General features: G+C 34.0%; 1 protein-coding gene and 1 pseudogene across 1 annotated transcript; both read left to right on the top strand.

Moving 5' to 3' along the window:
* The first annotated feature begins 35,485 nt into the window (after positions 1–35,485).
* On the top strand, positions 35,486–54,731 carry LOC137394367 (cysteine-rich motor neuron 1 protein-like). Its single transcript, XM_068081078.1, has 11 exons — positions 35,486–35,543; positions 36,211–36,333; positions 40,171–40,320; positions 41,767–41,874; positions 42,867–42,956; positions 44,462–44,542; positions 45,026–45,115; positions 47,194–47,283; positions 48,813–48,938; positions 50,625–50,766; positions 54,719–54,731. The coding sequence occupies exons 1-11, from the start codon at positions 35,486–35,488 to the stop codon at positions 54,729–54,731; spliced, it is 1,071 nt and encodes a 356-aa protein (XP_067937179.1).
* Positions 54,732–55,350: 619 nt separating this feature from the next.
* Positions 55,351–65,190, top strand: LOC137394366 (uncharacterized; annotated as a pseudogene).
* The last annotated feature ends 6,899 nt before the right edge of the window (positions 65,191–72,089 follow it).

Raw genomic sequence — 72,089 nt, 5'->3', positions numbered from 1 at the left:
TTTATTTGTTTTCTCAGTTTGTATTAAATGTATCATTACCGAATCATCTTTTATTGTAATCGCAGCAAAACAGACTTACTTTAGCTATTACTTGCTAATTGTTTCATATTTAAATTTAAACACTTTTATAGCTGTTTTTTTAAATTTATTTGACCTGCACAAGTATTTTTTTTAATGATGTGAAATTTTAAAGTTACGTTTGTTTGACAAATTTTGAAAACTTTATTGTTGTTTCTATTTTTTTCATAATTGATTTCAACTAAACAAAGCACTTTTCTCATGATATGTAGTTTGAAAGTTAAAATGGCAAATTTTGTTATATGGTAAATACAAATCCATTTTTTGCCGAAGACTTTTTATTACTCGGGCAATGCCGGGTAGTACAGCTAGAACTATACATATAAGATATACTCCTATAAGTGCTGCCTTTGCTTAGGAACAATCAGAATCACCTGTTGCCATGACATACTCAGTGCTACATAGACAGACATCTCTTGTAACAATATTAAATAACCAGTTTAAACTAGAGTGCTAGAAAAATAACCAATCAGGTAACTAGAATTAAGTTTACAAAGTCAAACAAAATATGTTTCACTGATCTCTGTTTTTGTAATGGTTGCTTTAATCAGAAATGTTGTCACAAATTGTAAATGCAATGACCATAAATCTGATGATGATATAGAATTGGTTTCTCCTCTCTTAATATTTTTTGTTATTCTTATGTGATGATAGAAACAGCACACAGTGCTAGTCATGTATGAGCTCTGAGCATCTACTGAGATTTGTTAGTTGTTTTCAAGGAACAAAGACTAAAGGCATGATAGTTTTGACTTGCAGATGTCATCGCAGCCTTTGGTCATGTAGCAACAATGTTAGTCTTTTATCTATTGATCAGGTCTGTTTACGCCAGGATCCTAGTGTAGATTTAAAAGTTGATCACTGTCAACTTGTCATAGACATAACATAACGACTTTATAACTTAGCACCTTTTTACCTGTTTCTTATAAAACTGCTCACTTGATTATGTTGCTTCCTGTTTTAATTACAGAATAGTTTTTTAGTGTACAAGTTTTCATTGTCTTTTTTTCTAGTTTTGAATAAAAAAACAGAGATAATGTTTATGTTCTTAGCTAAAAATGTGCATCTTTTGATCAGGTCTGTTTACGCCAGAGTCCCAGTTTAGATTTGAAAGTTGACCATCGTCAACTTGTCATAGACATAACATAACGACTTTACAACGTAGTACTTTTTTGGCCTGTTTCTTGTAATACTGCTCACTTAAATGTAGTTATGCCACTTCCTGTTTTAATTATAAAAAAAGATTCCTAATTTACATATTTTCATTGTTTTTTTTAGTAGGCCTATTGATTAAAAAAACATAGATAATTTTTATTTTCCTTTTCATTTTATTTTCATCACTAGAAATGTGCAGTTTTTCATAATGTACTCTCTGATCTGTTAGTTTTCTGCCCTAAAAAGCTTTCATTGAACAAGTCATATGTGAATTTCTCTAATAGGCCTATACGTTTTTGATGGCGTTATCAATTCTGGTTTCCTTTATAACATTCTAGCCAGACCATGGTCATTTGTTAAACCCTCTATAAAATATGAGCTACAGTATGATACTCGACATAGAAATAAAGGATGATATGTGCTGAATAACCTTAGAACTGTGAATGTATATGCAGATATATCTTTGTTAAAATAAGCACTTGTTGTTCAGCCCTGAATCACCAAACAAGTTTTGGTGAGTTGTAGTCTGCTCAGATGCATAGTAGAATTCTAGTCAAACTTTAGCATGTAGATTAATCCATTTTAATATTTCATTTATATGTCAAAACTATTGCATGTTGAAGCAAATATTTGTTTTTAAATAAATATTTTACTTTTTGTGTAATATGTTCTAGAGCCAAAATGCGAAAACAAACATTTCAAGTAGTTCCATATAGCACTGAACCAAATAAATTATATATAATTATATAAAAGTAGAACAGAGTCATTAAATTGAGATAAATAATAAGTAATATTTAGACTAAGTCGAGAAACCAAGTGCAAGCTTGTGTGCAACAATACGTTCATTAAGTAGCAGAGTAAGTGAGGGAACTTACATGGCAACCTAATCAAGTTTACACTAGATATAGTTCAAATTACTAGGAGATAAATATATATATCAGACACTAGTTAGTTTTGGAATATTTTCTGTAATTGACGTTATATGGTGAAAGCAGACACTGTTTAGTGGCATAAAACACATAAGTTTAGTAACAATTCTTGTCTAAAAGAACTCTAGTGTCTAGTGAATGTGTATGCATGTATGTGTGAGGACGGGAGTTTTCTGTTGACCATAAGTATATGCACTCTTTCATTGGTTTCACAGAGTAGAAATGTATTTGTGCTGTGTCATCTAACTACATAAGACATCATGTTACAGTTCTAGTTAATAATTATGCACATATCAAATCATATAAATGATTTATGTTGCACATAATTCATTTCCTCGGAAACTCACTTGTAGAGGTTACGCCAGATTTGTTCCTGACAAAATTTTAAATGAGTTTTCGTCTAGCGGATAGAACAATGCCATTTTTTTATTTAAACACAAAGATAAAAAATAAAAAGAAAATAAGTGGAAGCCTGCTATTTGCTGCTTGTTTTAAAGAGTTAGATAGTTAACCTTTTCAAAATAAAAGCATATCGAATTACCCATTTTTTGACAGTAACTGTTGAGAAAGTGAGATTTGTTGCCTTTAATTTGTCATAGTAAATCAGTTTATTATTTATCATCTCTTATTGACCATATTGTCACAAGTTGTTGCCATGTGTCATCTAGTGACTCTTGTTCATTAGTATACATTTTGGTGAAAATGTATTTTTGTCTGTATTTTCCATGTGACTCTAAAAACTGTTTTTTCTGATTTGACATATTGAATTTGTTTAAACTTATTAAATCAGTTTAAACTTGACCATCACTATTTGTTGTCTAATATTGACACAAATTTAGCCTCATGTTTGCTAGTACTCTTCATAGTGACTATAAAAAAGTTATTTAAGGTGTTTTGCTCAGCGATTGTTTTTATTTTCTATTAAAAGACTCTATTTATCCATATTATATTACCAATAGCTATACAGTCAGGTTACAATTTTTGCCTTCCCATTACCTTTAATTACTGTTTGAGTTTTGACCACAGTTTTCATCAACTTCTGGTAAAAAGCTTGTTAGTATATATCTCATTCACTTTCTCACAGTTTAACTTTCTTTCTGTAGACATCTGTTCAAGGCGGGACCCAGATACAGAGGTTTGCTCCAAACTATCTGTTAGCTGTAATTTTAAGATTTCGATGCTTCTTTTGTGGCGATGAAAGCAAAGGTCATTGTACTCTAGGTTAACCAGCTAGTTTTGGCCATTCACTGTTATATGTACTGCTCTCAATTTTAAAACCCAATCTTGTTTCTCGAGGCTGATTTATCCTCTCTCTTCTTAAATGTAACAGAGCCATATCCTGGTCTACAGTATTATAAGTGACTCTCTTTTGATTTGGTTTGTTAACTCATGCATTACACTTGTCCAGAAGTCACCAACTGCTAATAAATTGGAATATTCACATAGTACGAAGCAAACAATTTACATGAATTCTTCAAATAATGTGGAAATTATGCTATGGGAGATATACGTTATAAAAGCATGCACTGTATAAGGGAACTGGTTTTTGACTTGTTTGTTAACTTATGCATTACACTCGTCAAGAAATCACCAACTTTTGCTCAATTGTTATTTTAGTTTTATTTCCTGTTAGCTCAACTCAACATAAACAGTAGATTCACACTCTTCCTGGAAGCCAAATTTAAATCACAGTTTTTATTTTCATTGTTTCATTATGGTTTTAATCTTTTTAGTATTTTGTTTTGAGCAAAGTTGAAAAAATCTCATTTGCAATTTCAATCTGAACATCTTAATGACCATTGAGTCATGAAGTTTTATAAATTACAAAGTTCTCATGTATTACTGTGTTAGCAGTATATCCAATTGTTCTCTTTGACATCCATTATATAGTTGTTTCGTGTACAAATTCTATTTTGAAATAATATTCTTGTCGATAAACTAATATTTCCTTCATGTTCTCATTGAGGCTATCTTTTTGTATGCATGGCTCTGAGCTGTCAGCAGTTTGATTTTAGAATGTATTTATTTATCTAGCGTATCTCTTAGCTAAATCTACATATAAATCTCATGGTTTGTCATTAATCTGTTTGTTGGTCATGTCATTCGTGTGTCCAGTTACAGCGATGAAGCTTTTGAAACAAAAATTCGGCTTTGAACTGGATTTAACCAACATCTTTTTGGTCTACAGGCAGACGTTCTATCTACTAGGCTAAGTAGTTACATTACATTAAAATGGAATAATTGTGGTCATATTCATTACATCGGTAAAATTATGCACACTTGAAGTGCTTGGGAAAATATTACTCGCTACTACTAGCGCGCTCAAAGATCATGATTGCGAGAGAGATCATGACCTGTAACGACACATGTAACAATTGCAAGCTTGCTCCATAGTTCTTATTATAGTAAAGATTTACTCCAATTTGCTAATGGTGCTATTGGCTAATTAGTAAACTAGCAAATGGTAACTACATTACCTACCTGTGTTTATAGGCTGTTTTTTTTTATTAATCGTGCAACGCCGGACATTCAGGTAGTAGTTTAGATATCTACAATGCTGAATAGTGCCTAGCTAAGTCATTCTTTGAGGATCCCCTTACATTATGGTTTTAACACATTGTTGACCTTTAACTCTCTTGTTCCTGAAAGGTCCATAGTCTTGTGGGTCTTCATTTTCCTTCAGTTTAAGCTAACAAGTGAAATCCGAGAAATCCCATAAACTTAGAGCTAAGTTTAGTTTTGATTATAAACATGAAATTGCTTACAAGGGAATAAATAAATGATAATATAACAATATTATTATTATATTACTATATATAATATAATAATATTATTACATTATTATATAATAATATAATATTGTAATTTAAATGTTCAGAACCATTTCACAAAGCAGTAAAATGAATGATTGTTTTGCATAAGATTTAACCAAAAGCTGTGCCGTTGTATCTAAATGCTAACATTTCCATTTCTGTTCGAAACCTAATGAAAATCTTTTTTAGAAAACTGTAGATATTCTTTTTAAATTAAAGGGAAATTGAACACAATTTACTGATGAAGGCCAACCTTTACCCTATTTGTTTTGTAAAATTTACTACGTTTAACAAAATATAAATTATTTCTTACAACAGATGAATACTCAGAATAATATTTTAAAAACAAAAAATGCCTGTGCATTCACATATAACTGAGTACGAAGTCTTTTTCAACTGCATATTTTGCAAAAATCGGATAGATAACGCCATTGCGAATATGAGTGTGAAACGGACTCGCCACTGGGAACACTGATTCTTAATCAATCATCCAATCACGCGAAACATAGCGTTAGACTTGATTCGTTATTATCTAATGTGATGGAGACCGCATGTCCCCGCAATTGTGACAACCCAGAAAAAAGCGCACATATAGAACACGTTCTATGGTCATCGTTGCTAAAAAGTATCGCTAAAGATTTCAACTATAATCAGTTTCTATCGTTCTTTTATTATGTTCACAATACGAAGGCTAAAAGACTCACTGCTAAAACAACTACTCTTTGCTTGTCTCAGGGTACCTTGGAAGAAAAAACCGAAGAGTTATCCCTTCATGCTTTGCTTCCTACGTAATGTTGCCTGATCCAAATGGGAGTTATGCAGGCTTCAAAAATGTAGAATCAGAAGATGATGATCAGAATGACGCGGATGAAGTGGAGCTTTTTATTATGGATGAAGGAAATTAATGTAAGTTCAGCTGTGAGTTGAGAAAAATACAGTTTCCAAAAATGTCTTAACTGAATCTGACAGCATCTTTACTTAGCTGATGTTCATGTCTTGTACAGTGAATAAGTGATTTTAACAGAATAATACAATCATAATGTGTGATTTGATGAATAATTATATTTCAATAATTTGACTTGCGCCATGACATAAAAACACCACATTTAACAGCTTACGTTACATAAACCTAAATTATGTTTTACAAAGAACAGCATAATATTTATAATTTGAATAGCTTGTTATATTAATTTTATCAAAACGGTACCTCATATAAAACTAAGGATTGGCTATAGATTTCATGGGAATTTTGACCTGTGCATTTCTATTGCTGTTCTATCATCTGGCTTTGTAAGATGTTTTGAAAGTGGAGCTGCTCTGTCCTGCAATTCATATATTTATGTTTATTCACCATATAATTATTATCTATACATGTAGAGCAATTAAAATTATAACAAACTGGTTGAAATTTTTGTGTGTTGCACTGCACCATCATCATACTAATTTCAAAATGTTGCACAGTACGGTGTTAGGGTAATTTAAGACTGCATGGCGGCTGTATGCTCATGCAATAGTCTGCAGACTGTGTGACAATGACTAATTGAACCAACATCTTGGCGCAGAAATGTGCTTTTAATACATTGCAGTTTATGTATGACTTACTGCAGGAGTGATCAACTTTTAGAGTTGATTCTATAGATTTCTTACAGATAATCTTTAAAAGCCCTCTTTGAAATTCAAACCTCTTTCCAGCATATACATTCCTTGTGCGCAAGCCTTTAGCTTCTTTAGAGTAATAAACTGTCATCTTCAGTTCCCCATCGCTATCTTAAATAAATAATTTTATAATAATTAAAATTTAAAGCCAGTTATCAATTGTGTTATTATAATCTCTGCATAAATTTATCTTTAGTGTTGTACAAGCTGTAAAAGTTGTATCCTTGCTGAAGAGTAGCATAATCCATGTATAATTTTATTGCAGATACAGCTTACCAGTCAGAACTTCTCTTCCCACATTCGCGTTGTGATCTATCACTGCTAGTTTATTTCTTGTAAAATATCCTGGGGATCAAAGTCTATTCGCTTTGGTGCATAACCTAATATAAGGCTGTTGAGGTTTTCTAAAGCACCCGTGTGTTGACCATGGTTCAACATACGCAATGTGTTTAGCAGTCTCGCTCGCCCTAACGCATCACAAAGGACTTTGTGCCCTGCACTTCCTGGAGTTAACCATTTCACCTTTCTTTCCATTTCTTTGCAAACATCAAATTATTCGTTGTTATTTCTCAAGATATTATAAATCTGCAAAGTTTTTGCTTATTCAAATGTCAACTAGCTGCAGAATATTTACCATTTGTACAATTTCTGTTTACTATTATATTATGCAACAAATGACTACATATTCTTATATCACAAACCAAAGGCATTCTAAGTGATATATAAAATATTATATTACACATCTCCATGTGCTTTGATATTTCTGAATATATTATTAGATTCAACATACAGCTTTCATGCCAATGTTGGGTATAAATAATATATTTTTTCATCACTCACGGATCAATTGGTTCATGAGAGCACTGGATGAAATTGTTTTGTCCTGGAAAGCTCCTGTGAATATTAGCGACATGGTTTGTATACTTGCATGGGATGATTGCTAAAATTATAGAGGAAAAAATATATGCCAACACAAACAATAACAAACTGAGGCCTAATTTAAATCTGCAACTTATTATTATGTAATTAGATTGTAAGAATTAGGTTTTTATGATTATTTTAACTACTTTATTATGATTTTAATTAAGGTTCTTTTGATGAAACAATGTTACAAAACAATGCAAATACTACAAATATATTCATGTGGGCTAATCGCTTCAAGTGATCTGTAAAGACTATATTAGTAATGGTAGCATGAGTAGCCTATAACAATAATAATAATGCAATCCAAATTTTATGATAATATTACTCATATATTTTATGAACAATTAGAGCATTTCTGACAATTCAGACCTAACAGAAAATTTAAATTCCCTTACTAACTTTTACTCAGTTAACCAAGTTAATTCACGTGAATCAGGTTAACATCAAACGTAGACTTTGCAATTCAGCCTGAGTCTCGTTGTCACCCGGTTATATCAAATCATTTCTTTGTACTAATGTACAGTACTACATATTTTGACTTATTATATTTATTAATTTATATTATAAAACAACCATATTTGCTATTAATATTTATTTAAAATTCTTCATAAATTACTTATGGTTGAGGTTTTCCTGTTTGACGATGCTCTCTTGCTGTATGGTACAACACCATTAGGGAGTGGAACCTCTCCCTCTTTCACTCTTAATCTTGTAGTTGTCCCAAATTTCTCCGAATAAACCTGGCTCTTATAGAAGTGCTTAAAGATGTGGTTGCGTCAAAAAATTCGATTTAATGAAATTAAGACCCATAAAAGGCTAAAACATCAGCTAGAACTTGATGCCACTTTTGTCTTTGTAGACCAACCCTGTCCAAAGATATATGCGTTTAAATGAGGCCCTCTTTTAAAAAGCTTACGTTCAAGCGGGTGCTTCTTTCGTGACGTCACAAACAATATGCCTATCTGAAAAGAAACCACAAACGATAAATATGAGGTCGCTCTCTTAGCCAATCATAAGCACGAAATTTTTATATAGGCCGTAATAAATGTTATCAATCGTAAAACGTGTTGTCTGTGATCTCAAATTTAGGCACTTTACTCTATTATTAATTCGCATGGACATCTACATTTACTAAATTAATTAAGATTGTTACTGTAATGAATTACTCGATCGACACGTTTTATTGGCGAACAACATACATGTAATTGTAAAATTGCTGTAAAGTTACTGCAAAGGTGAATCCGAGTTTTCTTGGCACCAGGTAGTTAAAGTTCTACGGAGGAAGCTCGGAGAATGGAGGTAAATTTATCTTTTACTTTGAGTCTCTTATAGAGTTTCCTGTTGAGTTTACATTCAGATTATATTTCCCTGTTTGAGGCTGAAATGTAAGTTCCTGCGCGTTCGAGATACGTATGTACAGTAAGTTCTTGACGGCTTCTTTTTAATCTTTAGCATCTAGCTATACAATGACTTATATTGATGAATATACTAAAGGTACTATTTTAGTACTCATTAATACATGTACTAATTAATAAAATTGTAACTTTTTGCTATCACTAATCATCGTTTTATATTTTTTTGTCGGTTCACATAGCTACATTTGCTTCAAATTTTCTGTGGCATCTTAATCGAGGAAATTAGATTTATGATTCGACATTAGATGCTCACTTTTTACTTGTAGAAAGTAAAAAAAATCGGTTGATCAATGCAAATCTTTAATTTCCAGAACCAAAGCTTCGAACCGTTGGCCTGGCGTACTCGTGTCTTTGTTAAACGTTTATTCGTTTTTAAAATTAGACTCGCAATCTATTTAACTCCCAATTTGGAAGCTGTCAATAGATACGCTTTAGAATGACATATCTATGAATGACATATTTATTGCATTTGTTTTACTGATTACAGCATGTTTATGTCATCCCACCAGCCGAAGCAGCTTTGTCAGTGTGGAAACTGCCATAAAGGGGAAAGAGAGACTTGAATGTGTGCTGCATAAACCATGATGTTTTGTTTGAGTTTGTTGCAGTAGATAAATTTGTCTTATTGTATCAGCTAAAACTATGTGAGTGGCCACGACTTGATGAATATTTTTAATAAAAGCTTTATGCCAAGATGAAAATATTTTTGCTTGTAAAAATTATATAATAAAATAATATTGTTGAAGATAATGCAAAACATGATTTGCAGAATATTGTAGTGAATTAGATATGGTATATGGATGTCCGCAGAACTGGAGAATGTGAGTTCAAATCCAGTTTGCAGCAGACTTCTCATCCTTAAAACTCTATCCTTATGTATGTATATTCTTTCCAAAGACGCGGCTTACTTACGTTAGTAAGAAACTAGTACTGTAGTAGGTGTAGGCAATGATATTCAGCCCCACCCCAAGAATAGGCGATGGACATAAGGTGGGCGGGACTTATGGGAGGCTGTATATTGTTAGTATGGGTAGCGGCGGAACTGTGCTGATACAAAGACGTTATTCAACATAGTTAGCTTGACAGAATTATCGTAGACCGGTAGAATTGGTAGTCGGTACCCAAATGTTTACACAACATTTGGAGAAATTGAGTAGAACAAATTTTCTATTTTCGTTATTTGATGCCTTTGAAACATTCATAATAATGCATCTGTAGCTGGATTTAAAATTTTATTTTAGCCAACATGAGCAAATAAAAAATAAGATATATGCCAATAGAGCCGCGTAAGACTAGACTATTATCGCAAATAGCCGATGTGAATACGAGAGATAGAGACAGGTTGCCTAACGCGTGACATCATTTTGTGCAAGTCTGGGCACGTTTTTGTGGCCTGAGCATTTTTACGGCGATCAGATTTTTTCGATTTTAATCTTCAAATATTTTGGCAATGCGATCACGTAACACAACAAACAACATACCAACTGATAGAGAAAAAGAATGCTTTCTTTTAAGATCAACTCAAGTTTGACGCAATCACATCTTTAATGCACACGACCGCCCTAGCAGGAAGTCTGCAAGAAGTTGAGTCGGCACGCTTTGCCTTAGACAGCCATAGTTTTGCTAAATTTGGTGACTGAGAGACAAGTACTGTAAAAATGGTTATGCTATGACTTCTAGTGTCAGATTCACAACTAGCAAAGAGACATCTACCCATCATAATTAACTGACTGTGGTTAAAAAAAAATAAAATGCGTTGAATTACTAATGAACAAGTAAAGAAATCGTTACCGTAAACGGCTGTATTAAGAATCAGTTATGGTCCGACATAAATGCCCAAACATATATTTTCAATTTTGAACTTGCTAAACTAGTAGAAAAACCTGCTAAAAATTTGTTTTCTCATTTAATTAACATAGCATACATTAAATTATGTGTTTACTTTCACTTCAAGGAAAACACTTTGTGATTGTGTATGGAACGAGGAAGCCAGGAGATTGACTCTATGAATGCTGACCAAGACAAGTATGCGCTAAAATCTGTTGCTTGTCTGCTGGGTTACCTGTCGACAGATGTCAAACAGTATGATGATACAGCACCTTTGGTTTCTTCTTATTACAAGCAGTGACTACAGTATGGCACTTCTATGTCAGATATCTACATTTGTTGTCCCACTTCAGAAGCCTGTGAAAACTACAAAATATGCTTGCTTTTTCTTAATCACTGTTTGCATGGTTTAATTTGCATAATTTACTAAAACACCTAAAACAGCTCCTATATACCTCAGCCTTATAAAAAGTGAATATGTCAGTTTATTGCTTTTGGCTTAGCTGATTAACAAAAGTCGTCTAGTTCTTATATTACGACGCCACGTAAAAATGTGCCTCGACAGTCCTGTGCATCGACGGAGACAGTCAGGTGCAGTAATTAGCTGCAAAAACACAAGCGTAGTGGCAGGTGCGGTCTTCTACCAAGCAAGGATTGCGAGTTCAAATCTTGTCTAATGCAATCTGTTTTCCCAACATCTAACCATCGCTTCAGACAAATGAGTATGGCTCTTATTGTAGCAAAGATTATCTCAACACTGACATAATGTGTACTTTGTTAGTTTGCGCCGATGCTTTTAGTACAGGCTCTTTTGTAACCTGGAGTGTAGAGTTATGTTGGTAAAACACCCAGAGTTGCTCAGTCTGATCTTCTCTGCTGTTAAGCATCTTTCTAATAATTACTTAAAGATTAGCAAGAGCTTGTAGGCAACTAGCCTCACTTTCAAAATAAATCAATCATGGGCAACTATGAGGTGTAAAGTGAATATCAATTTATATTTATCAATATTGATCTAACAACTAAGCAGCCAAGTTAATCTGGTTGGCATAGCAACAGCAAATGAGCAAATGTACCAGGGTATAAGACTGCCACACCTAAGTTTGATCAATATATGTACGCAGGAGATGAAGGAGTAAACAATGTGCAATTTAAGATGGCTGCTGTTATTGGCCACAGTTGGTAGCACCTTTGCTACAGGTATGTGATAAATATTATGTAATTAATATCAATATCATTAAATCAGTTATATTCTTGTTCACCTGTTTCATGTTCTAATTGAGTTTATCATTTTGTATGCATGGTTTTGGACTATTGAGAATTCAACTGGTATATGAGTTTGCTGCTCAGATGTTTTTGACTGGTTAATTTCTATGAGCTCCCACCTATTTAATGTCAACAGGATGTGTAAATCTGATTTCAAGAATTCTCTAAAAACCTGCTTTTGATAAATCTCTGCATTCTGTTAAAGTTTACTAAAAAGGTTTGTAGCATTGGACATAGAAAATATTTTTCACTGATAGTTGTGACGCAAGTTTGGTAATGCTGCCATAAATTGACACTTGTTATTATTTTTATATTATGCTTCAGTTTCCTATTTATGACTCTTGTACATACTTTGGTCAACTTGCCTAAGGCCTACCTGGGTGGTTTTGATGTAGAAGACTAAGCAAAATATTTTTACCATCAATTGGTTCTAGCCGGGCAACTCAACTTTAGTGTAAATGTTCCGTTTTCTACTTGTAACATATGATGGGTAAATATAACTGAACAGAGAGAAGTTCTCTTGATAGATATAGTATTATATTACAGTGCGTTAAACTTTTGTGTATATTCTTTATCATAAAACTTTTTTTTGGCATCCAGTGACAGAATTTTAAAAGCTCCTGGATGCTCCGTAGATCCCAGTTCATGCGCTTATGGTCAACTATGTTCTAATGAATGCAAGCGTATTTCAAGATATGTGTATAAAATGCGTGTTCCAGATAATCAGTGATTGGCTGCATGCTTTCTAAGGCATAAGTCCTCAAGTGACAAAATATTTTTTAAAATTCAACATAAATGAAAAACTTATTGTTACATAGGTGAGGAAAAACCAAAAGTGGACTTATATAAGCACTAACATTTCGTCAATTACTGCTATTACATCATATGCTGTTCCTGAAGAGTATTTTCATCATTTATCTAAATATTTTAAAGTCTTAAAGTCAGCTTGTAAACCACCTTCAAGACGAACCTGAAAACAATGAATCAAATTTATGCTTTAGTGACTTTGAGTGTAGTTATGATGAGTAATGTACATGTTATTGTTTCTGTTTATTATTCTGTTGTTATTGTTTATCTAATGTTTATTTTTTGTTTTCGGCTTCTCTAGTTGCCTTTCTTTTTTGTCTATGTATCTATTAAATCAGTTGTACAGGTTGAATACAAGCTTAGTCCATTATCACTATCCTCATGTTGCTATAAAAACTGTGTACAAATGTGGTTTAGTATGTTTCCTTTTTGTTCACAACAGCTGTACAATACGTATACATGTTCCAGATGATCAATGATTGGTTCATTTCTCTCTTACATGATTCGAATGAAGGCACTCATGGCCATTTATGGTCTGATGAGTGCAACCAAAATATAGGATAGACAGGAACTAATTGAACTCACCTTATTTGCGGAGAGCCAATCTATCATATCAAGTTAGATTGCATAGAGCTACTCACTTCAGCTTTCTATTAATTATTATGCTAGTTATTATATACTCAGTTGATTGTCATTATATGCTGTTTTCCAAAGATTTTTATAACTTGTGACTAACATACACAAATATGAAAGCGCTTTCAAAGTGCATTGGTGAGTACTTGGGAGTTACTTTGAATTAGTATCAATGCATAGCTTTAAAATTAGTGAGTTCTGGAGCAACTACTGCATTCCCAAACTTTGAAAAAAATCTATTGTAACGTGAAGATATGGAAACGTAGGACTTTGTTGACCCATATCTAACCGGTGTCCTCACCAATCTACATAAAACTCAATGATGATGATATAAAGTATGAATGCTAGCAAGGCTATGATCCTTACTTTGGATTAAAAAAAACTAGTGTATTTCGCCGGGGTTTACATTGTAGCTCACTTTAATGTCAGGTTGAGTCAACTGATGCTACATTGGCTTAGTTGACAATGTGATAATCTGTCAGAATGTTTATAGGAGCACTATCAAGGTAATTTGATTTATCAGGTTGATTAATGGCCACAGTATGTTGATATGTTTCAGTTATTGTAAGATGTACAGAAACTAATTTTGACATTGGTAGGTACCTAACCTAAATAGGTCACAATAATGCGTGTCTTCTTTTGGCAGGCTGCACTGTACACATGGTTAAACACCTTATCGGCAAATCTCTGTATTACTTGCTCTGGTTTTTACTGAAAACAAGTAGAACATTGCTTCTGTTGACTGCACATTCTTTCCTTATATCTTGAGGAATCCTAATTTATTAACCAAGTAGGCTATAAGAATGCTTGTCATCTTTTGGTAAGCTGCACTGTACACATCCACGCCTGCTGTACAATGTGTATACACGTTTCAGATTAACATTTCTCTGAAATATGGTAATCTTTCAGCAACCTCAGAAACTTCTCTCTCTCTTCTTTCTCTGATTGATTGTATACCTCAAAGTTTCAAAGTGATAAAATACTTTTCAAAATATATTGTAAGTAAAAAAATTATTGTTACATAATGTATTATTGATGATCTTTAATGACCAATTGATGTAACATTATCAACAACTTTCTGTAATATACTTGCTCAAGTTTGTACTGAGAATAGCTAAATTATTGTTTCAGCTGATTGCATATTCATACTTCGTCGTTCTTACAATCACTCTATTCAATTGAAACACAAAGCTGAGGTTTGCCCATCGTTATATTAGTTATTATGCAGTCAGTCTTTTGTTATTGTATCCTGTTTTCCAGAGATTTGTACAACTTGTGATATGAAGACTGAAGTCTGTAAAGATGATGGTGAAAAGTGTGAATGCAAGCAAGGCTATACTGCTTTAGCGAGTAAATGTGTAGGTTAGTGAATCACACTATTAAGTTTTAAGTTTCTTGGCTAACAGACCAAAGTGAATGTCTTTGTTGTAGTTAGTCTATAAAGTGCAGGTTCAAAGCTATTTTTAATTGTTTGATGATATTAATAAGTATCATGTCTATACATCGAATTGTTTCAATTTCTGCTCATCATTTTTTCAGTTACGTACCTAAATTAAAAGCCTTTTTAAACCAAATTTCTATTTGGTTGGCAAAACATATATGATTTAAATTTATTAAATCAGTTTAAACTTGAATCATCACTATTTATTGTCAAATATTAACAACTTTAGCCTCACGTTTGCTAGCACTCTTTATAATAAGCATAAAAAGACTATTTAAATGTGTCTCGGTTAGCCATTTTTTTTATTTTCTCTGTAAAGACTGTTTATCCATATTATACTACTAATAGCTATACAGTCAGTTTACAATTCTTGCCTTCCCTGGTTCCTTTAATTACTGTTTTAACTTTTACCCCAGTTTTTATCAACTTCTTGTAGAAAGCTTGTTAGTATATATCTCATTCACTTTCATTTTTCCAAATTTTATCGTTCTTACTGTAGACATCTGTCAAGGCGTTACCCAAATAAAGAGGCTTGCTCCAAAGTATCTGGTAGCTGTGATTTGAAGTGTGATCTGTGTAAAATGAAACTTCAAAGAGTAAAAAACTCTAATGTATTACTTTGTTAGCAATATATCCAATTGTACTCTTTGACAGCCATTTTATAGTTGATTCGTGTACAAAAGCTACTTTAAAATGATGTTTTTCTCAATAAAGTACTATTTTTTTCATATTCTCGTTCAGACTACCCTTTTTGTATGTATGGCTCTATGCTTATTTTTTTATCACTTGCATTTGCTTTTGATGTTTGAGGTGATCTAATTGTCAAAATGTTTCTATAATAAAATCGGTAAGGCTTGATTGCAATTAAAATCCTCAGAAGAAAATGATGTACAAAAGTTATTATCGGTACAAAAGTTTATATCGGCTGTTGCAGTCAAGTTGCATTACTTTCAAGTAGTGGAAGTTGAAACTTAAATTGTCATTAAAAGTAAAAACTGAAACTAAGATAGAAGTAACAGTTGCACTACTTTTACTACACTGAGTTCCTCTACTCTGTTCCTCTTTGCAATTACAGATGTTATAAAAGCACTTTCAATTGATCTGAGTGGTTTAATTGCGATGGAAGTTTTTCAATTTTAATTTTGAAACATCATGGAAATCAGTTCGAACATAAAAAATAATTGCAAATAATAAAAAAATACTGATTCTTTTTGATAAAATCTACAAAAAATCTCTGTAAGTTTATCCTTACTACTTTTTGTTAGTCCATTCTATTGTGATCAGCTCATATTATGGCTTTCTCGTATAATGTACCTGCACCTCTTTTGTTACTGAAAATGCCAGAAAGTGTTCAGTCTTATGGGTCTCCTGTCATCTATTCAAACAAGCACCAGTGTAGAAAGAGAAATCTCATAAGCTTAAAACTAATATTTGACTAAACGCTTTAACATTTGATTATATAAATAGATTTACTTGCAATTGAATCTGATATAAACGTTCAGAACCATCTCACAAAGCAGTAAAAATGAATGATTTTTTTGCATGAGATTTAACAGAATGCTGTACTGTTACATTCAAATGCTAACTAATTTTTCACTGTGAAAAACTTACTAAAAAAATTTCATTAGGTTTTGCACAGGTTTTTTTTATTAGGTTCTATTTCTTTGATTTAAAATAAAAGATTTTAAAGAACGATGGTATTTTTGCTGTTCTGTAAGGAGGAAAATAGGAGGAAAAGTGGAAAATAAACCTTAGGCATAAAATATTGACAATATTGACAGGAAAGTTTAAACATTGCATGTCAATATAATGTTTTGGTTATACTTCCTCTTTTGAAGCTAAAAGCATTTATTATTTTGCATGATAAAGACCATTAAGAATGCTGTATTTAATGTTCACTTTGTACGTTTTAATTCTTTAATTTCAAAGTAATCGTATTACATGTTTTTCCTTTTCTAGTTGACTGTAAACTGTGTGAATCTGATAAGTATCATAAGTGTAATGTGGATCAAAATACTTGTGACTGTGCTGCTGGATATAAACTGGAAAATGATACATGCATAGGTAAGTATATACTGCAGGGGTGACAGGTCGTATAATTTCTGTTGTGACTCCAATATTTATCTTTCTGAAATGAGTATCATGATATCTGAGTATATAATGATACTTATCCCACGACAGAGATTTATGATAAATACACATGTGCACACAACTCCCGAAAAATTATCCGTTAACGGACGTCACCAAACCCTTGCAACGAAATCCTATTAACAAACTTAATATTTTTCAGAAAAGTCGTTTAAGTGTAATAATGATACAAAACGCATATAAACCTATTTAAATATGTTACCAAGCCTTTGAAAGGTTACCACAAATTCCTAAAACTAACCCATCTGATCGGATTATACATAAATGGACAGATTTATTAGGACGAAAATCGTCACAAAATGCTTGAAAAGCTTGGTTTAATAAAAGTAAGACCGGAAATTGAAACGCCGAGGAACTGAGAATAGAACGATAAAGTCTTGCGCATTTCACGAAAAAAAACGTGCACTTTTCACCAGTGTATAGCATTGTTCCCAAGGTTTCGGCAATTAACATAGGAGTACAGAAATCGTTTCATTCTTGTCAATTTTAATTTTTTCATTTTCAATTTCATTTGCTGACACATTTGAGTACTTTCGTATTCTAACTGTTGTCCAACGAAGTATAAGTAAAGGAAATGACGATGATATTTTTTAACAGTTCTTATGAGATTATTACAATAATTAATTATAAGTTTGGATGACTACAGAACAATGACTACGTAGTACAGATTTTCTAAAAAATCTATATCAGTGCATTTTACTTCTAAAATTGACCGATATTGCATTTCTCTTTTTGCAGGAAGAGAGATATAAACATATAATCTTTTTTTTTCATTATTGCTATTTGTTGTATATAATAACACCCACACCCAGTACATTACAGCTACCATTGCAATTATCCTATTTGACTGCTAATATTGCATTTCTCAACCATCAGTACCCTTTCTTTTTTCCAATATCACTTTGGTCGTGGGCTGTATGACAGTGGAATTTCTAGTATATACATATATTTTTGTTTGTTTATTTATTTCAATAATAATGATAAGTAAGTAATAAACACATAACATGGTTGTCAACATAAGAGTGTATAATTTATTTCTAATAGTTGTTTTATAGTCAAAAGAAAACATAACTGAAGATACAGTTAAGGAAGGTAAGAGTATTGATTCATCTCTACTGCAGAACTCTCTATAGAGGAGATTATACATTTGTACAAATAATGCAGTATGTAGTAGATAAGGGTGCGCTAAAACAAGGTACACCTAGCAAGCAGAGTACTAAAAACGAGGTGGACAAGTGTACTATGATGATACAAAAGGAAATAAATTTTTAAGTATATGTAAATTATAAACAGTATAGTTATGATGATCTGATACATGTTCCTGTTATAATAGATGCTGCACACAAGTCATAAATGTCATATAGTTTATATAAAGTCAACATTCAGCATGCTGAGTTTAGACATTGTAACTACTGTAGGTTAAGTTCTGAACAACAGTTACAATGGAGAGTGTATCAGTAAGCCTTAGAGCCTATCTATATTACCTACAATTAGGATGCGGCTTTCTCTGTTCACAGAAAAGCCTGTGGTCTTTATATTCTGGCTGTATTGCAAACAGTATTCGAGGCAATTATAGTGTATATTATGTTAAAAAGTAGCAAAACAAGCTAGTGGTTCGTGTTTGTATTTTGTAAAAAAAGTGTGATAGCAGCAAAATCTATACACTGACGAGTACAGTAATTTTGTTGAGCAGAGAACTTTCTGTCATCCTGATTATTGTACTCAGTTTTTATCATTGGAGGAAGTAGGTGTTCACTAATAGTGGCTCTATCGGGACATTTAGATGTCTTCATTAAAATTTGTTAGTTATTACTCAACATAGCCCGAAGTAAAAAACATTAAATGTTAAACCTTAACCTAGAAGCAGAGGCTATATTATTAGACTACTTACTAAAGAGCTCACGTGGTTTGTGAGCTCTTTAGTAAGTAGAGTAGTAATATATAAAACAAAGAAGCTTGTTGCTGAACAGATTCTCTCTTACTAGTTAATAAAACTTGATTAAGTAGCAAATATTTACACATTAAATAAAAATATTAAATTGTCCACTTTTAAATATCAAGTCAGCAGATGTTGAGTAGTTTTCGCTATGCAGGTCTGTAAAGGGTATTATGTATACCAAAAATCGATTGTTAGTTAAGGGAGACAAGTCAAAATTTAGGTTCAACTCCTTATTTAGGCTCATAAATACCTTGCAAGTTTTTTTGTGCAAAAGGTTTCAAGCTTACAAAGCAATGTACTAGATAGGGGTGTGCTACGGAAGTGCCACATCTCGCAGAGAGTGTACTAAAAAGGGGATTTGCTAGATAAGGTTGTGCGACAGGAGTGCTACACCTCGCAGAGAGTGTACTACGAAGATGTACTAAATAGAAGTGTGCCACAAAAATGCTACGCCTAGTAGGGAATGTACTAAAGAGACAGTCTAGATAAGGAAGGCTATGCCTACCAAGATGTGCGCTATGAGAGCAGCTGTCAAATTTCGTTTTGTTAATCTCGACAAATTGCTTTATTCTGATACACCTTAGCAATAAAGAATTAATTTTTCAAATATTTTGATGAATTACTAATGTAAAAACTTATAGATACATTTGTGAATGATAAGCTATATTGAGACAGACTTCAATGTCGTTAACTATTCAATACTCTTTTACTCAAGGTGTTAAAAAGAATAGCTGGTATTTTTAATCTGTTATGTCTTGATTGTGTCCCTCTTCACCAAAAGCTCTGTTTGTAGGGAAGCTACCCACGTACCGACACCCTGTTTTCTATACTCTCATCGGTACTGTCTTAGGTGTGATTGGGTGCTTGATTTACAACAGTCGAAAAAAGGTAGGACGATTCCACTGTGATATTGTTTTGTTTTCATTGCCAACTCACACAATCTGACAGATTAAATTTTTGAGTTGAACCAAGTTAAGGTGTATTCTTGTCATAAAACTTTCTGTAAAATCAAAACAAAAGAAAATAATGTTTAATTGGTAATCAGTTTGTTATACCATGACCCTAATAAATAAAAACTAACCACAAGTTGTCTTCTCTTGATGAATTTTTATTGGAATTCCTAACAAGTAATCCTAACTTTTCATCACATGACAGTAGTTAGCATTGTTCAAAGTTGTTAAAAATACAAGGAAGTCATAAAGAATTACTGCCAAGAAAGATATCATATGAACTACGCCAGTGAATCAATTTTTGACGGCTTCATTGACATTCCTGCCACAACAACTCATGATGGGGCTTTCAGAGCTTCCAGTTTAATGCTAGTCTAGCTATCAGCTATACCTAAAACTGACTAAAACACCATGTAATACTTTTGACAAAGACTCATTTATGAGAGATTTTTTGCCAAAAGTTATTTTTTATTTTTAAGTATCATTATCATAAAATAGTACAAACTGTATTCAGGTAGACCACAATATTCATATCTTTCTGGTAACTGTTCAAAAAAGATCTGCTATTTTATCTACATATTAAACGAGTTTTAGTCTCAAAATTAACTCTGTGACTCTTTCCTTTATATTCCCAGCTTTTTAGGTTTATTTTTTTAGTATTTTGATAGTGAGGTAATTCATGTTTAGTGTTACAAAAACAATAGAAGAAAAAGCAAACAATAGAAAGAAATGGAGAAAAAATGAAAAAAAAAAACAGATAGCAATTTGCTGCTCACCTTCAATCTTTTAGACAATTTTTAGGTAAAAACTTGTTTGGTTAATTTGAAAAGAATAGTAAATTAATTCAAGTTGAGTTATAGGTAAGGAAAGAGGAACGAGTAAAGGAAAAAAAAAGAGAGAGAGAGAGAGAATGAGAGCATAGGTGGAGGAAAGAGAGGGAGAGACAGGAGTAAAAAAAATATGGAGAGAAAAAAACCAGATGGTGATTTACTGTTTATATTCAATTTTCTAGACAACTTTTAGGTGAAAAACTTTGTGGCTGTGTATGGAATAAAGAAGGCAAGTGATGAGGAGCTCATTACATTGGACTTTATGAATTCTGCCTAAGATAAGCATGCGTTAAAATATGTTGCTTGTCAATTGGATTACCTGGCGACAGATACCAAACAGTGTGATGATACGGCACCTTTGCTCTCTTATTGCAAGCAGTGACTGCAGGATGGAACTTTTAAATCAGATATATCTATTCTGTATCATTCCTTTTTTTATCAGATATTTATATTGTTCTGTGCAGTTCAAAAGTCTGAAAACTATAAGAAAATGTTTGCTTTTAGTTAATCGTTGTTTGTATAGTTTAATTTACATTGTCATGTTTTGTAATGTCTTTTTTGTAAATGAAGCTGGTGTTTCTATTGGCCTAACTATTTTAAAGTTCGGTATTTTTTAATCAAAACTGATCTTATAAATTTAAACAGCTGTCAAAAAATGCTGTTGTAATGTGCATAAGGTACATCATGGAGTCATGTCATGACATCAAGGTAAGATGGATTTGGTCAGGTGCTTCAATATTACATTTAATCAAGCTTGCTTGGGTGAGTGCTGTACGGATTCAAACAGCACCTGGCCTTTATTATTGACTAACTTTTTACATAAAAATAAATAATGGCGGTGTGTTTCTGAATATAACATTATTGAAACTAGAGAAAACTACATCTCGACTGTGCCTATTTGTGTGGCTCTAAAGGTAGTGAAAGTGATTTATCAGATTGTAAGCGTTTTCTATATACGTATATAAATCTCAAATTTGGTCTGTCTGTGGTTTGTCTGTTGGTTGTCTGTCCAGCTATAACTGCTAAAGTTATAGCAAAAGAAAATCACCTCTGAAAAATCACTTTGACCCGTGATTAGAACTCACGTTGTTCAAATCGCAAGTCTACCAACAAGTGGGCATAACCACACGGCTAAGCCAGTCTTAGCACACTCATCCATTTCACTATATACTGTATATAATTTGTACGATTGCACAACCAAAATATGCATTATTTATTATTAATTAATGCAGTTTACTTTTGGCTCACCGATGCCCCTGTTATGATAATGTTTTTGCTTTTCTATGTGAAACGCAGAAGTTTGGTAAATTCTCACACACATTTGACTTATTTCCATTAGTTAATAGGCAACTATTTACAGAGTTTTCTTCTCATAGAAACTTTTACCTAACAATTGGAGACATTTATTTCGTTGGGAAATTAATTTCATTCTTGTAGACACTCTTGTAGAGTTTCTACAAGAATGAAATTACAAGAGAAGAAAACTCACAATATTTGTGAGTTTTCATCTACTATTTAGCTTTAGAAGCAAATTCAAGGTTTAAACCATTTTTGAACCTGTGTTTAGCTAATGGCTATATTTGCTCTGCTGCATTACAATTGGATTTTGTAGTTAAGTGTTTGCAAAGTTTTTTACAATATAATGTCTTTGGTCAGCGGATATACAAGCTCAGCAGAAATCTAAAAGTGTATCATTTGCTTCCTTCAATAGTTCCGGCCTTTAATAATTTTTGAGAGCTCTAGTACTTTTTCAACTATATTCACAAATTCATTCTTCTTAACTTACTGGCTTTTATTTTTAGTATGGTTGTAGTTTATATGTAATTAGATAATATTGCGCTTTATTATTCAAAAAACTTGTTTGAATTCATTACATACATTTGTTACATGAATTACAGCTGCATAAAACTTCAGGTTAATTTCACATGGCCTTAAGCATAAGATCTCTGTACATGTACTTTATTGACTTCTAATCTTGTTCCATTGGATGTTTTTGCAAGAACTTTACTACATCATCCATCTTTGATATTTTTTAGACCAAATAAAATATAAAAATAAACCATGCAGCCTCCAATGCTTTCTCTAACTCTTCTACACTTTTTCTATATCTCTGAATAATAATGATTTAAATTCTTATTAAAAGCATGTTTTAAAAGTTAATTTGATTGTTTACCAATTTTAGTTCAAAAAGTTGAAAACAAATATTATTAAACCATTGTCAAGTGTCTTAGCAAACTTCTAATCTGAGATTGGTATATTGTTAGGATTCAATCAAATCTTCTGTTTTTAATTTCTCCGTCCAATTGTTCATCATTGAATTTTTTTTACTATGGAGTATTCTTTCATAAGCTTCCCTAACAAACTTTAGTTGCTACTGAAAGATCAGATTCAATTTCAAAAATTGACAAGGTGGTATATCTTTAGAGGATGAAATAGCTAGATGAAAAATTCTGCCAAGCATTTATCGCTCTTCTTTGAAAATAGTTATATTTTTTCAGAAAATATATATTTCATCAAGTTCATATTGAGTATGTTGAGAATACCAAATTTTCTTATCTAAAACTTGATTGTAATTTGTCTCTAATGTCCTTATACTTGTTTTGCATGTATGGCTTGAAAACAATGGAATTATACAAGTTTCAAGTTTGATCAATTGCGGTTATCAATGTGTAAAACTAAGCAGCAATATCAACATTTAATGAATATATTTAAATCTTTTTGGCTTTTGGATTTTTGAAAAAGTCCTTGTCATCACCTCACGTGTTCTTTTTACTTTTGTTTATAATAGTTAACTCATGCTGACACAATCTAAATATGTTGATGACTGGCATTGCTAGCAGTATAAAATGAGATATGGCGACAAAATTAATTCAGTAACGTAATTAAATTTGTGGTTTGTTTATGCCAATCGCTTGGCATGAATGCAAAACATCCTTGCATTTAGCTGTCTTCTCAGTTCTGCAAAGTGGAAGGACTTGAGAGTTGAAAGAAAACTATGTTGAATTTTTTACCTTGATGATAAAAGCATTACTAGTTGGAAAATCAAAAATGTAGATAAGACAACTCCTGTTGTGTACAACTTACAAACAAAACTTGCAAAGATCAGCATTAATCCTGAGAAGCAATTGGTTCTATTGAATTTATATCCAAATATAATGGCCTAATGCCGAGTTATCTTTTGTACATCATACATGTGTAGAATTAATAGTTCCTAAACGTAAATTAGAAAAATCTCATAATATGGATTTTTACTACTCAACAGAGATTTAGTAGACAACTATGGAACTTTTGAATCGAGTTTGAAGTAGAAATGAAGTCATGCAAAACTTTTCCTAGCATAAATATGAAAGTTTGCACATGAGAGTGCACATGAAAATGTCTACTGAGCACATGAAGTTGCCAAAAAACTAAGTATACAGAAAAGCAAAGTGTCTTTACATACTCACCAACAATAAAATGGTTGTTTGGGGTCGACGTAAAAAATCATTAAACACAATGACTTTTTTAATGTTTATTACTACTTGGTTTACGGGAGCGCAATAGAAAATTTTTTTTTTAATTTTCTTGTAATATCCATCATATTTAATTTTAGCTGGGCTTCAGTAGTACCCTAGGACACTTATATTTTGCTAGTATTTAGTTTCGTGAGTAGCACACATAATAAAATTTCGCTGCAACCTAATTTCGCGGTTCTGATGAGTGCGAAAATATAGGGATGTGAAAATAAATGCAGTGGAAAAAAACAGCTTACATTCCTCAGGTCCAGTTTGCTAATAAGAAAAAAATTCAATTTGGGACTAGTTCGTATTTGTAAACCACAGGTTGAAATGTGTGGGTGAGATCGGCAATTCAATTTGATCACTTGCTGCCATTTGTTTTTTAGACTATCAATGACGTCTAGGTTCCTCCCGCTGTGACTTTCACACTCGAATCCCAAGAAAAAGAAAATAGATAGGTAGCAACCAACTTCACAACCAAAACTGTATAACCCTTACGCTGCCATAAACGCATTTATGCGTTTTTTAGGGGCCACTGCCATAAACGCATTTTTGGACTTTCTCAGCAATTGTCTGGTAACCTGATTTTATTATTTGTTGACCACATAACCCAAGGTCTTTAAGTGTTTTATGAAATTGAACGAACAATTAAAACAACGAAGCAATTTTAAACTTTTGTTTGAGAATTGCTAATCTAAAAACGAACATTTTTCTGTGAGTTCATTAACTACCCCGCGCGAGTCATAAAACAGGTAATTAGTTGTTGATGACATAATAGCCAATTTAGATTTTCGTGATTATACAGATAATTAAAGTAGAACTTGAAAAAATACTGTATGCATATCATGAAGCAATATCGGCAATTTCGGTAAAATGGCTGGCACTAGGCCGGTAGCTAATTTGTACATGGTTGGCAGTGGAAGAGATAATGTGGTTAGACCTGATGAGGGTTGATATTGTTTTTTGTTGGTAATAAAATTCATCACTACAATAATTATTCTGCAATTTTATGACTTCACCTACCAGACTTTCATCCTCATCAGTTACAAATTCGGTGACTAAACTGATATAATCTTAATTTGCTTTGCCATGCTGCTCAGTCGGTGTATTAGCTATAATGAGTTTACCAGAAATTTCCCATTGATCCCAACTACAGGCAAAAATTGCGTGCATTTCTAATATGATGATTTTATTGTGGATATCAATGAACAAAGCTATTTAACTTCGCGTTTTCGCTCGTTCGTTATGATAGTTTAGTTTCGCTCATTAAATTGTCGCGAGAGGATGACACCGCGAAAACGCGAAAGTTAGATGCCGCGAATACATAAGTGTCCTAGGGTATATATATTTAAGAGCCTAATGCGCTTCAATGAATGCATGAAACTTTGTTTGCTATACAATACAAAGCCAAATGCGCTTAGCTAAAATGTCAGCAAATAAACAATGCATAATGATAGTCTATATGTATATAAATCTCAGTGTCTTTTTGTCTTCTATTGTATGTCCATTTATTGCGAGTATGCATTGTTTTAGCATAATAATGCATAACTCACATGACTCTCGCATAAGCTTGATTGACATGCTAAGCAAGACTATTGTAATCAGTAGAGAGCTGTAGTAGGACTGAAACAGGCACAATATGAATTTCACAGATATATAAACAGTACACAGAAATAAATGTGGTAGGTACACAGAAAAATAAAACTTCATTTGAATCCTTCATTTTTATTACCCGTGTAAAATCGGGCAATCTGTTAGTTTTATATAAAGCAAGAGAGGCTGCTAACTATTTGTAAAAATTCACAACAATAAAAAATCTAAAGAAGTGAGAAAAATAAAAAATAAAACATTTTTTTATAATTAAATCACAAAATGAAACCAAAACTTCTGTTAATCACGAAAAAATACCGAATAGTAGATCCCTGGTCAAAAATTTGCAAAATCACAGGCAAAACTGCTAGCGATTCCTTGTTAACTGTTTTTTTATTATTCATGACAAGGTTATTATTTGCACTGTTTTAATTAAGAAAGTTTGCAGGCAAATGTTTCTTTTTTTTCTATTTTTAACTTTGTTTAAAAAACTTTGCACGTATTTTGATAGGTTGCATTGTAACAAACTAATTTTAGATATCAATAGCGATAGTGCAATAACTTACTTGATGATATGATGCTTGATGCTAATAATGCTATTGTTATTGTGATTACTAACTGGAACTAAACAGTTTTATGAGAATAATTCTAAAGCTGGCCATGAACTACTTCTGTTGGAAAGCTTGCCTACAGTTTTAATGTTTGGAAAACCCATCTCATTTTGCTTTGTGTTGCTAATAGTTTTTTTTAATAATTATTTTTGAAAAAGTCTCACAGCATTGGTAAGATTCTGGTGCTGTTTGAGATTTGTTTGAGCCGACCTGTTCTCGCTTTACAATCTTTGCCTGTCATACATTGAGCATGTAGTGTCTTGCTTATGATTATGTAATATCAAAGAAGCACAAGTTAAATATAGAGAACAAAGAAACTTATTCAGTGCTGCTGGTCATCTGTAATAACAAGATTATAACATTTGCTGCTTTATACACCAAATCAAAGACAAATAAGATGTTTACTCTCATAAATTTTGCGCTCAGTAGCATATATACAATTTACAAATATTCAATGAATTTATTATTTTCTGTCTACTTCATTCTATAATGTTCCATTTGGCACAAGGCTTTATGGTTAGCTAAAATGCAAGCAGATTCAGTGAGTGAGACATGTTGTTAATAATATGGTAGCTTCTAAATCTCAGACACTGCAAATAATTTGTCAAGAATCTACCCAGGTGTCAGATTTAATCTTTATTTGCATTATCACCCCGTTTGCCTCAAACAGGAAATATTATATTTGTTTTGTATTAATGATACTCATGCTCACGTTCATTTTAAATCACACTGTTTTCACTATGCCAATCTTTTTAAAGAAATGCGTATTTATTTGCTTATCTAAATAGCTTTCACAATGCATCAAATTACTGCATAGCCAGTTGCCAAAGAGGGATGTCATATGTCTTAAATTGGGAAAATAAAGCGAACAACTTGTAATGATCAAGATGGATCATATTTTCAAAATATTTTATATGAATTGACGTTGCACACAAATATTACTGTTATCATAAACTACATGTATACTGGCATAGACCAATATTGGCAAAGATTTCACATGGAAACATTCTATTTAACATTCCCACGTATTTTTTATAGATTGCATTGTAGCAAACTAATTTTAGATCTCAATAGCAATAGTGCAATAATGTATTTATGGTTCTATTGTTATTGTGATTGCTAACTTGAACTAAACAGTTTTATGATAATTACTCTAAAGCTGGCCATTGACTACATCTGTTGGAAAGCTTGCCTACAGTTTTAATGTTTGGAAAACCCATCTCATTTTGCTTTGTGTTGCTAATAGTTTTTTTTAATAATTATTTTTGAAAAAGTTTCACAGCATTGGTAAAATTTTGGTGCTGTTTGAGATTTGTTTGAGCTGACGTGTTCTCGCTTCTCAATCTTTGCCTGTCATACATCCAGCATGTAGTGTCTTGCTTATGATTATGTAATATCGAAGAAGCACAAGTTAAATATAGAGAACAAAGAAACTTATTCAATACTTCTGGTCATCTGCAATAACAAGATTATAACATGTGCTGCTTTATACACCAAATCAAAGACAAATAAGATGTTTACTCTCATAAATTTTGCGCTCAGTAGCATATATACAATTTACAAATATTCAATGAATTCATTATTTTCTGTCCACTCAATTCTATAATATTCTATTTGGCACAAGGCTTTATGGTTGGCTAAAATGCAAGCAGATTCAGCTAGTGAGACATGTTGTACCCTAGGACACTTATATTCACCTCATCTAACTTCGTGTTTTCGCGGAGTCATCCTCTCGTGAAAAGTTCATGTGCAAAACTAAACTATCATAACGAACGAGTGAAAGCGCGAAATTAAATAGCTTTGTTCATTTATAGTCCAAGAAACAAATGGCAGCAAATGATCAAATTGCATTATCGACTGCTCCCACACTATTCTACCTGCGGTTCACCATTACAAACTAGTCACAAATTGAAATTTTTTTCTTATCGGTGAACCAGGCCCGTATTCTTTGGGGCAGCTGGCCGGCTGAGCCGTCCCAACTTTTTAGGAACTTTCAGCAGCTAAAAACAGTCAAACTCGGATAACTCGCCCTCAGATAAAATGTAACATTTCATCTCAAACACAAGGGTAACTTGAAAACGGATTTGTTTGGTCTGTTCCCACGCAATGATAAATTGCTTCAGATAGCTCGGTCTCAACATCATTTATTCAAAAAGCTTTTTGCCCAACGGCTATGGAAAAGTTTTTTATCGCTGTAGAATATCACTTTATTCAAAGCCATAGAGACAAACATCAACTGTTAATAGTTCTTAGGCGTCTTTATTATCATCATCAGTGGCCAAATACTTTTGTTAACGACCTTTATCAAGGTTTGCAAAATATCAAGTTTTACCAAACATCCGCTTGGCCATGTTCCAGCAAAAGCGTGGAAACCTCCGTATGAACTTAAAATAAAATCGGCAAAATTGATCTTTGTTAAAACGCTTAAAAGAAAAAGATGTCTTTTTTCTGAGCGTTTTAACTGCGGTCAAGTTTTGCCTATTTTAATTTAAAAACGTCTCGTCAGTCACATCACCTAAAACAAAACAATCTCAAAAAATAGAAAAATGTTGATACTTTCTAATAAAATTTTTTAAAACTTTACATGAGAGGCCCTGCTGAGGCCCTACATAAGAAAAACCTGTTGGGGGCTTACACTGCCCCTCAACACCCTCAGGTGTTTATAACTAGTCGCCTAACATTAGCCGCCATAACTTGCAACCAGTGAATACAGGCCTACGGCGAGCTGAACTTGAGGAATCTAATTATGTTTGTTCCACTGCATTTATTTTCACATCACTATATTTTTGCACTCATCAGAGCTACGAAATTAAATTGCAGTGAAATTTTACTCTGCATGCTACTCACGAAACTAAATACTAGCGAAATATAAGTGTCTTAGGGTAAAAAATATGGTGACTTCTAAATCTCACAGACACTGCAAGTAATTTGGCAAGAATCTACCCAGGTGCCAAACTTTAAACTATATTTGCAACATCACCTAGTTAGCCTCAAACAGGAAATATTATAGAGCCTGTTATTATCATTGAGCGTGTTTCGCTTATGATTATGTAATATTGAAGAAGCACCAATTAAATTTAGAGAACAAAGAAACTTGTTCAGTATCGCAATCAGTAAAATTCAGTACTGGTCATGTGCAATAACAAGATTATAACATTTTCCGCTTGTACACCAAATCAAAGACAACTAAGATGCTTACTCTTTTAAAATTTGCACTCAATAGCGTATAAAATTTATAAATCTTCAATAAATTTATTATTTTCTCTCCACTCCATTCTATAATATTCTATTCTGCGCAAGGCTTTATAGTCAGCTAATAACCAAGCAGATTCAGCTAGTGAGACATGTTGTTAATAAAGTGGTAGCTTGTAAATCTCATAGACACTGCAAATAGTTTGTCAAGAACCTATCTAGGCACAAGATTTTAAACCTTATTTGCAAAATCACGTGGTTAGCCTCCAACAGCAAAAATTATAATTGTTTTGCTATGTATACTATGCCCATCATTTTAAAAAAATGCGTACATAGTTGCTTATCTAAACAGCTTTCACAATACATCAAATTACTGCACAGTTGCAAAAGAGTTATGCCATGCGTCTTAGATCGACAAAATTGAGTGAACAACAGCTAACGATCAAGATAAACCATCTTTTCAAAATATTTCATATGAATTGATGTTGCTCACAAAGATTACTATTATCGTAAAATATACTGACATAGTAAAATATTCTCGATGATTTCACGTTGAAACATTATATTCAAAATTTAATTACTTGAATATTCACTGCCTATTTCGTTTTATTTTTAAAACCCTCAAGATGAGTTAAAAGCCAAGCCAGCATAGCAAGTGGGATGTATTTGAAATCATAGGTTGTATTCTGTCTCACAGATCCTGCAGATAATCTGGCAAATACCTACTTTCCTGTCTATTAGTTGTACACAGGATATATTATATTAGTATTGGATTAGTGTTGTTGTTATGCGTATGTGTGCCAATTGTAGGCTCAATGATTTCTATCATGCTAATATTTGAAAGGAAATAAATATATCTTAATAAACCTATTAATATACCTACAGTAATTGGTAAAAACTAAAACTAATGGGTTAAATGTTATAAACACCCATAATAATGATTTCGCCACTAAAATGAGGATATACTATCACAATGCTATTTTTATTATTTTATTAAACTAATAATTGCAAAATTAATGGTTGAAATAACAAACACACCTTCGAATTCCCAATGGTCATTGAATGGTCTATAGATAAAAGTACACTTAATTAATTAAATGTTTGATATTCTAAAAGTAATGGTTATAATTTAATGAATGGTTTTGGTAATATTCGCAGTTATTGGACTAGCATTGAGAAAATTTAAGACTGTATGTACAGTTATGATACTTGTTTTGTGCTTGCCAACCAGTGGCCATACAAACAAATACTCATGTACTGATATTTTACCATCAGTTTGGAAACATCTTATTACAAATGCTTTGAGATTGGTGGCGACTAATTGTGCTCTTTTAATAATTGTGTAATATTTGGAACTAGTGGTTTTAATATAATAAGTATTGGTTATGATATTTGTGTTTCCAAGTTAGAGATGTTTTATTCTTTTTCATCAAATGTAATAGCCTAACAAATTGAAAAACTTTTTATAACAGTTTTGACATGAATTAATACTATGTTTACACCAGAAAAATTGGTCAATGATTTCTAACCGATGGTTAAAAGACCATACAAACTCGTGGTTATATTGGAACCATCAAATTAGCAACAATTTATCACAATGGCTGTGAGATGCTTTATGACTCAAATTGCTTTTGTAATAATTGCTCAATGTCCTCATGCTAGTAGTTAAAACATTATACACACTTTGTGGAGGTAATGGAGCGAGTATTGGGGACATTTTATTACAGATACATGTACTTTGAGCTGCTGTATGACTGTGAGCGGATTTGTATCAGTTAGCCAACTTCCTAAAATGGTTACATAATTATAAGCACTCGTGATGGTATTTTGAGCATCTAAGTGGGGGGACATCTTGTCACAATTATAGCTATGCGATGCTTGATCAGTGTGTGTCATTTAGTAATAATTGGTCAATGTTTCAAACTAATGGGGGCAATATCATTCACAGTTGCAACAAAACTTTTTGCCATCAAATTGGTGAAACCTTCTCACACATTTGCTTTAAGAGGGTTAACAAATAGGTGTGCGTTTTACAATAATGTTCAATTTTTTAAGTTTATGGTTCAAATATAACAGAAATTTGCTTTGATATTTGTGCAAGACTGTGTGTGTGTGCCTGTGTGTGTGTTTAGTAAGCTAAATTCACAGAAGTTAAATTCAACATTTATGTTATACATCGGTCTCAAAGGTAAGAACGTAGAACGTACTGCACGCAGTACATCCTGTTAGAAGTTCTTGATATAGTATTCTGGATAAAATGTTAAATTTTTGTGCAGATAATTAAAACTAAATATACTAAAGTTACTGTTAAATTCAACATTTATGTTATATGTCTGTATCGAAAGTGAGTAATGTAACTGTAATGTAATTGTAATGTTACATTTTTCTGCAGATGATAACCAGTCAATACACTAAAGTTACTGTAGGTAACTATAGTTACTAAGGTTGACATACTGTTTTGTTACCAATTTTCACCGTGTACAGTACAAATATAATATTTTGATGTTTTTTGCCAGGAAGTGTTTGCATTAGATAAATACCGTGGGTTTCTTTACCACGCTATATGATATTTTTGCCTTACGATATCAACACTGAAATGAATAAACTATAAAATTTTATATTAAATAATTTTTCGCTTTACCAATAACATTTCCATTTTATTGAGCCATCAATTGCAAACTATTGCACATTTACATTTAAACATCTTTACAGCTGTTTTTTCTCTCAACTTATTCCAACAAAACACTTTTTTCATGACATGAAATGTAATAGTTACAGCTGTTTGAAAAGTTTGAAAATCTTTACAGTTGTTTTATTTTTTTAAACTGCACAAAAAACCTTTCTCATGATAGGAAATTTGAAAGTAAAAATGGTAACTGCTGTTACCTGTAAAATAAAATTAGATTTTTTTTGCAAAGACTATGTATTACTCGAGCAACGCTGGGCATTCATTAGCAAGCATATATAAATGTATGTAAATATATATAAATGTTGATAATTGTATAAAAGTTTTGTAAACAAGTATTGTAAATAAGTGTTGCACATGATTGCATATATTGATATATAGTTGTATATATTATATATATAATTGTGTATATAGTGAACTTATTTGCATATAAATTCTTTGTCATAATTCTACTAGATTACATGACTAACGTCTGCAAAAACTCTTTTATAAATTGTTCTTTAAAAAAATAAAACATTCTACCGATAATACTTTTAATAAAACTACATTTGAATGGTGTGTTCATCTAGATTAAAACCGAAAAAGATAAGCCTCATTCGAAACACTGAAAGATGCAAATATATTTTATTTCTATTCATAAGGCTATTAATAAATATACAGAGAAATTTACCCTTGCAACATTTCAGTTAAATAAACTAAGTCTATAAACGTGTAGAAACCTAGTATAATAGACCAGCATATTTAGATTACTCGAACGCATATATGTAAGACAGCCGTCAGCAATACCAAAAAGATTAATTCTTAAAGGTCGACATGCAACAAAATTTACATTACAGTTATTTGGTATCAAAAGATTCACCATGTCTTACTGTGTTGTGCGGTAGGTGCAAAATATGTGGAAATGTGAGTACAACTCTTAAAAACTAAAAGCGAACAGTTAATCGCAGACGCACAAAACCGTTGTAGTTTGGAGTCTCTTTCCAAAACGGCTCGAATGTGACATAATTGTAGGAGATGGCTTCTGTTTACACTTTCAAGCAACCTCATTTGTCAAAATATTTTCACAAATATACTTCACGCATTCAATAAAAACCATTCTATTGTTCTTACGCATCTATTTCATTGTCATTGTAATGCTGTCACTTTCAGCACTGATATCTTACAACTTACCGTAAAAATTCGTTTAATTTTCTAACCATAGCTCGAAGGAGTACATATCATTGTCTGATAATCATGACGAGCCTGTTGGTTACCTGTGATAATTGAAACTCGCTGCAGAAATTATTCGCAAAGTATAAGTTGGGTCACATGATCAGATTACGACTAGACGATTAGGCCAAGTCAGAACAAAACTGTAAAGTAGCGAGCATCTATATTTGATACGGGGTCTTCGGTAAAACCCCAAGTGTTTGTCATAAACTAGTGCTACGATAGGTTTTATATTGAGCCTTTTATTGGCTTTTCAATTCACGTGAGAACATCACATGACAAAACAATAACCAAATTTAATGACTACGTCAGAGAAATAAACAGATTTCAATCTACGGCGGCTTTTTGTTTTTTAGCTTTTAAGAGCTTGTAATCACATTTCCATATATTTGGCACCTACAACACAACAGAGTAAGACATGGTAAATCTTTTGATACTAAATAACTGTAATGTGAACTTTGCTGCAAGTCAACCTTTAAGTTTGCCGGAAGTTGAAAGCATACTTGATTGGCTATTGCATTGAGTCAGCACTACACTGATTAAAGTTCCCGTTCTCTTTTCTCTTTTTTTCCTTTTATATTTTTTTCCTTTTTCCTTTTTCCCTTTTTTCTAATCCTCTTTTCCTCTCTTCTTTCTCTCCCTTCTATTCTCATTTTTTCCTCCCTCTCTTTCTCTCTCTCTCCCTCTCTCCCTGTCTCTCTCCCTCCCTCTCTCCCTTCCTCTATCCTTCCCCTTTTTGTCCCTCTCTATAATGTTAAATTTACAAACTAATTGGTTAAGAAAAAATTATTTACCCCAGACAAAAACTAATCTTGTGTGCCACTTTCCCATCTAGGATAAGTCTGGCATGCGAACTGGAAGTTAAACAGATTGAAAGATTGTCACTCTGTGTTTATTGACAAATTGCTGTATTTTAATCAACACCAAAATTCATCAGTACATTGCCAGCAGGTCATTAATATCGCCTCCATTACTTTGTGACTGATTGTATTGTATGACAAATATTATCTATTGTGTTTTAATGAATGATGCGGTGTGCAAAAATTATGGCAAACCCGTGTTCGTTTTTTACTGAAATATCTTCTTATCTCATATTTCATCTCAGATTACCTCTAATAATACCTCTAAATGATGCATAATAAATCTTTGCATTCCTTTAAAACATAAATTGTACTAATTAAATTAATTGTTTTTTTCCGCAAAATGTTACAAGCTAAACTGAGCTCTAATTTTAAAACTCAAAGTAAACTTGTGTTCAATTCCTAAACCAATTGACCATTTTCAGGACCACCAACACCTGTATAAAGATTTCAGTTCACATTTTCTACTTATTTCAGCAGGAGCCAGTTGGCAACTACCCTTAGCAAGTTTCCTATATTTATTCTTTGCCCACAAACTATAGACATGTGTCAGGTTTTTCTGGAATATTAACAATAGAGTTAACACATACAAAGTTTCGATTGGATATTTGAACTGCTCACAAATTCTGGATAAAAATGAGGCACAAACCTGCTTAGCTCAGGTGATTTTCATCACAGCAACCTTCAATGAAACATAACATATGTAGAATTGTTTGGGGGCCACCAAAACTTTGCACACAACTTTAGGATATCAGTAAACTGCCAGCATGTCATTACAATTACTACTACGTCTTTGTGATAGATTGCAAAATAATATGTTGAAATATCTTATTTGGTGCTGAGCAATCAGTGACACAAAGGCACACTTGTCAACCTCTTCAAGCTAAATAGGACATGCAACGGTGCATATATGAGGATGTTAGCCACTAGTCACATTATTGTTATTGTCGCCATAGCAACAGTTGCCGAGTGCAAAGCGTATAAAAGGAGAATACTCATAATATTAGGTTTCATTGTAAGAACAAAGGCAACATGAGAGGTCCCGCACTACTTCTGTCACTCGCTGTTGTTATCAGTTGCACTGCTGCAAGTAAGTGTAGATATATTTTACAAATTGTTTCCTTAAAAATTTGTCACGAATTTACAGTTATAGTAAAATTAATATTTACAAACCGTTATTTTATATATACGCTAGTTTTTATGATGTCTACTGAGGGAGGTTCATAAAAGCCATTCAGGGATCAGTTGCAGTCTGTATTAACATTGTTAGAGCAGCAGCCACTTAAACTAAAAAATTACAATATTATATTTAAAATTTTAAACTTGTTAAACAATAAGTAAACTTGAAATACTTACAATATAATGCTATATATATAAATATAATATTATTCCATTATATAATTATAATGCATTTACAAGCTGATAAAGTTTAATTTTCTTACCAATTTAAAAATAGAAGCAATATAATCTTCAATTGTCTTAGATTATAAAAAAATGGTTGTTGTTACAACCAATAAAAAAGTGTTTGATATTTAAATTAGAAGGTTTCTAATTTTCAGAGTTCAAAAATAATGTTACATTTATCTTATATTTTTCTACTGAACCCTTTCTGTAAAATTAGATATTAGCTGATGTTGTACTTATCGTGTTTTTCTATTATGTTTCTTTCAGAAGTACTTGCAACATTTTCATACTTACACCTGTGTGTTCAGCATACACTTTAGGGTAGCTACACAAGTAGTATGTACTTTTTTTAGCTACTACTCCAGTTACCTGTGAGTTCGAGGCTGACTGCTCTGCCAAGATTTGCGTTCCACTGGGACCTCAGACTGACAGTAGAGGTTGTCCTTTGCGAGGCTGTCCCTGTAAAAATGGATTCGGTGAGTATTTTAGTAAACTTTGGACTAATTGGTTCATATGTATTTATAATTTCAAAATACTGCATTACCGGCAGTAGATATGTCAGCATGAAATTGTTGTCCAATTGCCACTCTTATGTTACTGCTAAGGGCTTTTTGTTTAGTTATATGAATAGCTTTTTTAAGTTATCCAGTGACTCTATGTTTGAAATTTTTACTGTATTAGTTATGCTTGTCTGTCTCAAGCCATAGTTGAGATAAAATGTTGCTTTCAACAGGGCTCGAACTCATGACCCTCAGCATAGTAGCCTGCACCCCTCAATCCCTTTTTAGCCATGCAAATAGGTTTACCTGATGCTTTATGGCCACACCTGATAAGCTCTCAAATCATGCAGCAATAGACATGGAGTTTGCCAGTGATTCTATGTATGTATAGATTCTTTACTATAATAATACTTATTTCTATGCGTCCAATGCAAGGGTTGGAATAAAAAATGGCTTTCTATGGGACTTGAACTCCTAATACAGCTCACTCACTTGACCCGCTAACACCTGTGCCAATCAACCATCTTATAGTCTTACAAATTACCAATTACAGGCAAATATTTATTCTCTATGCTTCAATGGCACAATTACAATCTCTCACACTGCCCTGGACTATCAGGTTGCCAGCTTACAATAATAGCAGTGAAATATTACATTAAAATGTTAACAAGCCCTACAAGTACTATAACTAATTACAATATTGAATTCTGCCTATTTACCAGAAAATTTGCAGTTGTTCTCTCATGTAGCATTAAACCATGTGTAACACTATGCTCATGGTACCCACTAGACATCTGAACTCTCTTTGTTCAATCAACCTTCAGTATTGGCTATCAACACAGACTAGTTGTTCATCACATCCTTACATGACATTTTTCCCTACTGTTAACGGCTCATTATTCAAAGTTCTGTTTGTCTGTTTGGAGGAAAGATATCAAAAATTAGTAATTTGGTTTGATTGATTGCTTTTATTGTGTTTGTGTTATGATTGTCTGTTTGTACCAAAATATTTGTTGCGATTGAATGTTTTTATTCCGTTTTTGTTATGGTTTACTGTTTATATTGAGTGATTTCTTTGCTGCTATTGTCAATTTGTCATAAGTTTTATTAGCTAAAATTAGGCTGATTACTTATTAAAACCTAATATGAACAGGTGCAAAATGCGCAAACTTAAGCTGCAACTAATTTGCTATAAAGATTGGGGCTCAAATGGTTTAGCGTGAAACAGACATCACATATTTAGTTTTGCTATAAATTAAAAACACAGACTTAGTAAATTTAATATTAAAAAGATTTGTTATAGAAAAAAATCAAATCCATTTGAAGCAAGCTGAATATTTTCATTTTCAGTTTAATCAAAAATACCACATAAATAATCAAAGTTTAATTAAAGATGGTGCATGATTTTGATTTTTTCAGATGTTAAAAACTTTAATTTCCAAAGAGCTTAATAAAACTTGAATTGTTTTTTTAATGAGCAATGTCAAGGTCAATAGTATCACATTGCTTTTCAACGCTGTGACCAAGTCTTGAGCATTCTGTCAAAGGAAAGTGTCTTGACCGACCAGAGTTTGTACGGAGCTTACAAACTTTTATTAAATTTGAAATGAAAGTATTACAATGTTGACATATGTTATTGTTGTTTTGGACTATGCAGTGTTATATAATACTAGATGGCAAATCTAACATAATTACCATGTAATCGCTTGTAATTATTAAAAGTTGTAGATAATCATAGCTTGTGTCTCCAAACTGTCTATATTTAGCTATTCAGTAAACATGTCTGTTGCATAACATGAGCCGAGCAAGATTGAGAAGCCCTTATTAATAGGAATAATTAATTATTGTTTATACTCGGTACCACAAGAAAACGCATTGACGTGTCGTTTCCTTCTCAGCATAGTTGCTATTCATGAATATCTTCAACTCTTATAAACTCACGTTGTTATATAAATGAGTAAATACATTTTATTTAGGATTGTCATTAGAATGCATGAGTCTATGATGTAAATGCTATGGAATGGCTAAGTAAGATAATAATAATGTATAATGTATATATAAATAATATTATAATATATGTATATATAATAATATTATATATATAATAATATATAGTATGGCCATAATAAGTGGAGATTACTTTTTTAGTTTTTTTGCATCAGCTGCTACAGAAATATTAAAAACCTGTATCAACACCTGCTCTCAATTTTGTTTGTGTGTCTGTATCCTGAGTGATCCTCAATAATTGCTTTTAGTAACTCAAACATGTGGGAGATTTTATATATCACTGAGCAGTAGCAGCTATAATACAATCTTTATAAGGTTACAATCATCCCGTCTTTTGATAATGAATAATTTTTTTTGTTCTGCAGCCTGTGTCATAAGTCACTTTGTTGCAACTTAAAAAGGTCTGCCTTTATGTGGAATAGAGAAGATTATTACAGACTATAAGGATATTGTGAAAGACAAAAAGAAATTTTTTTAAAGGCGATGACTTGATACTTGATACTATTATAGCAACTCCATTGAGAACCTAAAAGTAACAAGACAAGATAACTCCAGCTTATACTACCAAAACTCACCTATATTTATATTTCTCCAAGTTTGTGTGTCATCTGTGATTCTGTCTGTCCGGCTAAAGTGATCATTATCTAGCAATAAAAAATCTACCTCGCAGAAGATTTGATCTCTGTACTTCCCTTTCACCAGGTGATAAGCTAACTAATTGAGCTAAGCAGGATGCATTAGATTCATTGGGCGGTATGGGTGGTTTTCTAGGTTTAAATACACATAGCGACTTTACATTATGTCACAGTCCAACATTACTAAAGCTTGCTCTCAAGGCTCTTATTAGTAAGTTAAGCAATACAGATACTAACTTCCTTAAATTAGCCTTTGGTAATGTACCAGGCTAATGGCAAATAGCAGGCAACTGAATTACCTGCCATTGTTCACAAGCTTTTTTTAATATCTGTGCAACGCCGGGCGCTCCACTAATTTCAATATAAAAAGCATGATTAACAGGCCCCTTTAGACCATTAGGCTGAGCCATCCTTATCATTTCTAATTATCTGATCTATCCTTATCTCGATTCCAGGTTATAAGTTAAGTAAATGTATGTACTTTATATTATTAGATATTATTACCTTTTACATTTGTTTTTCTTATAAAAGGTTTTTAAAAACCATTTAGAAATTCATTACCTATTTTTCTAATAGTCATTGGTTTTCAAATGCACCGTTTCACATTGCTTCCAATTTCCAGTTCTTTCTAATGGCATTCTGTCGAAGTTAAGAACTTCAAGTGGACAGTACTGTTTTATGTTGCATTATCCTTAGTAGGCATTGCCTATACATTCTCTCTCTGTTCAGTCAGACAAAGCACCCTCATGCTTTTCACCACTCTACATTTGTACCAGTATTGAAAGGCACCGGTACCATCCATACAAAATTTGAATACAATGAGGTTTTACTGCAACAGTAATCTTTTTTATACCAACTTTTACGTAACTATTGTTATTATTAATTCAACATATTCGTGATATTTATTGTTTTTCTTAGTTCATATTAATTGCCTCAGTATCAAATCAGTTTTTATTGTAATCATTGTATATATATACAATATATATATTTGTATATATTTTGTTTTGTATATATAATTTTATATATATAATTTATTGGCAGTAAATTCATTTCAAACAGAAATTTTTTCCAAATTCAAATTTGCCATACAACAATCATAACGCATAGCAACAGTTAGTGAATCGAATCGAATTAACGACATCTTACATCTGCAGTTATTTCTTTTTTACAGTACCCCCAGACTTGTCATGCGTTTGTGGAAGAGCTCTATGCCCCTGTCCTGTAAGCTGTCCAACACTCACCTGCCCTGTAAACTGTGAAACAGGAAGTGGTTGGGCTGTTGGTCCTGATGGTTGCAACATGTGTGAATGCAGACCTCGTGGTATGTAAATATGCGTATTGCTCAGTAACAGTTGCATACTCAAAGATTGACACTTTATTAGAGCTGATTATTTGTGAAAGTAATATCAGTAGTTGTCAGCCCTTGACAGATAATTACAGTGGGTCACATCAAAGTAAACAGATAACCGCAGACAGAAGTTAACACAAGTCACAAATATGGAATTGTTGGCTGACAGATTAATTTATTTTGTAATTTTCCTTGAAACTTCAACTTGACTGCAGACTAATCTGATAAATATTTATTTGAAAGCCATGCATGTCATGTACGTTTTTATAAAGACCGGCTTTCAATAGAAAATTTTGGCATGAAACCTTATGAGCTTTTGAATGGGCAAAAGGCATAAATTGTTAGGCTATTAAACATCATGGTGAGGATTTCAAAACAGTCTCTAATGACATGCTGTGATGATCTATGGCTTTCGATTCAACATGCACAAAGGTAATGGCAAAACCAGGCTGAAGTTGATATGGTCTGCTATTTATGAACATCTATCAGCATCTATCAACATCTATAAAAGTCTATAGGTATCTATAAGGATCTATAACTATTTATCTTCATCTATAAGTAAATACAAGTATTTCTAAATATCTAACAGTACCTACATAAACAACTGTAACTCCAATAGCCTTTGGAGTATCGAGCGCAATTTTACATATACGTATGTGTATATATGTATGTATATGTATATATGTATATGTATACGTATATATGTATACGTATATATGTATATGTATGTATGTAGATATGTATATATATAAATATATATATAAATATATATATAAATATATAAATACATATATATTAAAAAAAACTTGTTTCCTCTCCCCGGATACCCCGTATGGGTGGTAAATTCTGCTCTAATTCGGGTCTCCTACCAGAGACCTGGGGGTTTGAGCACTCGCCTCAAGATCTTAGCTGTTCCTAATAGCGCACTTTTCTGCAACTCACCTGAGTTGATTGCTGTTGGTATTTGGGCAAGCCAAATTTTATGCGCCGGTGTTATCGCTGGTGATATATATATATATATATATATATATATATATAAACATATAAATATATAAACATATAAATATATATATATATAAATATATATATATATATATCGAGTTACATATAAGCTATATACAGTCACACAAACATGTACATGTATGTATATGTTGCTAGTTACCAGCAGCCATATTTTTCTTATTGCTAGCTAGCATTTATTGCTAACCATGCAGACATTTATAATTATTGTTCTAGCTCAGTCTATGCTAGTAGTTGATTACTGATAAACAGCATTGTCATACCCTGCCTAATCTGTGCTAGGGCAATAACGATAATACTACTAATAATAAAGTTATATACTAAAATGACAAGACAAAATGTATTTGTGACTTGTTTTACTTATGCAACACTTCAAGTTCCGTAGTTCTATGTGTTTAGACACAATCAGGCACACTCGGCCTGTTTTAGAGTGCCCTCTTGTCTGTGGGATGTACTGTGAACATGGAGATGTGCTGGATAGTAACGGCTGCGCAACCTGCCAATGTAGTGAGTATTACATTTTATTCTAAAATGGTTTATAGATTAACTCTATTATAGGATTAACTCTATTGTAGAATTAACTCTATTGCAGGATTAACTCTATTGTAAAATGAATTCTATTGTAGGATTTGCCTCACTGGGCTATCAAAAGCACAATATAGCTGCCATTTAAAGTTTTTGTTTTATTTATCTGTGTCAAAAGCTTCCAATTATAAAAAAATGGTTGTATAGTTGAAACAGAGCAAACTGCTATGCGAAACAAATATGTACTTAGTTATAATTAATAGATAGCTATAGATTTCTGTATAGTCTAGTATGAATGCTATTTCATTAGACCGTTAAAGCAGTAATAGGTTGATTTAAGCAAATATAAATCCACTTTTTTCTACTCTTTAATCCTAAAAAGCTAGGTAACTGACTTACTCTTTGTAACGCAAGTTAATTGTGCCAATTTTAGCCAAGCTAACACGAAAACCGCTGTGCAGGATGGCGCATGGCTGATTCTCACCAAATAACAGTTTGTAATGTTTGTGTAGTGTTGTCCTATAAAAATTATCGTAAATTAACCAATAAAACAACAAACTACTTCTTTGGTAAACCAATTTCCGTTTAAATATAAATTATTATATACTTGAGATAAAAATGAATGAAATGATCAAATTTAATAGCTAGCAAATAAAAGTTTGGTTTAAAAAGTTGTAATTCATTATTGGTCCATTGACTCATGATTTGTTTTTGGTCAATTCGTGATTTGTTATCGGGCAATTAATTATAATAGCGAACTGTTGGGACCATGCACAGTTGACTTGCTGGCAAGCGGGTGCAGGCAATGTACACTGTAACATAGGGTGTGAATAGCATGTTTCTCTCATAGGCTACCTGAACCTCCAAATTTTCTAGTGTATGTGCCAACTTATACCACATGTACTTATGATAAAATAAAGTTATAGATACATGTATATTTTGCTCTCTCTTCATCTATATTGCTTTGGTTTTAGAGCCTCCACCCTGCCAGCCAGTTCGTTGCAGGCAATTTTGTGAGAACGGATTTGCTACGGATGAAAATGGCTGCGAGATATGCCAGTGCAGTAAGTCTCTCATTGTTAAATTCTACCTCATTCAAACATTTATTTATCACAAAAGAAAGTGGTTGTATTCAAGGTATGTTATATCTAAATACTTCAGTGCTGTGGCTAGAGCAGTCTGTGAAACTTTCAAACTTTAAAGCTGATTGATGTCATCAATAAAATCTTAGTAAGCCTTTCCATTGACCAGATAAATGACCAAATATTATGTAAAAAATCTACTCATAACTGTTATACAATAGCTAATAGATCCATATTAAAAAAAAACTTCGATTCTATTTTAGAGGACTATTCCAACAGAATTTGATGAAATAAAAAAATCATAAAAGTCAAATATATCATATCATATATCATATATATCATAAAAGTTGTCCTATACACATGGTATATATCAAATAAAGAAAATTAGTTTTCTTCTTAAAGCAGTTCAATGACTTAATCAAATAATTCACTTTAGGTTGGAGCACTTTTGATTTTAACCAAATTTAGAATATTTGATTAAGAAATTGTCTGCTCTTCAGCCTTTATAATAGAGAAAGTATTCCTCGCCTCTTATTCAGTCTGAGCTAAAACATTTATCATGAAAACAAGAAATAGTTGAAATGCTGCATGTCTGTGTAGAGTGACTGACCAAAGTTCTTAATAAGTCAGTTTTATTGCCTCTTTAGCTACTATAACTTTCTACAAAGTTCAGATTTTCTGAATGTTGTTTAAGTTTTATCATTTTCATTTTTGAAGAGAAGATTTACCATCATGTCTACAATAACAGTGTGGGTGCAGACAACTTGATTTTGAATGCTTCATAATGAGTTTTACAGATACCTCAAAGTTTGAGATACTTGGATATATTTTTCACAGCTGCATGAATGTCATTTTTTAAACTTTCTTGATAACAAGCTATAAGAATGACAAATTAAAACTGCATATTTAAAAAAAATGTTAAGGTGTTGCAACAATTGAAACAAAAATTCACCTCAAATTTGCTTAAAACATTGTTTGGTTAAGCTATATTTTTAGGAGTTGTGGTAAAACTGAAAAATGATTAGCAGCTTTTTCTGGTAGTCAAAGGTTAAACAGTTACTAACAATATCTGCTGACTGGCTGATGACCAGCTAATAAATAATAAAGTTTCACTTATGACCAAATATGGTTACAAACCGTTATATAATAAAAATGGTTATAATATGGTTATAATATGGTTATAATATGGTTATAATATGGTTATAATATGGTTATAATATGGTTATAATATGGTTATAATATGGTTATAATATGGTTATAATATGGTTATAATATGGTTATAATATGGTTATAATATGGTTATAATATGGTTATAATATGGTTATAATATGGTTATAATATGGTTATAATATGGTTATAATATGGTTATAATATGGTTATAATATGGTTATAATATGGTTATAATATGGTTATAGTATGGTTATAATATGGTTATAACAGCGTATGACATTTATGTGTACCTACTGCTGTGGTTTTAGAGCCCCCAGTATGCCAACCAGGATTCTGCAGTCTGTATTGTGAGAACGGATTTGCCACAGATGAAAATGGCTGTGAGATATGCGAGTGCAGTAAGTCTTTTCATAGCAAACAACTAACATGGCTTTTGCAGCTGCCTAAATTCATCTCATTCAGAGAATTATTCTTTTAAAACAGCAATTAGATTTTGCGTAAAGATTTTATGTATGTCTGTTGATTTTACATATGTCTATTGATTTTATGTATGTATATTGATTTTATGTATGTCTATTGATTTTACATATGTCTATTGATTTTGCATATGTTCATTGATTTTAAAAATGTCTATTGATTTTATGGGTTACCTGAAACCTGGTGTTTGGTTTGTTGTTGAGTGGTTTACATAAAACACTGTTGGGTGTTGCAATCAGCTTCAACGACATAATGTTATTTATCAACATATTATTGGTTCATTAGCTGACTAAAAAATTGACCAAGCCAATGATTGGCTGAGTAAAATATAATGTTTTGCCTTAAAAATCGGCGTTGACATAATAACCTGTAATAGTATTATTAGATACTATATTATATTGTAGAGCCAAATGTCTGCCCTGCTGTAACGTGTATTCCACAATGCCCTAATGGCTATGAGACGGATGAAAATGGCTGCCAGACCTGCAGATGCAGTGAGTATTTACACTTCCTACAGTCAAAACTTTCTATTCAGTAATTGCTCAATTTTTACAGATGATTGTTAGAACACATACCTCTGAATACACGAATACAGTGAATACATGTTTGATAGTAAAAGTATGAAATTGAGTGTAACCCTTCTCAGCTGTCACTACAGTTCGTAAGATCAAAACAGACTTACAGATTCTTTTTTAAAGTCACGAGTATCCTGGCAGTCTAGTGTGCTGTGTGAGATTGTCAGGTGCCAATAAAGTGCAGAGAATCATTACCTGCACAATTATTCTTTCCTGCAGAAGGAGCTTGATTGGTTCAGATGTTGGAATGTCAACTCTTTGAACTAAAATTTTGAAGTTCAAATAATATAAGATGCAATATTTTTTTTTAATGAATTTCCAATTCTGTTTGGTGTAATCTTTTTTCTAAAGTTCTTAATGTGGTTCTGAGCAGAGGAGAGGAGAAAGCTTTTACTTTTTCACTTTTTTTACGTGAATAGTATCATTGCAGTTCAGTTTGCTATGAGAGATCATTAGGCATTCTGATGAAGCACAGCGAATCCCGATCTGCACAAGTAATCTGTACCGGTAGATGATGATTGTTTGTGGAAAATTTTAAAATTTCCGTTCAACAAGCTAAAACTCACGAGTTCTAATCCCATACAAAACAATCTTTTTTCCAATCTTCAACTGTAGAAATGGACAGAGAGACAAGGCTCTTACTATAGTAAAGATTCCATGCAGAGTTAATATCTTGTAAAGAATAATACTATCAGTAACTCACAATAATCAACAATAATTATAGTAGTCAGGATATAATAATGCTAATACTTCCTTCCTACACACACACCTCAGTTTAATGAGATGCACTACATATATAGTTGCTCAGCTATAATTTTAGTTTTTAAGTATGCATAATGCATATCATTGTAGATGCAAAACTTCTATGTAATAGATTTTAAACAAATCCTGACAGAGAGTGGAAAAATATTTAAGCCTTTTACCAAAAAATGAAAAAATAAAACCCAAAACCCAAAAGAAATATGTCTTTGACAAGTTTTGTATTAAAACGCATTTGTATGTGAGAATTAAAGAACACTTTCAGCAGGCCCTATTCTTTGGAACGGCTGGCCGTCTGAGCCGCCCTGACCATTTAATTATTTTCGGCAGCTAAATACTAAAAATTGCAGTCTAAGCTCATTCACTTGAAATTTCAAACAACTAATTTACTATCAACTAGCGTTCTGTATTGTCTCTGTGGTGGCCTCGCCAAATGAGTGATCTTGTGAGACTTTGTTAAAACTTTGAAACTGAACTTTATTGCTTATAGTGGGGATGTGAAGAAGACCCCCAAACTTGCATTTTCTTTATCATAACATAACCAAATCTAAACATTGTTGAATAGCACTATGGGGTGGGCTCGTCTAAATAGTCTTCTAATATTACTCATAAAATTATATATTAAACATTTTATATTACATATACATATATCACATATTAAATATTACACATATATAAAGATGTTGAATTAGATGCAGAACCAGTTGTAAAAGGTTTCTGCTATCAACACATTGACAGAACAAAAGCTATTGCAATAAAAAAGTAATAGCTCTTGTTCTGTCAATGTCCCAATCAGAAATCTATAGTGTCATGAGTCTTATATCGTAATTTTATTACCGTTCGTTTGAATAAAGAAAAAGTTCTGCCTTCAATGAACCATAAACAATATATTTATGTAGATTTTGATGCTTAAAATTTACTGAATTTATGCATACTTTGAAGGTTGTTGATAGTTAAAAGGTTTAGAGCTTCGAGGCGCTGCCCAGACTCCTGTTGGGGGCTTACACAACCCCCAACCCCCCAGGTGTGCATAACTAGTCGCGTAACATTTGCCGCCCCAAATTGCAACCAGAGAAGACAAGACTGAATTTCAGAGTTGTTTGCAAAACGATACAAACAGATCTTTATAGTTGATGAATTGTATGAAAAATTGTATTTAATACTTAGTACTATGCACAGGTTATTCCAATGCATACTGAATTCCCTGAGTCGAACTGTAAGCTGTTTTCCTTATACAGGACCAAGGCCCTGCCCGGCACTTCGTTGTGCTGACCCATGCCCAAATGGTTTTGCTCTAAATGAGTATGGCTGTCAAACATGTACATGCGGTAAATATAATTACTAAATCTTCTCTGGGAGTAACTCTCTGCTTCTCATTTTACATGTGTCAATTATTCATCCAGATCATCAAAAGGTGTAGAAAATAAATCTCTTTTTCTTTTGCTCTCTCTCTCTCACCCTCTGGCGCTTGCTCTCTTGCCCTCTCAATCCCTCACTCTCGCTCTTCTTGCTCCCTTGCTCTTTCACTCTCTCGCAGTCTCGTCCATGATCTCCTTTACTATTTCATGCACTCTTTTGCTCTCTCCCATTTTCCCTGTTTTGCTCTTTTTCTCTTTCTCTTGCTTGCGTTCTTGATCTCTTACACACTCTCTCTCTCCTCCCCCGTTTTTTCCTCTCACTCTCCTCACTCTCTCTCTCTCTTATCTCAAGCTCTTTTGTTCTCTTGCTCTCTCTCTCTCTCTCTCATTTTCTCCCTCCGCGCGTGCTCTCTCACTCTCTCGCTTTACCATGTCTTGTGAGAACGCAGGAAATCATGGTTATCCACTTTTTCTATCTGTTGTTCTTTTTAACAATGCTTGCTCTGATACCTCTGCTCTCGTTCTCACTTGCTCTTTCTGTCTTGCTCTGACTCATTCTCTCACTCACTCACTCTCTCTCTCTCACACACTCTCTCTCTATCTGATAGTTGAGCAGCCATCTATTTGCTTGAGCTTTTTAAGTAGGTCAGCTGCTATCTGCCCTGTTACCACCAAGTTGCTTACAACAACATGACAAAGCATTTAACGAGAGTCCAAAGAAAGGTTTGACGATAAACCACAATAATAAAAATTGCCAAAAGCTTTTAAGCTGTTTTTCTGTCACTGTTAGCATTTGAAGTTGTTACAAAATATTTGAACTAAAGTCAGTACTTTGGAAACTGGCAGCATTTAGAGATAATATTGCGTCATTTTAGCTGCTCGAGATGCAACTTTCGTCTTAAAAATTCAAAGTAGCATTGGCTGAAGATTGTCTACAAAAACTAAGAAACAGTCAAATTCAGAAACTTCCTTTTAATTGCAGCGTTTGGTCAAGATCAAGTGTTGTTTTACTAGTAACTCTTTACAGTTTATTGTGATGCTCACCAATAAAAATCCAAAATACAGCATTCGCTATTGGAAACTCTGCTTTAACTAATAGTGCCAGAGAAAGTTAGTTTACCTTCATAGTCTTGGTAAATGCTTTACTTAAAGAAATGAGCGTCTGGCTAAGAAAGGCTTGTGCAACAAATAGTCTATAGCAATTTATTTAATATAAAGATGCAACCTTTCATCAGTAGAGGTAGTAACTTGACCTATGAATTTTTTGTTAAAATAATCTACTGCTTACACAATGACGCAAACAAAACTACAAGGTTCATCTAATAAAATCGTAGGGTAGATATTGTTAATCAAAATTTAGCTTCCTGTTACGCTATTTCTCAGAAGTAACATCTCGTCACTTTTTCCAGTTTTTCTGCGGTCACAAATTTATCGTTAGATTGTACTGGCTCTGTTTATGTAAAGTTCAATTGTCTGATCAAAACCTCCTTTTGATACAGAACCTGGTCCTGCTCGCTGGATGCAATGGGGTTCTTGGTCACGCTGCTCCGTGACTTGTGGTCAAGGTGTTAGACGTAGAACAAGAACTTGCTCAGATCTAACTGGTGATGGTGAGAACTGCCCAGGTAGTGACTTTCAGACAAGAAACTGCAGGTTCAGAAATTGTGATGGTGAGAATTTTTATCTAAAACTATTCAGAAAAAAGCAAACCAACTTAGTCAAAACTAAGAACTTGTTTTTATCTAAAGCATGTTGACTTTACGAGACCAATTTAAATATTTAAATTAATCCCACGACCAAACAAGAGTGAAACGATTGATTGGGAAAATTATGATAATTGCACATGTGCACACAACTCCCAAAAAATTATCCGTTCACGGCCATCACCAAACCCTTGCAACGAAATCCTATCAACAAATTAAACTATTTTTCAGTAAAGTCGTTTAAGTATAATAATGATACAAAACGCGTATAAACCTATTTAAATATGTTACCAAGCCTTTAAAAGGTTACCACAAATTCCTAAAACTAACCCATCTGATCGGATTATACATAAATAGACCGATTTATTAGAACGAAAATCATCACAGCACGCTTGAAAAGCTTCGTTTAATAAAAGTTAAGACCGGAAATTGAAACGCCGAGCGACAGAGAATAGAACGATAAAATCTTGCCACAAATCGCGACAAAACGCTTGAACAGCTTGGTTAATTAATAGTTTCGACCGACCTACGAAACGTCAATAAAGCCATGCAACATATAGTAGAACTGTTTACTGTGTACTGTTTGAGGCGTATACCGACTTACAGGTACGAAAATGCGGTACACAGTTTATCAGCCTACGTTTTGTCCAATTACCGAAGGTTTTTCAAATTATCTAGAACATCAGTCAGATTGCTTTACATCTTATCTACAAGGTAGGGCATTACTACAACGCCCTTTTATGACAAGAAAATCTCTTTATTTCACTCCAGTTTGCATAAAACTTCCAGACGCGTAAATGCCAACGTTTGCTCTCTGTTACATATCGCTGTCAAAACCGTTCTACATTCAACACAACACAACCAACTTTCAAACTGTATATTACACATCAGTTGACCGTTTAACTTTTAATATTGCATTTCAGAGATATAATAAACATATTTTTTTATTGTTGGTGGTGTTGTTATTAGTTAAATTACGTACAGTAGGTTAGGTCTACAGCTTGAATTAATATTTATTTTATTATTGTAAAACATAAGTTTGAAATAATTATTTATTTCATGAATATTTATTTCTGTTACATTTCTGTTATTTCTGCTGCGCCTTTTTAGAGTCGTGCTCCCTCAAATTTATTTTATATCATCTCAAACAAGTCTCATTTACATTATACTCTGTCGATTCCTGCTGAGAACTACTGTTTCAACAACCAGCAGTACCCTTTCTTTTTTCCATTATTACTTTGGTCGTGGGCGGTATGACAGTGAAATTTCTAGTAAATATAATAACAATTGAAAATTTGTGAAGTGTGGCAACGTTGCAGCTAATAATTGGTGGCAAACAACAATCAATAACTTGCGGGTTTTTTAACCACTACACTGTCAGATGAAAACTAAAGAAAGCACTCTTAGAATTCTTAGACTAGTATAATCAGCTATTTTTTAAGTTAGTTTGTAGAAAATAAGTGATTTCAGGTGTACCACCTCTACATTAAAACTTTCCTATGTCAAATTATTACTTCATCTGAACTATAGCCCAAATATATTCTAATTTTTAATAACTAGAATGCAATTCTGGTACATTAGTGTCAACTATAGTTGTTGATTATACAGGAGTTGACAAACCAGGAAGATGTCCCCGTCCCCGATCAATAAACAGGAATAACAATCGCTCGTGCACACAGGATTTTGACTGTCAAGGAAATAAGAAATGTTGTCTATTGAGACCTGGTTACAGAGTTTGTATCAGACCAATGTAAGTATCTGATTGTTTGAGTGCCTAATCATCTTATGAATTTCTAATTGTTTTATTTAAATTAAAGTATTTCAGTTTATTTAATGATCAAACACGAGCGAAGCGATTGTTTGGGAGCTTTATGATAATTGCATATACGCATACAACTCCCGAAAAATTATCCGTCGACGGCCGTTATCAAACCCTTGTACCGAAATCCTATCAAAAAATTTAACCATTTTTGTGTAGAGTCATTTAAGAGTAATTATGATACCAAAAACATATGAACATATGTAAATATGTTACCAGGTCTTTGAAGAGTTGACGCAATATTCTAAAACTAACCTATCTGATCGGATTATACATAAATAGACAGATTAATTTGGCCTAAAATCGCCATGAAAACTTGACAAGCCTTTTTTGATCAAAGTTAAGACCGGCCAACAAAACGCCGATAAGGCCGTGTGACAGAAAGTAGAACCATTAATTCGTGCTCATTTTACGAGAAAACCATGTACATTTCACCAGTCTATGGCATTGTCCAATTGCCGGAGGTTTCTGTAATTAACGTAGAAGTACTGAAAAGTAATCGTTTCTTTTTTGCCGATTCTACCGGACTCTGACATTTTGGACACTTACATAATGTATAATGAGTACTTTGGTATACCAACAGCTGATGTCCAAAGCAATGAAAGTAATTGAAATGTTGATGATATTTTTTTAACGATTGTTATAAAATTATTACAATATTTAATTGTAAGAATAATTATTCGATTTTATAAGAATATTATAAGATTTAGTTATAAGAATAACAATTCGAATTTACAAGATCGAAGTATATAGTGACCGACGGTGTGCAATATGTTACTGTTATTATTTTTCTAAAGATTTTGTTGATGATAATGCGGCTGTGCCCAATATCGCGGTACTGCCAAGCCATTTTTAATATCTGGAAAATTAGGTAATAGGCCTACAATTTCTTATAGATATACATCTATTTCTATGGCAACCAGCTAAAATCTGTTCAGATTTTTAAATTCAGCATAATATTTTAGATGTAAATACAGATATCTAGATAAATATCACAACTTATTGATATTGGTTGCTATGACCAATGATATACAGCCCCCAACCTGTGTATATTACACAGCAGCTTGCCATTTTATTTTTAATGTTGCATTTCTCCTATTGCAGGGGGAGAAATATAAACATATAATCTTTTCCTTTCATTGTTGCTGTTTGTTGTACATAATAACACCCAGTACATTACAGCTACCATTGCAGCTACTATTGCAGTTTTCCTATTGCACTGCAGTGCCATTTGACAGCTAATATTGCATTTCTCAACCGGCAGTACCCTTTCTATTTCCATTATTACTTTGGTCGTGGGCTGTATGACAAGAATTTCTAGTAGCAATATACAAATATAAACATATAGTTTTATGTTTAAATATAACTATAAATTTATATTCTTATACAAATTATGTAAAATATATATACATATATGTTAATATCTGCATAATATAAATTTAACATTTAAATAAAGTGTATAAATGTATGTTATTATAGTATATATTTGTGAGCCTCAGACATTATAAATATATAATGTATATAAAAATGTAGTATTATACAAACATTAAATATATAACTTATCATATTTAATATAAATTTAATATCAAATATAAATATAATTTAATGTAGCAGTAAATTAGTGAGCCTGAAAATGTTATTTTTCTGTTGCAGAAATTATCAAAATTAAAGTGAGAGTATGAGTTCTGCTTGACCGAAAGAAGAGACTTTTCTATACATGAAGAATTGCGGGAAGTTAAACCTTTTATCACCCATGTTCTTATCTTGTGTTAAAGACTACCTTGTTAAGTAATGTTAAAGAATTTTTAAAAATTTTATGTTATCCTCATAAAATACAACTTTGAGAAAGGAACAAATTACAACCCAGCTTTAACAAGTTGATCACAATTCACTGTGAGTCAGTTTACAAAAAGCTCTTATATCTGAAGGAGAAATAGTCAATCCTACAAAAGAAAACAGAGGAAATAAGTTAAGGGCAACTTAAATACTTCTGCAAAGACACTCATGTCTCTCTAGATTACACATATTTACATATTATTTATACTAGTATCATTAGAGATTCTCAGACGTACTGGTAAATCGCAGATAATAACGATTTGTAGTAGTAATCAGCTTGATCTCATGGTGGTTTGTTAGTGCAGTTGTAGAGCGACAGTTTACGATGCTAAAAGCTGTGAGTTGAAATCGCATACAATGCGATCTTTTTTCATAACCTCCAACTGCGACTTCCTATGGGAAGACAGACAGACATGGTCCTTTTTGTAGTAAAAACTAAATTAAAGCATTAGAAATAAACTTACACAACATTTGAGTAGATTTTATCAGAAAGTATCAGTATTTTACAATCATTTGTGATGGTTTTTGGTGTTTGTGGAGATTGGCTTCGAAATTCTGATTGCCAGGATGTTTTGAGATTGAAATTGATAAAACTTGTTTGCGATTATAATGCTCGGCACTAGCAAAAGTGTAATTATGGAATTCATAGCTGCGAAGAGACGGGTAACTCTGCAACCTAACGCAATAGCTGGTATCAACTATTGCAACAGTAACCACTACATATGTAGTGGAGTAATTTTGCGTGTATTTTTCTTTTGAGTATTTCAACTGTGATGAAGTTTTGTTGGGTTTAATCTTGAAGTATCTTGGCAGGCAGATAATCTCAAAAATAAATAAAATCGCAAAAGATAGAAAAAATATTGATGCTTTATGATAAATAATATTGATGCTTTATGCTTTAGCCTCAGAATTATACATCTCTTATACAAGAAGTTGTCTGCTCCTTTTATACCATTTTTTTGAATGAAAAAAAATTATTTGTAATGCTCCGTAATTAGCAATGGCTTGTTCACAAAACAGCTAAGTACATTTGCTAAAATGAGTGTTCTGAAAGATTTAGGGAAGAGGCAGCAGATCTTTCAACATTCAACAGAGTTTTGCTGTGACGTGCTGCTGCAAGGAGCAGCCTCTTTTTAGAATTAAGAAAAACAAAAATGATTTTTGAAAAGTGGAAAGCAATACAGTTGGTCTAGACTAGTGGTTCTTAACTTGGATTTGAATGAGCTCCAGAGGCTTGGTCATTCAGTTTCAAGAGTTCAATGCAGGTCTCTCGATAGCAACAACAGAAATCAAAAGGTTATTTGTTTATGAAAAAATATGTAATTTCGTGTGAGTTCATGCATTGTATTGGTTTAGTTATTCGAACCAAAAAGGCCTCGGTAAAAGCGCATATAAAACTGGTGGGACTTGGTATGACCAACAAATTCTATGACCAATGTTTTGACCAATGACGATGGCGAATGTTTTGATACCAAATAACTGTAATGTGAATTTTGTTGCAAGTCAACCTTTAAGAACCATTGGTCTAGACAGACCACAAAACAGTAAAACTTAGAATGTATGCATAGAGTGTCTGTACTAATAAAGCTTATTGTTTGTTGGTTGGGTACCCATCATTGTTTTTGTAAAATTATAATACAATTTTTCCTAAAAAGCCTTTTCAGTTATTCAGTTGCTTATTTATTTGATGCAATCTAGATTTTATGATGCGGCAGTTGTTGGGGACGAGTTGCATGCATCTAAGATAGCAAAACTATTTGATAAATAAAAACTGTTGACTTTAAAAACATGATGTTGTAATGTCAAAGAACAGGAGAAAACAACTACCTAAATGCAATCAGCATCAGTTATTAAAAAATAAATCAAGCTTAAGAACTGCAGCATATTTCTATATATCTCATAGATATTACTGTTCATCTCTTGTATATGAATGAAAAAAAGCATAGAAACTATTGAAACTGCACAAAACAGTTCATAGCATGTCGAGAGTTCCATAGTAACGATGAAGTTTTTAGGCTTGTCTCTTCATTATAAGATAATTTTGCAGGGATGGGGCTTAGCGAACCTGCAAAATTATACAACAGCTCAGTGCGACGTTATTGGTTTTGCCTGTTTAGAGCGCTAGAACCAAACATGAACTCAGTCTTATTTTGAACTACTCTTCTTCCTTAAAATAACATTTCCATGTGCAAGTTTAATAATGTTGGTACCACAGGCTAGATAAAAACAAGATAGCTTGATCAGCCGCTTCAACTCGGCATACCAAAAGTGAAAAAAGATCAATGATACGGAGTGACAGTCTTTGTGAATGTGGCCATCAGCAACAATATATTAATTATTCTCCATCAGAATCGTTTATCATTTGATATGTTCAAAATAAGAAAATATTTTTTCAACTCTAAAATTAGAAGTACAGTGCACCCTCGAGATACGATGTTAATTCGTTCCAGAGTTGGCATCGTATGGTGAAAAATTCGTATATCGGGGTATAAAGACCATTGTAATTATACAATGCAAACACCCCCTGGTAAAAATCATCAATTTTGTTTATAAAAATGTGTACATATTGACAATTAGCAACAAAATAGTATGTTAACTTTAGTAATTATAGTTACCTACAGTAACTGTATTGTATTTAGTGTATTTAAATGGTTATGATCTGCAATAAAACGCAAAATTATGTGTGTACCAAATGTAGTACAGACGGTAAGTTCTTGCTTTCAAAAGGTACGGATAACATAAACTTTGAATTCACTTCAAGTAAGTTTAGCTTGCTAAGCCTACACTTAAAACTAAGTTTTAGTATGTATTTTGAACTATTTTACTGAATTTCAACTTTTTATTACGAAATTTTATCCTTCAGCAGTTCCTATCTTCACTTTCACTATAAACTTTAGCCTACCTGGTTGAAATCTTTTTCGACCTAAATCAATAAGGCCGAGCGATGCAGTTATAGAAAGCGGCCTCTCGCACACTTGACCATTTAATGGCTACCGAAAAGAAAAATAAAATTATATTTTTATACTGGACGTACATACCTTTGGAGTAACGTAGCTGGTACATGTAGCGGGTAAAGCAGAGAGGAGGCAAAAACGTATCAATGCTAATTATGGTGCTGTACACTAGAAAATAAATTTAAAACGTAATGAATTGGAATTTTAGCACACTAAAAGAAGCTGTCCATTCCTGTCCAATTTTTCTACGAAAAAATTGATGGTGCAATGCGGAAAATTGCTAGCTAGCGCTTGTAAAAGGATCCAGAGAATGTGGTACAGTAGTTTGTCTTGTATGAAATATGCACAAGAATCAATGTAACCATACATACAAAGTTTGTACGTATTTATACCCTATGGGGGACAGGGCTTTAGCAAGTTTCAGAAAGAAATGTGGATGCGTCAACTATTTTGAGTAGCTAGTTATATGAGTTACATACATACATACGATGAATTGTATTCACGTAGAAGATAACAAGCCCATATGCAAAGACATGGTTAAACAAGAAAATAAAACATAAAATCAAAAGGAAACAAATAAAATGAATAAAATATGAAAAACATGCCACACAAGAGATAAATAATATATATTATACATGCATTGTTTCAATGTCCTAGTCCACATCAGTAAATTAAACACTTGAAACATTTCTGCGAATGTGGGATTTTTTGTATCTTCCACAACCTCGCCTTTACAAAATGGTTGCTCCTTTTGAATGCTGATTGCGTGCATGACCTAGCTCATTCAAATCTTCAGTCGGAAGCTCTTTCTTGTGCTTGCTTTAATGGAGTTCTTGTTTTAATAATAATTGCAAATGCTGATTGGTTGCGATCATATTCCTTGACAATGTTAATAATACAGGTCTCTTCTTCTTATTTACGACATACAACTTTGTTGACATAGAAATAATTTTTCCTTCGTTTTGTAACGTTTGTATCGGTCTCAGATTCCATAGATAACGAATTAAATGTAGATAGTTGTAGTTATATACGTATGCTGACTTGAAAGTTTATAGTAAAAGCTATAATAACGCTGCAAATGAATATTTGCTCTCGCTTGTGTATTTTACACGAAATTTTCCACGCGGACATGAGAGAAGTCGATCATCGTGTCTCTTCTAAACGCTCTAAGAATGTTTTCGGCAAACTATATTTCGGTGTCTTTTTTATTTCGACGCCTGTTATGAGCACACCGGCGGCCAAATTTTTCCTCGGGCGAAACTTTTTTCAAATTCGTATGGTGAAATAAAATTCGTATAGTGAGGTGAAGATATCACAATATTTGACTTCGTAAGATGAAAAAATCGTATATCTGGGTAATCGTATTTCGAGGGTGCACTGTATATAGGTTCCTTCAGAATTATAAACATAAAACAATAATGTTTAGTAATACAGCATAATTCTTTGTCATTTTAGCGATTCACCATTTAGAAAATTAGAAAATATAAATGACTTCTAATGAAATATATTTTATTTTTTATAAAATAGATAACAAAAGAGCAGTGTAAAATTGGATAAAAACTGTATAACTTAGAGTTTCATGCTAAAAAGATGTTAAAATATTTAGCAGTCATCAGACACTCATCATCCTTTATGGACAAGGAGATACAATTCTGATTATTTTAATTTTATATATATTATATATTTATATTAGATGACCTTTGTTTTGGTTATTACAGTGATTTCTAAACCAACCAAATAATGTAACTTCAACTATTTTTTATAAATTCTTGTAGTAAGAGTAATGCTAATCTGCAGGTTTTTGGTTTTTTAATGCATCCAAACTTGACAAAAAAAAAAAATTCAATTCTTTCTCATAGAGTTTTGCTCAGAATACACAATATTCCTCTAACATCTTCAGTTTTTGCATGGCGTTTTTTAAAAATCTCACCAAGACATCCATCACATTATTATAATTTCTTCAAATATGCAGTGATTGTGTACATTATATAATATCAATACTATACATATAACACATACTCCTATAGATGCTGCCTTTGCTTAGGAACACCCAGAACCACCTGCTGTCATGAAATACTCAGTGCCACACTATAGTAAATAGCTAGTTTAAATTAAAATGCTATAAAAATAATCAATCAGGTAACTAGAATAAAGTTTAGCTAGTCGAAAAAAAAGAAGTTTAACTCATCTCTGTTTTTGTAATGTCGGCATTCATCAGAAATTTTGCTTTGACCACAAATCTGATGATGATATAGAATTGGTTTCTCCTCTCTTAATATTTTTTGTTATTCTTATGTGATGATAGAAACAGCACACAGTGCTAGTCATGTATGAGCGCTGAGCATCTACTGAGATTTGTTAGTTGTTTTCAAGGAACAAAGACTAAAGGCATGATAGTTTTGACTTGCAGATGTCATTGCAGCCTTTGGTCTTGTAGCAACAATGTTAGTCTTTTATCTATTGATCAGGTCTGTTTACACCAGGATCCTAGTGTAGATTTAAAAGTTGACCATTGTCAACTTGTCATAGACATAGACATAAACATAACGACTTTATAACTTAGCACCTTTTTACCTGTTTCTTATAATTCTGTTCACTTGATTATGTTACTTCCTGTTTTAATTACAGAATAGTTTTCTAGTGTACAAGTTTTCATTGTCTTTTTTTCTAGTTTTGAATAAAAAAACAGAGATAATTTTTATGTTCTTAGCTAGAAATGTGCATTTTTTAAATAATTTACTTCCTGATCTACTAGTTTCCTGCCCGAAAAATCTTTTGATTAACAAATCATATATGCATTTTCTAATATACATTTGTGATGACGTTATTATTTGTGGTTTCCTTTGCAACATTCTAGCCAGATCATGGTCATTAGTTAAGACCATCTATAAAGTATGAAATATGATACTCAGCATGAAAATAAAGGATGATATGTACTGAATATCCTCAGAGCTGTGAATATATATGCAGATATATCTTTGCTAAAGTTAGCATTGATTGTTCAGCCCTAAATCACTAAACAAGTTTTGGTGATTTGCCAAGTCTGCTTAGATGTATAGTTGAACTGTCATCAAGCTGTAGCATGTAGGTTAATCCATTGTAATATTTCTTTTGTATGCCAACAATATTGTGTGTTGAAGCAATTTTTTATTCAAATAAAATGTTTACTTTTGTGTAATATTTTCCAGAGCCAAAATGCAAAAACAACTATTTTAAGTAGATTTTATATAGTGCTAACCTAGTGAATTATATTAAATTAAGTTATTAAATTGATATAAAAATAAAATGCTATTTAGAGTAGGTGGATAAAAAAGTGCAAGCTTATGTGCAACAAACCGTACACTTAGTAACAGAGTAAGTGCTGGAACTTGCAACGCAACCTATCAAGTCTACACTAAATATAGTTCAAATTACTAGGAGATAAATATGTACAGTATACACTCATTAATTTTGAAATGTTTTCTGTAATTGGCATTATATGGTAAAAGCAGCACTGTTCAGTGGCATAAAAACATAATTTTATGAATTATTCCTGTTTAAGAGAACTCTAGTTAGTGTCTAGTGAATGTGTTTGTCTGATGATGGGAGTTTGTCTGGTGATCATAAGTATGCACCTTTTCATTAGTCTTACATAGTCGAAATATATTTGTGCTATGTCACCTAATTACGTGAAACATCGGTTGGGAAGGGTGGTTGGGTACAGCCTATTATACTAGAGTACAGGCTTTTGTGATTGTGCATGGCGCTTCATTTTATTTTCGCCATCCACATCTGAAAATAAGAACTAAACATGTCTTACTTCTTTCTGTACAGGGAGCCCTTCCGCCTTACTATGACTACCACATTTGAAATTATCAAGAGGTTGGGGACGACAAATACGAACCAGAGTTTAGAATTGACATCGACAATGAAGATGATGCTAAAATGTGGCTAGAACAGTACCAACAGCTCACCAGTGTCAACATTTCGTGTTGAAGCAACAAAGCCAAGAAATGAATGGGTGAATCTGTTCAAAGTTTTTTTGCCGATGCCAACACAAGACTCTTCCTTGGTCTCCAACAGCTAATAAGAAATTGTCATCCAAGAACACGAATTGGCCAACAAAGCTAGCTATGACTGCTAAAAGGATTCCTTGGAAACTGAGCAGGTAAGAAATTTTACATAAGACTGGTGGTTAGCCCTCAGGTGGTTAACCCATTCAGGCCCTGGTTAGGGCCTGAATGAGCCCCCATATTTTGTACTGCCGTGCCGACATTTGTCATCCAAATACCACAAAATTCTGTGACTTTTGTAAAATTGTATCAGATCACTTCTACAATGATTTCGTGGATATAATCGTCTCTAAATCCCATCAAATCCCAGAAAAAAGATATGATCGATCGCAAGTTACGATTGATTGTAAAAACAGAAAATTTACAAAAAATTAAAGTAATTAAATTTCTATTGTCCATTTCAGAGCACAAGAGGAAAAGCACCTGCCAGCCTATCAAACTGTTATCAAGATCTTTTACACCCATAACCACTTCATTTATACTGCTGATACACTGAAGCACAGAGACGTCAGCAAGGAGACGGTTGAGAAATTCAAAGGCCTGTTCTCGAAAGGCCATTCACCTGCATCTGCTTTGAACACACACAAGCTGGATCTTCAACTGCAGTATGACCAGGGTTACGTGTACGTAGCTGCTGACTGTTATATAAACGTGTGTACTCACATGCGGTTGATGTAAAGAAGAAAGCTCTCCCAATCTCCCCACGCCTTTATACTCCTGTAACCTCTCGTACTTTCCGTAACCTCTCGTACTTCCCGTGACCTCTCGTAACTACCTGTAACTACCATGACCTCGGGCATTAGCGTAGCCCGCGGCCCACCAGCTCGATTATACAACATGCCCTTTTTCTTTTCTTTTTTGTATGGGCCACTAACCTTCCAGAAATACATTGGGACTCATTCATCAACTCACCTTGCTGGTGAAGTTTACCTTACGCTTTAACCTAGGTCTTCCTCCATCGACTCCTCCTGCGTACCATCACTCCCCAGCAACCCGGGGCTGCTGTCGTACCCGGCCGCACTACTCTCCTCACTCTCCTGATCCTCCACTCTCACTGTTGTATAAATCAGTGTACTCTTCTCGCTACTGCCAGCTCCATTGCCAGTCTGCACTGGCTTTTCCATCACTCTGACCTCCGCCGCTACCAATACTTTTACCGTGACCACTGTCACTACCAACACTCCTTCCACCAACATCTCCAACACTACTTCCACCAACCCTGACTAGCCCGGAGTCTTTTGGTTGGGTCAGTAATGACTCCTCAACCTCATCTCCGTCTCTTCCGTCTTTACCTCGCTCTCCCCAATAAGAGGCAGGCTCGACAGGCTTCCTGTGGGAGGTCTCCACCTGGGCCGTAACCGGCTGCACAGGGGATGGCACCACAGAGCTGGGAGTTGGCATAGGCCCAGACCTATCTAGCTCGACCTCACCTGCAACCAGTGCAGGTCTGCTACTAGCAACTCTCCTCTGAACCTCGGCTAACTCCTGCACCACTACCCTGAATGCCTTGACATTTTCCAACTCCATGACTGCTGCCTCCCGTTTGGCTTTCAGCTTAGCTAATTTCTCTTTCGACTTCCTCCGCACCTCCCTTTCCTCTCTTTCAATCTCCGCTACCTTTTTCTCATGACCTTCTCTGTCTAACATTCCCTTGCTGGATATCTCGGCTAAAAAAGAGCAAACCTTTTCCATTACAGACACTGGTTTAGCTACTTTCTCAGCACCTTCCCTTACCTCATCGTGACTCTGTTCTCTACCACACCCCATAGACACCTGCACATCTCTGGTGCCTTGGGCTGTCCCCTGTTGGCTACCAATTTCCACGTATTCGCTACTCTTCACTTCCTTGGTTTTGCAAGTCCACCAATCTTGACCTGTGTGACCTCTCTCAACTTCGCTCTCTCTGTCAGACTTATTTGTCAGGTTTTGCAACTCGACATCATCTGAAACATAACTTGACCCAGCAATAATGGTTCTTGACGAAAACGGCTTCACTGGCTTAATACTTCTACACTCCTTAACAGCCTCAAACTTACTTTCGCATACCGCGTTTACAACAGCAAATAATTTAAGCTGCCTTAACTCAGTTATGCCCAAGAGGTTTGTTCTCAATCCTTTCACCACGTATACCTCTGTCTCCATAAATCCGTATTTACTTTCTAACCGAACACCTGCTTTACCGACTACCCTTAGCTTACGACCATCTATTCCCGCCAAAACAGTAGATGGCTCCTCTAGCTGTAGGTTCAGCCTTTCGGCCGTCCCCTCGGTTACAGTCGACACCTCTGCCCCAGTATCAAACGTAAATTCAACGTTCTTCCCATTGACCTTCAAAACCTCTACAATTCTCCTTCCTAGTCAACTGTCATCCTCATACTTATCCCTAGAACCAGAGAACCTAACACTTTTGCCCTTACTACTATCTTGGTACCTCTCCTTATATTTCTGCCCCTCAAACCTATCCATACTGTTGTCTCTGTACCTGCCAAATTGGCCTCTAATTTCGCGGGGGCTTTCTCGGCCCCTGTACCTCTCCCCACTACAACTGTCCCTGCTACCATACCGCTCGTAGCTATTATCTCGACTACCTCCTGACCTCCTACTACTACCTCGCCCGTCATAACCTACTTCTCTCCTATCCCTACAATAACGGGATACATGTCCTCGCTGTCCACAACAAAAACATTTAATGGAGGGACAACTCCTCATCTCATGCCCACTACGTTTGCAATTGTAGCATACTCTACCTTCACTGCCTTCTCTACTGCCTGCTCTATATCTAGAGACATGCCTCTCCCTGCTATTATCTCTATACTTTCTACTGTCACTGTCCTTGTGATACTCCCTGCCTCTTGTCCCATATCTACTAGTACCTTGCTCTTCACTACCATAATACTCTCTACTACTCCTAGGGCTACCCCCAGGGAAAGATCTACCTGCTGAATCATAACTTCTATCTCTATCATTACTCCTGTACTGCGCTCGGCTATCAAACTCTGATACCTTTGCTACCTCTCTCTTAACCTCACTCTTCAACTCGGTACTTCTACCCTCATTTCTCAAAAATCTATCAGAGCTGTTGGCCATTTCACGAGCCCTCAATGCCTCCTGCAATAACGCCCAAGTAAGATTGGCATTCTTCATTAACTCTCTGCTTACTTCTCTATCTCTCAACCCGTTAACCGCCACAATAAGGGCAAACCTTACCCTATCATTATCGTTAGTCACCTCTGCATATCTGCTCAAACTCTCTACCCGTTGTAAAAACTCTCTATCACTTTCCCCAAGTGTCTGCCTAGCCGTAAGGAACTTATGCCCCTTTACGAACATACTCTCCTGTCTACCATAATAACCCTGTAAAACCTCCACTGCTCCTTCATAAGTAGAATTTACGCCATCTACGTCAAACCCTGCACCCCTCAATACTTCTCTACCACTGTGCCCAATAGCTCTCAATAGTGGCACTAACCTACCTCTACCTCTCATAATAGGGCGTCTATCGCCACCTTCACCTTCGTAACCTCTTCTCTCAACAGCACTTTCAATACATAAATTCATCTCCTCTATGAATCTCTCCCACGACCCATCACCGTGCTCTCCAAACACCAGCTTCGGAAACCCACTCTCCATCTCTACCCGATACAATATCTCCCTTGCCACAAATACACTCTACCCCACTCGTATAACTAGTGTAACTCCCACCTCCGAATATGTAATAAATAATTACACCTCACCAACACCGCTACTACACCTCACAACACTACCCTACCCCACGTTACCTCACCTGCACGCCCGTGAAAGGGTCTACTCAACCGTTATAACTTACCCGCAACCAGAAAATTTATCGCTAATGATAACAAAACAAGAAAAAAAATCAGAGCTTCGTCAACTGCGCCATGTTATATAAACGTGTGTACTCACATGCAGTTGATGTAAAGAAGAAAGCTCTCCCAATCTCCCCACGCCTTTATACTCCTGTAACCTCTCGTACTTCCCGTAACCTCTCGTACTTCCCGTGACCTCTCGTAACTACCTGTAACTACCATGACCTCGGGCATTAGCGTAGCCCGCGGCCCACCAGCTCGATTATACAACACTGACCATGCAAAGTGTCTAGACATAAAATTCTGTCACAGATAAAAAAAGGGTTGGGATTAATAAACTAATAAATTGAAAAAATAATATTAGGTAAAAAATAATAATAACTAGAGACAAAAATATATAACAAAATTAAAATGAAGCTCGACATGGTCGCCTTTAATTTATTATGATACTCTAACCCTATCTACCATCTTGAAAGTCCTGAACTGCCCAAATTCAAAATCTTCCCGAGGCTGTACCCCTAGAATCCATTCCCATTGAGCCATCTGACCCACTCCTTTGTGCATTTGCACATATTAACATTCAGTTTAGGATATAACACGGTATTATCTGGATAATACAATATATCTTTTTAGCTTCCTCATTGTAATTTGCATTTCATTGCGAAGCTATCATTGTAAAATTTTTATTGGTCTCCTCGGTAACACGTATGTCTGAATTATATCATGTATTTATAAGGAAGATGCAACCATGTTTACCATATTCAATCACAATATTGTTCCCTTTTTAAATTGCAGGTTGTACCGAAAGATCTTCGACAAGGCCTTTGGTGCTGCAAGTGGCGAGAAAATGTTAAAAGACCTCGCAGCTGCCATTGCAGAGTACAACAGTGAGGTAGGAGAAATCTGTGCCAAAATCGATCAGGTCAACAACAAAATCGCCATCGCTCTATGTACTCCACTCATGAAACGTTGTAGTCAGAAGCATGGATATAGCGGAGAACTGGTGTTTATTGATGCTTCGGGGGAAATGGATCAATACGACTGCCGAGTATTCATGCTGCTGACCCTCAGTGCTGCTGATGGATTACCCCTGGGATGCCTAATTGTGACCTCCGAGTCTAGTGAGTGCATTACTCTGGCATTGAATCTGTACATAGAAATCATACCAGAAGATGCTTTTTTTGGCCGTGGCACACTTGGCCCTCGTGTTTTTTTGTCTGATGACAGTGAGGCGGAGAGGCACAGCCTGGCAGCAGTGTATCCCGAGGCTACACAAATTCTGTGTGTGTTCCACTTGCTGCAGGCAGTGTGGAGATTCCTGTGGAAAAGCAGAATAATATCAGGAAGGAGCATAGACCACAGCTGCTCGTTGCTGTTAAAAAGATGACATTCGCCATGTCTGAAGATGCTCTAGATGGATCATATGAAGAGCTTCAAAGTAGTGAAGTTGCAAGCCTCTATCAAAATTTAATAGCGCACGTTGGAAAGCTCCACAATCACCGTCAAGCATGGGCGGTTTGTTATCGTCGTGATTGGCCCACTCGGGGTAATAACACCAACAATTATGCCGAGGCGGCAATGAGGGTTCTCAAGGACCAAATCTTTGAAAGAGTGAGAGCTGCTCCATGTGATTGGCTCCTGTGTAGCCAATTTTGGAACATCAGTGGGCAGCATACACAAAATATTTAGCAGAATGTATGTTTATTGGCATAGATAACATTAGACAGCATACGTTGTTTGAAAATTCGATGCGCAATGACAAAATGTATGGTGATGGACCGCTGGAACAATGATAGAAAGCAGGTTGTTTTAGTCATTGGACGAATCTATCATGATAAATAGTAAGTTAAACAATTTTTCCTTTATTTGATATAAAAAGAAAATATTGCACATAACTTAATTCCTACCACCTCAGCACCAAAGCCATAAAGAGTATTTAACAAGCACAAATGAGAACAAAATAATATAGTAGAAAAGGACCACATATACATGTAGATATATGAAAATATGTGAATATAAGCCTTTGTGATTTAAAAAACATCAGTGTTGAAAATCATGAATGTTGTATGTATGCGGGTATGTTTTAACTTGATCAATATATTCACTCAATATTGATCACAGTACCAAGCTGAAACAGTTCGATTCCAGCTAATATTTATGGCGAACACTTTTTGCAAGTATTCCTGTCTAGAACAAGTTTGTTTTCTATGGCTGCAGACGAGCTGGCAATGAGGTGGAGGGTACGCCAGAGGACACCTCTGGCGTGCCCTCCAACTTATCGCCAGTTAACCCACAGTTATAGGGAACAAACTTGTTCTATGCCTATCTAGATATTGCATGTATTATAAAGCCTCAGAAAGCGTTCTTGCTCCGTCATTTCTTACTCCCTGCAAACTCCTCTCGGAGATCTGTGATCTAAAATAAAAAACAATTATAGCACGTGTATTCACATCTCCATGAACTTGTAAAGTACTATGAATGCAGTATCTAAGTGGTATTATTTGTGATGATTTTTGACTTTGACAGGAATATTATTTGTTAATTTTGATAAGACTATGTCATATTCGACATCGCTAAGGGCCATTTTGGTTTTTTTAAAATTTCTCAGCCATGCCTGTCTGCGATGAAAGTAACAGAACAATACTTGCAAATCTAGATGAAGAGAAACATGCTGCATATCAAAGGGCAATGAAAGAACAAGTTAATGGGGATGCACTTGCAGCATAGATCTCATGTACACGTAGGTATGTGGGTACGACCTCAAGCTGCCATGTACACGTAGGTATGTGGGTACGAACTCAAGCTAGAGAATGCTACTAAGATCCTATCATCTACTACTTAGAATGAATCACTTTAACAACATTTTTACACCCATAAACCAAGCAACGTGTATTGTATGTACACAATATATTCCACAGTCAGACAAATTAAATGTCTTTATGATTTGCTACAGAACAATTGTCTCAAAATGCGGGGTTATGCCCCCTTACATATCACTTGCACTTTGCCAATGGTAAAACAAAAATGCTAACCTTATGCAGTTGATGTTGCTTTTTTGATGGTATAATTAGAATGGAAGAAAATAATGTTTTTACCTGGAAAAAAGATTTCTCTAGTGCAGCTATTTCGCCCTGTGAGTAGTCCATCACGAAAAACTTTTCATTTCCTGCTCCAGAATAAATGTTGCCACCACCTGTTACAACAAGCATATTGCTCATATCACAAGAAAAAGTACGGATAAAGAGGTTGCTGCTTTCTATCACTTCACCTAAGGCCATACACAATGGTCATTAGCTTTACCATACTCTCCAGAAAATGCAGACTGGCAAAATGGAAAGTGATTGACCACGAACCAAAATGTGTGTTGGTAAGACTGACTGTTAAAAGCTTCCTACATATTAATAGTAAACTGAAAAGACAGGGTAGGAGCACAATTTTTTTAAAGATATTGCCTTTGCATATTTAACGCCAGGATGAAAATTGTTATCACATGCATGGCTTACTTAATAATCAACATTAGTCTTCACCCCTACAAAGAAAAGAGGCAGAGCATAGCTGGTGGTTTGATGGGTCGCATCCATAAAACTTATTTCCTCGCTGTATCTGCGTAGCATTCGCTTTTGATGATCGGTCTGGGTAACGATGAAAAAGCTATGTGAATTCGAGGACTTTTGAAAGTGAAATTCAGCAGTCCCTTGGCCCTGCCACTCATTCTCTATTATTAGTGATCTGCAGATTTTCTCGGTCAGAAGATGAATATCTATAAATGATGGGAAAAACAGAACAGCTCAAAAAATTATGACGAGTCTGTGCAAACATTTTGAAGTGTGGTGGTGGCTAGTTTTAGAGTATAAACTGATCTTTGCGTACACCTCTCAAAAAACACTAACATCAGTCAGTGCCTTTTAACTAAATGATGGCCAAAATAGCTTTTTATTGATGAGCGATAAAGCAATCCTGAACAGAAGGAGGGTCAGGTACAATGGCGGTCGCTAAAAACCTCGCCAGTTTCTAAGTAACTTCGCAGGAGTGAGGCTCAGGAGTGGGGAAGTGCAAATGTTTAGTTGGTGGGAGAATTGAGACACTGATTGTTTGTTTTATTTTGTTAAACAATGTTTTATTTTGTAAACATTGACCCTAACAGCAAACCCCAAATGGCTGATGTTGGGGTCTCTCTTTGTTGAAATAGGCTTATATTTTGTTTACCAAAATAAAACACAAGCCTTTTTCAACAAGGAGAGACCCAAAAGCAAACATTTGCTTTTTGAATTAAAATGCTAATAACCTTGGTAATCCTTCTGTCAGTGTCTCCTAAAGTTGTAAGGTATAAATTAAACATACACAACATATTAGATTGAGTTTGCTGGGTGTTTCAACAGTGCATGCCAACATCATTTATGCAACAGAAGTTTGAGAAACTCACATTGTTTCTGCAAAGGCTATTTGAATGTGATTCTTCATAGTGTGGTCATCAGGATAAAAGCGCTTGTTCATGCTGAATGCTAGAGGGAAGTTAGTTGATGCATACTCACAGAGATGCTTCCTCATCTCTGGCAGTGTACAAACTCCTTGGCTTACTAATTGACAAATTTTTTCTTTAACGCATTGATTTACTGGTGCTACAAGTTCAGCGGCCTAAAACAAAACATGTCATATACATTATGACTACTAAACATGAAGGGCTGGAAACATCCTCCACCTGATAATAAACTGCCAGATGACTGCTCCACATCCAAATGGGTGTGAGAGACATACTAAATGTGAGTTCCTAGGAGTTGCATAGGTTACACTTCACAATAAAGTTTACACTAAAATATCTGAGGTATAAAATGTGCATTTGCAACACAAAATCACAGATTGGGCAGTGCGGAAAAAGTGCTTTGAGGATGTGAGATTACCTTCAAAAAGTATTGCATGCTTGTTGAATGCCCCGTCCTCATGGTATGTGTAAAACTTGTTACCATATTCCAGTTCATTGGCTTTGATGGCTTTCTTAGCCTTGTCTAACGATGAGACAAGCACGAGTGGCATAACACTTAAATTCACTGCAATTGAAAATTCTATTTGGTAGGCCTTCCGGCTCCTTGCAGTAGTTGACTGTCGTCAGAGATCATGTCATTCAGCTATCAAGACTTCGATAACCTACCGACACGATCGCTGACAACAGGCACAGGAGGCTTGTAGGTAGTCCTGGAGGAAGATGAAATGACGAATACAAAAAGTCAGTTATGAATACACCATGACTCAATGAGATCTTCTTTTAGGGTTGAAGCAATATAATATGCAGTGCGTTTAAATTAATTAAGTTATATATATATATATATATATATATATATATATATATATATATATATATATATATTGCAAACAGTAAGCGACACTGACTACTGAGAACTACTATGAGAAAGACTACTGACCACAACTAGGCTGTCTGGTCCAAAAAATATAACTGCCCTGCATTGCAGGGGACTACGATAATTTGCTTTACGTTGCCTAGTCTCCTACACTTTTTGTGAACCAAGCAGATGAGATACAGCCTGGCGATGCTACTGACAACGCACTATTGTGGTAAGAAAGTAAAATACAATTTTAGATACACAAATAAATCGATGTTCCTTACGTAGCTACATGCTGTCGTTGTTTGAAAAGGTGCCACAGTTGAGCCTTAATAGTAATATAAAATTAGTTGTTAAAAAAGTGTCTGCTTGCGGCAAATACAGTAAAGATAAGAGACTCATGTATTCTGTTGCCCTCATTTTTACAATCAATGCCTAACGAGACGCTAACATAAATATTTCCAGGGAAATAAAAGAGAATCTTTATGAGCTCTCAGAATCGTAACAATTGGACAACTGTTTTAATGTGCATTTTATTTGTTCAGAACATAATCGTAACAATTCAATATTTCATGTAATACCACTAAATTGTAATCAAATTACAACGTATAAAACATATTTTTCAAATACAAATGAATACGTAATAATTGTGACCTCTCATGTGAAAATCAACCGAAATGAGGGATTTTCAGATTTTGAGTTAGTAACACAGCCAGATGCAGAATCTTGTTGATAATTTAAAGCATTTTGATTTTTTGAGTTAGCTTAAGTAGTTCATGAGATATTGCGACTTTTTGGAAGGCACGTCAGCCAAAACTCCCAAAGACTGAAACGGAGAAAATCGCGAATAAAGACGTGACGCACAGAAATAGGTTGTTTACGTTAGGTTCTCCTTGGATACGGCCATTTGTATTTCACTGAATGAGGTGAAACTTGATCTCTAGGGTAAGTAAGCATGCCGAAACAGCTGGTGTACACCATTTTAAGGTCAGGACAACAAAAGACTGATAAACCCTGCTCTCAAATTGAAAAAAAATTGGACATTTTTACGCATCCGTACTTTACACTAACCGCACATTAGGAATAAGATGAAAAGCTCCAAGGTATATCACCACCAACTGATAGGCTTCAGAATTTAACATCACATCTGAAATCCATACTGAGGTTTATTTTTCCAAAACAGTGAGTGTCAAAAACACAAGGGGTATTAGACCCAAAACCATGATCAAATTCCTACTCACATCTGACTCAGAAAAAGGCTAAAATTCGTGCTATGGTCACGTTTTATGTCTTTTACCATGAGGCTTCGGGCAAACTAAACCCTCAGAGCCAAGACACCAAAATTCTCAAATGTTAGTATGCAAGTATTCTTGGCGGTCATAGTCTAAACTTTCAGGTTTTATCCTATCGGCAGTCCATTGATACCTTCGAGTCTTACATCATACATCATGACAGGGGAGTCTAGATACGTCTGAACTTTTACTTTTTCTAAACAAAACAAAAACATGGCTGTGCATCAAAGTGACCCTGGTAGCATGGTTAGCAAACAGTACACCCAACAATCTATGAGAATAACCTGTCATTGTACCGGGGTAAGCTTGGCTGAATGAAAACTTCTGAAAGCTCTTAATTCCTTTAATTTAGAATTAAATTCCTAAATTCCTTTAAATTAAAATTAAATTCCTTTAATTTGAAATTTCTTTTAATTCCTAATTAATTTAGAAAAAATCTGAATAGTGAGGTGATTGGCAACGGATTCTGACTCTGAGACACTTTTACGAGTAATAGACTTTGTGGCCTAGTGATCGTGTGACGAAGGGATTGATTGCTCATGCCATAGGGCTAATGTCAGCAGGCAAAAAATAAACACGCAAGCATTGACACATTGAATAAGTCATGTGGCAACTGGCAATCAATTATGAGTGAAAACACACCTAACTCAGGCCAGTGAGTACGACTGATCACTGAGTCATGTATTGTATGATGTAATTTTATGTGACTCAGGGATGCATACACTGGGTCAGCAACTAGTAGGCTACTACACCTATACTATTACTACCAAAAATAAACAGGGTAGATCAGAAAAAATTCAATAAGACTCACCATGATACAGTCATACTTCAACTTACGAGCTTAATGCGTTCCGAGACTGAGCTCGTATGTCAATTTACTCGCATGTTGGTGCAATTTATTTATATATAGAACAATTAAATATATATTTATTGGTTTCCATACTCTGTAAAATGCAAATAAAACACTCAAAACAAGATATTGTAACAGAAAGAACATGTTGGTTATTGTCCTAACTTACCACATGCTTTCAAAAAGCAACAAATAAAAATAATGCAAGGAAATGTGTTAAATTAAAATGTAAAATTAAATACATACAATAGCAGCTAACGCTAGCATTTGCCAGAGAGAGATATATAAGTTATCCTTCATTACAACGGTTGACTTTGATAAATTTGGATTTATCAAAGTCTTAAAAGACAAACTTAAAGCAAGCCTAAAAGCAAACTTTCGTTTTTAACTTAACGTATTTAAAATTTCTTCAGCGTTCATAGTTTGAAGTTTCTCGCTAGTTAGCTAATTTTTCCTTGGTTTCGCTTTCACGACTAGCCGGCCGTTTTAAGATGAACCTATCTAAGGACGTTTGCCTTTGTCGCCCTTTCAACATGTCGCGATTAGATCGAACACAGGTGTCGTCACAAAGGTTTAATGCACGACCCCTAGCCAACTTGTCCGAATGTCTATTTTTATAGTTTTGATAGATAGCAACGGCCTTTTCAAATAGCGTCGTTTCAGTTAGGCTGTCACCGGCCAATTGTTTATCTTATATCCCAATGCCTGAGTGGTCTCTCCATCAGCGGTGGTGAAGATCGCCGCGCCGTTTAGAAACTACGGTTAGTACTTTTGCGAGCTAAATGCCCTGAATATAATCCTTCTGTTTAATAATTGTGGATGTATTTCTGTCATATTGCTGAGCTAGCTCAATCATGCATACACATTTCGCATATTTTTCAATAATTTTCCGTTTAATATCAATTGTTATCATTTGCTTTTTCTTTGCATTATTTTTCATTTTACTGGCAAACTTTTGGTCTACGCACAGTACTTTTAATTCACATAATTCTGCACTGAAAAGCATGCACAAAAACACGGTACAAAAGTATAACCTGTGCAGTTGAAAAATACAGATTGATGCTGTTGTCATAAAACCCCTCCGGCATACTTGGCAACTGACTCACGTGC

The sequence above is a fragment of the Watersipora subatra genome, chromosome 4 (genome assembly GCF_963576615.1).
Source record: "Watersipora subatra chromosome 4, tzWatSuba1.1, whole genome shotgun sequence".
NCBI classification, from domain to species: Eukaryota; Metazoa; Bryozoa; class Gymnolaemata; order Cheilostomatida; family Watersiporidae; genus Watersipora; species Watersipora subatra.
Note: the sequence above shows the minus strand (reverse complement) of the source record. Positions and strands in the feature narration are given on the sequence as shown.

Coding starts and splice junctions, on each gene's coding strand:
- LOC137394367 (XM_068081078.1), top strand. CDS start 35,486: ATGAGAGGTCCCGCACTACTTCTGTCACTCGCTGTTGTTATCAGTTGC. Junction 35,544..36,210: donor TATCAGTTGCACTGCTGCAA/GTAAGTGTAGAT, acceptor TACTTTTTTTAG/CTACTACTCCAGTTACCTGT. Junction 45,116..47,193: donor CTGCCAGACCTGCAGATGCA/GTGAGTATTTAC, acceptor TTCCTTATACAG/GACCAAGGCCCTGCCCGGCA.